The sequence below is a fragment of the Emydura macquarii genome, unplaced genomic scaffold (assembly GCF_026122565.2).
Source record: "Emydura macquarii macquarii isolate MOO-44397 ecotype Brisbane River unplaced genomic scaffold, CSIRO-AGI_Emac_v2 contig_3381, whole genome shotgun sequence".
Lineage (NCBI taxonomy): Eukaryota > Metazoa > Chordata > Testudines > Chelidae > Emydura > Emydura macquarii.
This window is the reverse complement of record NW_027133518.1, coordinates 17,603-89,167: the sequence shown is the minus strand read 5'-3', so window position 1 is coordinate 89,167 and position 71,565 is coordinate 17,603. Positions and strand designations below refer to the sequence as shown.

The window sequence follows — 71,565 nt, the reverse complement described above, 5'->3', positions numbered from 1 at the left end:
CAGGCCTGCCCGTCTCCACTGCGTCCCAGCCCAGGGCCCTGGTAGTGGCAACAGCGTTTGCCATGGGGTCGGCGGGGCTCCGGCTGCAACACGCCGCCTGGGTTGCCCCTGACTCAGCTGCTAACGTGTTGCTATCCCTGGGCTTCTTCCTTCCCGAAACCCCCGGTACCTGCCTCTTCTGGGTCGCTGAGGTGTGGTAGACCTGCTAGGCCCTCCTTGTCCACAGGCGGCAGATCGGGCAGCTCCATGGGCTCATCTTTGGAGGGTAGCTCTTCCAGGTCCTGCGGTCCCCAGGCCTCGGGCAGGGCCGGTAGGTTCTCGGGGTCCCAGGCTCGGTATTGCTCCGGCAGATCCGCCTCTGGCTCCCAGGCCCCGGGTGTCTCCGGGGGGTTCTCTTCAGGCTCGTAGTCAGCGGGGAGCCCCGATGGGCCTTCTTCCAGCTCCCAGGCCGTGGGGGCCTCTGGTGGGCCCTCCTCCAACTCCCAGACCGTAGGGTACCTGGGGGAGGCCTCTGTCGATCCCCAGGCTGGGTTTAAGGCTGGTCGCTCCCGCTCAGCACAGCTCCCCGGCCCGGCCTTAGCTAGGAGCTTAGGAGGAGACGCGTCCTTCCCCTTCGGCCATCTCTCTCCAACTGAGCTCACTGGCCTGGCTCTTAAAGGCCTAGCTCCGCCCCCCTGCTTCCGGTCAGGTGGGGCCACTGGGGCCTTTAATGGCCTAGACCTGCCCCCTTGCTTCCGGTCAGGGTTTCCCCTGGGGCAGGCCTCTGTCAGCCAGGGTGGGTCTGGCTCCCTCTCTGGGTCCTCCTCAGAGGGGGACCACCCCTCCTGGCTACACTCAGTCAAAAAAGCAGGGCATTGCGTTAAACGTCACCATAACTCTCTTAACACGTCTAGCTAACTTCTATTTTTCCCTTCTTAGAATGACTGTAAAGGATTGTGGAGGTTCATGAGCAAGCGATAGGCCCAGCTCCCACTGATCATCTGCCCTGAACCCCTGGGATTGCACTGGGTGGGCAGAACTGACCTAAGCATTAGGGCAAGGCCCAGTAGCTGTGCTAAGAATGCTTGGGGTTAGGGCTCACTGTCCTAAACCCTTTCCACCGCAATGCCCTCTGGGAAGGTATAACCTGGTTCCTAACAAGGCTCTTAGAAGAGGTGGATTCTGGGAGAGTTGAATAGGCTGCATTGTGGGACTCATGGAGCCACTTTGGCTGGTCCTCGCCCACATACACAATGCACCTGTTCAGACAGACACAGGTCAGCACCGCCCAGGGGTTAGTTCTGCTGCAATCCAGTTTAATGCAAATAGTATTTGGCCTAGATCTGCACTATGATGTTCACTATCACAAGCTCACGAAGACACCCTGCTTCCAACCACCGGATTTTTCCTTTCCTGAAACTGATTCTGCTCTTTGCTGAGCTGGAACGATCGCACGGGTAACATTAAAACTTTTGAAGCTTTTGTGCAAAATGTCCCAGGAGGGCTCTGATCCAGCAATCAGCCCCTTGTGCCGGGTCACGGGGGCATCAGCAGCACCTGTGCAGATGAACTTGCAGGAGCAGGGTCTGGGTGTCTCAGGAATGATACTAAATTCACGGGCGTAAAATGTGGTGAAGCTCAAATCAATCTTTGAAAGGCCTAATTCCCAAACACACTAATGCTGCTCTGGAAAGAGACCTTGGTGCTGGCTGTGTCCCCCAATCATTGATGTGATTGTTAACACTCCAGCTCCTGGAGGCATGCGATTAGGAGTCTCAGCTTTCATTTTCTACGACTATTTCTACACTGCAGCTTATGATGGCATAACTTATGTCCCTCAGCAAATGGGCACAGCCCCCCTCAATGACACCCAGGCTCCCAATGGTTCCCAAAAGTGGCCCAGGGGGTCTTTCAAAGTGGCCCGCTGCTCCCCTCCCCCTGGCTGCAGAAGGGATGTGCTGCCTAAGGACCCAGGCAGAGCACGTTGCCGCGGGGCTACAAGACCAATGCAGGTTCCTTGCTGCACCCAAGAGGATGGGAGATCAGCGCTCCCCTCCCCTGACTGTAGCAGGGACCATAGTAAAGCGCTCTGCTTGGGTCCCTACATGCTGGGGTCCATGAAGGAGCCAGTGGGAGGGGAGCACTGATCTCCCGTTCCCCTGGCTGCAGAAGGGAGCCACTTGCTTAGGGACCCAGGTGGAGTGCATGGGGATATAGGACACATGTAGTTTCCCTGCTGCAGCCAGTGGGGCGGGAGATCAGCAAGGATCAGTGGGGGGGAGCAGCCAGGACCCACCATGCTTGAGGAGAGGGGGCAGGACTCTACAAATCAGAGCCTTGTGCTTTGGCCCGCACTTAGCAGGTCACCCACCGTGACATAAATGCCAGGCCATGTGCTTCAGTGTGTGGTGACAATCACTCATCTACACCAGTGCAGCGGTTCCCAACCTTTTCGAGGGTGTGGACCTGTAGGCCAGCGGTAGTATCTGCCTGGGGCATTGCGGCCCTTCCTCAGGCCCAGGCCCCAAGGAAGGCCACAGCGTCCTTTTACCAGGGGAATGTTCTAGTGCTTGTGCATGAGTCTTAGCCCCGGCCCTCAGGCAGGGCGGGCAGACAAGTAGCCTATTGTCTCCAACCCCCACGCAGGGTGAGACAGGTTCACAGTCTATGGCCTCCGGCCCTTAGGCAGGGCGAGGCAGGTAGGCAATCTAGGGTCTCCAACCCTCAGGCTGGTCGAGGCAGGCAAGCAGTGGATCCGCTGTCTAGAGCGGCAGGGGAGAGCACTTCCTCCCGGGGCGGTCAGGGAAGGAGGGAGGGGGACACAGGCCCACCCATCTCCACTGTGTCCCAGCCCAGGGCCCTAGCAGTGGCACAGCCGTTGCCAATGAATCAGCAGGGCTCCAGCCGCAACACGCTGATTGGGGCTAGTCCCTGATTCAGCCGCTGTCTAGCTGGCTGTCCCTGGGCCACTTCCTCCCCCTGGTCCCCAGGTACCTGAGAGTCCTCCATGTCCTCAGGGTCACTGGGGTTCTCAACACACAGCAGTCTCACCAGTCCGTCCTCGTCGAGCAGCGGCAAGTCAGGGAGCTCCTCTGTGGAGGGCAGCTCCTCCAGGTCACAGGACTCCTGGGATTCTCCGGCATCGGGCAGCTCCTCCAGGTCCTGGCCAGCCTCAGGGGGTATCTCTGACCTCCAGGGACCTCGGTCCAGTCCCTGGGGCCCGGCAGTCTCGATCCAGTTCCTGGGGCCTGGCAAGTCTGGCAGTTTCTGGGGCCTCCGCCCTGGGAGGCGGTTGCTTGGAGCGGCTGCTCGGCTGGGGTCAGGCTAACTTGAGGGTGTTGCCAGAGAAGCACCAAGAAGTTTTCTCTTCTAAAGATGAGGCGACCGATTTTGATGACTGGGTCAGAGGTGTCCATGGCAGGCTAAAGGCAACCTGTGAAGTTGTTCTCAGTACAACTAAAGACACAACCCAAAATAACAAAAGGACTTATGATCTCCTGTCCAGCAGGGCTCTCATAAGGCCTGGTGACTGTGTACCAGTTCGTAACCATAGATGCCGGTGACGTAATAAAATACAGGACAAGTGGGAGTCAAATCCCCACATTATGGTCGCTCGCAACAATCCCAAATTGCCAGTTTACACTATCTGGCCTGAACGAGGAGGCCCTGAGAGAGTAGTACATAGGGACCAGCTAAAACATTGCACCCTTAGTCTGATTAGGGACCATAGGAGATATACGCTGGCATTCCCCGTGGAGACTGAAACCAATGGGGGGATGGTGCTAGTCCCACAAACCGAATACCAAGGGGAACAGATTGGGGCAACCCCAAACCACAACGAAAATGACCAGACCCCTCAAACTGACCCAGTGTTATCCGAGGACAGGAGCGTAGGGAATATGGATGATGAACCACCAGTTTTAAGAAGATCCCAGAGAACTAGTAAGGGTGAACCATCCCTTAAACTTAGAGATGATTGTGTTATGAACTCTGTGTAGTGTTGATGAACATTATCATGATGAACATAGAGAAGTGGACATGGAGTGCAAAATACGTTAAATGTTCTTTTTGTTAATTGTTACTGGAGGGTTTTTTTGTGTATAACATGATGCTGGTAAATGTTGTTAATATGGGACCTAGGTGAGCAGGTGTGAACATCCTGGGTGTGGCAGAATTTTAGCAGGGGGGAATGTAAGGGGTCAATTAGCCCCTTACTAAAACTTAGTGGATCTTTTTGGTTGGCCATCTCTGGAGGAAGCAGGACCCTGGAACAGACACAGCCCCCAGGGCCAGTGGAGAGAGGCCAACTCAGGTCAGCCTGATTGACAGAGCAAGGCCAATGAGGGAGCCAGGAGGGTGGGGGGAGCTGGGCCTTCTGTGTGAGCTGGAGCTGCCTGCAGGGGCGGAGCAGATGGGAGCTAAGGACAAAGCAGCCAGCAGCTGGAAGAGGAGCAGAGAAAGCTGAGCTGAGCTGAGCTGACCCACAGCAGCAGAATCAGAGGGGCATCCCAGAGAGCTGAGCCGAGCTGCACCGAGTGGAGTGAAGCAGGAGCTGGAGCTGTCTGGAGCTGGGTGCGGTGAGCAGCTGGGGAGAACCAGGGGGACCCTGGGAGTGTGTGGCTACTGCCAGAGAAAGTGTCTGACTCTCTGCAACTCTGCAGCGTAGCCAGGGCCTGGGCACTGGGCCTGCAACGTGTGACACAGACTGTGAACCTCCCTTACACTCCAGAAACACTGTTTGTGGTGCCCCGGGCCAGGGGCCAGAGTTGGGTGTTTTCCTTTAACCTTTCTCCTCTTTTCTGATTTTTTATTTGATTTTTTATTGCTGTTTGTTTCATAAATTGTGTTGCTTTGTATTGTGTGCAATGATCAGTGGGTCAGGGAAGCGCCCAGTGCAGAGTTAGTACCCGGAGTGGGGACACCCTAGTCTCTGCCCTAAGGGACCACGGCAAGATTGGGGGGTTGAGCCCCAGGAATCCTGGGCCCAGCCTTGTCAAGGTTACGGGGATCCTGCTATACAGGAGAGTGGGAGGGGAGCCCTCGAGGTCAGGGCAAAGGGAGTGGGAACAGGGACTCGGATCCTTTCACTAACCAACTCCACTGGGGTCGTGTATAAGCAAGGAAAGTTCCCCACAATAGAGGGCCCATTCCCCCGCTTACATTAGCACCACTGCAGCCATAGGACAAAAAGAGGGGTTAGAGGGCTACAGCTGGTTGCAATGAGCCATAAATCCCGTGTGTCTGTCAGCCCTTGATTGTTAGCATCTAGCAGGCTAGATTTACAAAACGCTCCTGCTGGGGCAGAGTTTCCAGCTTGTCCTAGAAGCCCCAAAACATATTTAACTAATCCTGTCTCTCGGCCACCCCCACATGTGCCTGTCTGCAGCCCAGCTATAAATTCTGCCCCTGCCCAGCCCCCACATCTGCCCCTCAGCACCACGTCAGTCTGAGCTCTGTGTGTCCGTGACATGTCCCCAGCATACCCCATCCCCGCATTGAGCTGAGCAAGACGGCCTGGTGCCTCTGGGCAAGAGTCCAGCCAGCCAGGCCCCACAGAGAACTGACCAAGCCCAGCTGGGACTCTGGCACCAGCCTGGCTGGGGGCATTTTCCATGTTCAAGTGAGACCCACCCATGTCAGCCTGGTCCAACATCACCATCCTGTATTTCCTATTCCCCCTCCCCCCGCACTGCCCACCGGCCTGTGCCAGGGATGGACTTGGGCACCCAGCTGCATGGCACTGGGGGTGTGACCAACATCACAGAATTTAGGACAATTTGAGATATTTTAACTAACTTGAGAAAAAATTATTTGGGGGAAGTTTGTTTCTGTGTCAACTTCCCACCTTCCACCATCAAACCCCTGGCTCCCGACACACACACAGATCTCATCCTCCCTCCCCTGTTATTGAGGGAGACTTTCCCTGTAGGAACTGAAGGACGCCAATGAAGCAGGGATGGTTTCTGTTTGTAATGAATTTTTCCACTTGGTATTTTTAATCTAAGGAAAAATATGTGTCCTTCTTCTGTTTGGTTGAATTGCCTTGATGGCTCTTTTGTGCTGGAGTGAGGTAGGGTTCTGGTTTCCTTTCTCAGGGGCGCTGCCCTTTGTGACATACTGGGCTTGAGAGGTGCTGCTGATGGGTAACTTGAGCAACTGATTGGACCCAAACTGAGTGCAGCAGGGGAGATAACTCGGGGGGGGGGGGGGGTGTTTTCCCTCTAGCAACTTTGGGTTCTTTTATGGCCTCCAGGATCATCAGAGCTGAGTGATACACAAATATTCCATGTATTTATCCTCACACCATCTGTGTGAAATAGGGAAACATTCTCACCCCTTTTCACAGATGGGGGCTGAGGCCCAGAAAAATGAAGTGACTTGCCTGAGGCCACACAGAAATTCCCACAATACAGAGAATATAACCTGGGTCACCAGTCTCAGCTTCACACCATGACCCCCGGACAATCCTTCCTCTGAAGTTCCAGTTCCTCCTTATGCAGTTCTAGCCCTTGTGCTTGACTTAGTGTACGTAGCTGTGTTAGGGAAGAGGCGACATTCAATGCACTGTAAACTTGCTGGGGCAGATCTCAGCAGCACTGTAGAGCTATGAAGCTTTCCATCAGCTGAGGATCTGCCCAGAACTGTTTTTCCAGCCATAAATAAATAAAAGGTAAACCTGGGGACTTTAAATGTAGGATCCTTCCACCACAATCATTCAAGATAATGGTCAGAGTCTCAGCCTGTCTGAAGTTCTGCTGAGGAAGTTATGCAGACACTGCTAGCAATTTCATATGTATGGACAAAAATTCCCATCCCCCAACTAGAATGAGGAAGACGCTTGTGGGTGGTTGTGAGCTGGTCTGGGTCTTGTGTTCAGGGTGAGTGAGAACAGGAGAGACTGAAGAATCCTACCATCCGATTATGCCATAGCTCCGTGGTTGGAGCACCCACCTAGAAAATGAGTAACCCCTGTTCAAATCCTTTCTCCCTTTCTGGCCAAGAGTGGGACGTTGAACCTGGATCCCCCACATCTCAGGCACGTCTGCTACCAGTGGGCTAAAAGCTATAAAGTGGCTAGGAATACTGAAACAACTTCCACCCACAAGCTGTGTGTAGTACAGCCGGTGCCAAACTCATTCTCATGGAACGCCGCCTTCAGCGGTGGATTGATATGCAGAGTAGGCCCCCCCAATTTAGGGCATGTCTACACATACATCACTGCAGCAGCAGAGCTGTACCAATGCAACAGTGCCACTGCAGCGCGTCAGGAAAAGACGTTCAATGCCGAAGGGAGAGAGCTCTCCTGTCGCCCTAATAAACACACCTCCATGAGCAGCAGCAGCTACAGCAGCGCTGTACACAGCAGTGCTTATCTCGGTGTAACTTATGTCGCTCGGGGGGTGGGGGGGTTATTCACACCACTGAGCAACATAAATTATGCTGACAAACTATAGTGTAGACACAGCCTTAGGTGCTTACCTTTGAGAGAGGGGCTGGTCTTAGGACACACCCTGTTGTTAGTATCTCCCAGTGACTAGTTTAGATGGCTCCCCACTTAGCATGCTGGTTCTTATGGATTTCATTTTAAGGCATCTGCTGGACTCCGTCCATTGTACAAGGAGACTAGGCACCTATATCAGGCTCTGTGGGTCACAGGGTTGTTCTTGTGATGTTCTAGGAACCTAAAAATTAGGTGCAGTGATGCTCAGCGTTGCAATGCCTAAGTCCTTGCATGGATCCTAAACCCAGTCATTTCAATTAGAAGCTCACAGAAGACCAAGTCACAGCCCTGGAAAAAAGTGGGGAATCTCCCTTTACATCCCATCTTTTAGCTCATGTCCATTCTAGGTGAAAGGTTTTTTGAGGCGGTGATCTCATTGTACAGTCCTAGTGGAGATGAGGAAAGTGAGACTTTCACCTCAGGGTAGCTAATCAAAGTGACCCCTAACCTCCCCAACACCCTCCAACCCACAGAATTCTTCTTCACCAGTTACACTGAAGTGAAACCACCACTTGCCTTGTCTACACATAGACTGTACAATGAGAGAGACAAACCTGCATCCTAGTGTAGACAAACCTCCAGAGACTCTGAGAACAGGTCCCATCCCATAAACACCACCATGGACACTGCAGCAATTGCTGATGGGCAGAAGAAATGTGAAGAACATATTTCATATCTCTTTAGCCACCTTTGAATAAATTCAGTACCTCTGGGAACAAAGAGGAGAATCAGCACCACGTATTCAGTCATCTCTCCACGGAGCACAGCTGAGCAATTCCTGATTTACATGGCTATAGTCACCACAAGAGACAGAGCACAGGCTGGATAGCAACATATCACAGTAAAACCCAACATCTTATCATACAGACATGGTATCGTCCCTGTTGGTGCAGTAGGGGAGCAAATCCCACAATTCTGCCCCCAACAATTGCAGCTGGAAAATTAAAAAAGAACAAATCAGAATTGTCTTTCGTGGTTTATTTACTGTAAATAACCATCAGAGTGAAAAAGAGCAATGGAAAAGAGACCCACAGATTTGGGGAACATTTTTTTATAATGACAATGAAGTATGGTAACGAAGCCAAGGAAGTAACATAGAAAATTAATGAGTTACAGTCTCACCTTCTGTGGCGTTTTATAAATCTTTCTGTCCCTTTTCTTCTCCCCGTGACTCATCTGTGCCTAGGTTAGACCATCTAAAAATGCCAAGATTTTTCCAGCACTGGTGTGTGACACTGAAGTCAGACTTCCCGACCAGCCACAAACAGTGCTTCTGATCCCCCACACTGATTATCAAGAAGCTAAAACAAAATATACACAGCCCCCTTTATTGCATTTCAGTCTCTGGCACCCAATCAGCCACTAGGTCCAGTAAAGAGATAAGTTATTTAAAACTCTATGCTTTTTACCAAAAAGGTTCTCCTGACCCCAAAGGGTCAGCCACAGTACCAGATCAATATAAGTTTGTATCTTACCCAAAATACCACGCTGCCAGCCAATCCTTTAGTAACTAAAACTAAAAGTTAATTATAAAAGGAAAGAAACAAACTATAAGAGAAATGTTAAATGACTAACACAATTAGATACATACGAATGATATGAAAGTCCATATACATCAGGTTTTCAGTAGAATTATGGAGTTGCAGGTTTGTATAGATCCTCTGGTGCACATCCAGTACCTGGATGGGTCTCAGTCTTTTGATTTACAGCTTCAGTTGCAGATGAGTTGATCCAGAGGTAGGTGAAGGCTGAAGACTAAAGACTGATTGAAGACAAAATGGATGTGGTGCAGCTACCTTGTATGTCCCTTGGCCTTTGCCATGCTGCTTGTTGTGAAAATTTACAGAAATACGCTGGAGTCCAGGGTCACATGAGTAAGTCCTGGTGAGTCATCAGGTCTCTCCCTGGGCCCATTGTCCTTGTGAGTTTCCTCAATGGGCCATTAAACAGCTAGTGCTGCAGCCATCCTGTCTGGAGTGTTGCCCAGAAACAAATTTGAAATACAGATACATCAAACATACCCATAACTTCCAATACAAATATGACACATGCACATGAACAATATCATAATACTTAGGAAATTATAAATAAATACATTATAAATTATAAATAAATAAATGATAAATTATAAATACAGACTGTATTCTGGGTGATCCTGTGATTTTTGAACTCTCCCTGCCCATCCCCTGCGTGTGTGTGACAATTACTGTGGTGCCAAACCTGCAGCTACAGAGGAAGGGGACTGTGGCCCTGCGGCAGGAGCTCTGGCTGGTGTAGTAAGAAGTGAGAGCTTAAGGCCTGTAAAACAGGCTAAAGCCTAAATGGAAAAAGCCGAGTGAACAGAAGTATAAGGGGTCACTCAAGTTAACTGAGACTGGTATAGGAAAGTGCTGATTCTGCAAGGTTGTAAGATTACCAAAATATTACCAAAATATGTAGTAAGTATAAGAGGTACCAAGATACTAACTCTCTGAAATGACACTTTGATGGGTAGAAATGATACATGGAGTGGCAGTGCCCAAATCAGCCAATCAACGGAAAAAAGGTGGTATTAGACTACGTCAGGAGGGTGGCAACTACGTACATCAAAGGGGGCAGAACGAAAGTGTATGTAACAGTGTATAAAAGAGGGTGTCAGAGGGAATACCGGTGTCCGGTCTAGGGGATAACGGAAAGTCCCGCCATTGGGCCGAGACCATTGTAACGCCGCCTATGCGAAACTGACCCAGAGATACTCTATAAGTCATTTCTCATTGTGCTGCATGCAATAAACCTGGCCTGGGCACCTTCGTTGCTCAGCTAATCTGTGGTCGTGTCGACTCATTCAATCGTGAGAGCCGTCTCAGTTTCCTGATCAGAGCTGGGACAGCATTTACACAGGGACACATGCACGCAGCCTACACTGATAAACATCAGTGACCAACACACTGATTACCACAGTGGGAGCCCCACTGAGATCTAACCCCACAGATTGTACAAACCCTCCCTGCCACTGCGGAGCTTCCAGCTTCTCCCCAACCCCCCAAACCCTCATTAATTAATACTGGGTCCCGGCCACCCCCCCGTCTGCCTGTCCTCAGCCCGGCTGTTAATTCTGCCCCCTGCCCAGCCCCACATCTGCCCCTCAGGGCCCCTCTGCTCCCCCTGCAGCTCCAGGGGTTCTTCAGCCACCTCCCGCTCCCATCCCTGGTGCTGCAGGGAGGGGGAGGAGCTTCCAGGGATCATAGAGATGAGGGACCAGGGGGCTGGTTAGATGGGAGTCTTCCATGGTCACAGAGACTAGGGTGTGTGAGGCTAGAGAGGGTCCCCAGTGTCTCAGGGACACAGTCTGAGCGGGATCCCAGCCACACCCAGAGCCAGGGGCGGATTCTCCCCCCAGGGACAGAGGCCGGCGGGAAAATGAAGATCGGGGCCTGGTCACCAGCATCGAAAAATGTCACCTGCCCCCAGTCACAGTCCAGACACACCCGGACACACCTGCTGGGGACCTGGCGCAGGGGCAGGGGGGGTCTCAGGTGAGAGCCTGGAACTGACCCCGCCACTGCTCCACACCCCAGAACCCCCCCTCAGGGCTAAGGCTGATCTCTCCCTTCCTACTCACAGACTCTCTGGCCACCCCCACAGCCCAATATCCCAAACCCTCCACCTCCACCTCCCAGCAATGTCTCCCCGAGGTGAAGCCCTCACAGCCCAGCACACAGCGCACAGAGTCAAATCTCTCAGGGTTGTCGGGCAGATCCTGCCGTGTGTCTGCCCATCTCACACTTTTCCCATCCTCAGACAGGACGAGCTGGGGATGATCCGTGTCTGGATCCAGGGTCACATTCACTGGGGGGAGAGAGAATCAGAGCGTTAGAGGCAGAGCTGAGCCCTGGGGGAGGGTTTGATGAACAGAATCTGCCCTAGCTGGAAACTGGATCAGGAAATCTCTTTTCTCTGGGATTTACTCAGCTCTGAATGGGGAGCAGCTCTGAGATCTCACCAACATGTACAATAGAGTCACTCCCTACACAAATGACAGAAGAAGAAAATTTGCTGAGCTGAGCCTGAGACTCAGAATGTTTCTCCTCCACTTCTCCCCATGAAGGGGACTAGAGACCTCGTAATCATAGGGAAGCCCCAGAGATTTCCACTCACATAATTCACATAGTTACAATGATCTTTTCCCTAATGTGCCCTCCCTCCCTTAATTTTAAAATCTTTGAGCTTGGATGTCTTGTTGATGCCAGCATGATGCCTGCTCCATCCTACCACATATCTGAGATTTGTAGAGAATGACAAGATACTATATAACCCTAATTAAAATTCTGCAGGTAGTCATCAAAGCCAGACAAAGAGAATTATCACTCCAGATTTCATTTTTAAAATTGGGATTTTGATTTACAAGCAAGGAACTTCTACAAGAGAAGGAAGTTAGTGTTGGAGGGAGGAGAAAGAGGGTTTGGAAATGAATTCATGGAGGAAAAGATGGTTAAAAAGAGCAGAAAGTTGGGATTTGATGGAGAGAGTTAAAAGGGGAGAAGAGAAAAGAAGCGGACGTTGAATACAGATTAGAGTTACTCCTTGGTTTGAACTCTTGGGTCTGCTCACTCTTATTCCGCTAACTGACACTAGGGCTGGGATCCTAAGAAACAATAACTCTCAGTCACTCAGAGCAGGGATTCTTTCCAGAATTATGGGAGCAACGTGTAATGAGGGTGTATTGTGGTGATCCATTCCTCTCTCTCCTTTGAATCTCAAGGCCCTCTCTTCTCTGAACAGGGAAAATATCATATTACACTTTTCTCTTTATTTTTTGTACAGTGAAAGGTGCAGGATCTCCCATTGATTAAATATGAGTTGTCATTACCTGCATCACCAAGGGATCTTCTCCACTCTGAAAGCAAACATAGAGATAAGGATGAGAATGAAGCAGTGTCAAAAGCAGTGACAAATGCAGTATTAATAGGATTCAATATTACAGAAAAGACTGCATTAGAGAGAAACAAAACAAAAAATGCCCTTACCCAGCTCTGTGTGAAGTTTACCTAAATAATAAACAAAAATAAAAAAACATCCTGTAAAAGCTTCTCTTGGGTGAAATTAAACATTGCCTGCCCCCCAATCATTGATCATTTAGGCCTGTCTACACTGTGTGCACTGTTTTGCATCACTACAATCCTAGGGGTTGAACTCAGAATACGTGACTTGCACCAGGGTGGCTTTTTACACTGCTGAAGCTAGCCTGGTGCAGCTCTATAAGGAAAGGCAGAAGGCAGCTCAGAAGTCTCTCAGCAGCCATTATTCCAGCCTTGAGCTGGATGAAAGGTCACAATTATAACTCAGATGCATCGCCTACATGCCGGGGCTGTTGGCACTCGGTGCATATAATTCTGACCCTAGTGGCCACATCCTCACTTGGATCCTGGGCTGCCACCAGCCCATCTCCGTAGTTGTTTATATGGAGCTGTCCTGGAGCCATTTCTGCCATGGGAATCAAGTGCACAGTCCCTCTGGTCACCCACTCCATGCTGCCTCACTGTAGACACAAGTACAGTACTGGCTTCCTGCCCATTACCAACATAACAAATTATGCTATTTGTATTAGTGGTACTTATTGTTATTTTCAAGTTGACATTGTCACATTCATTCAAAAAACTTTCATAGCTTAACATTGATTCTACCAGAAGAAAAATGGAACTTACTGATAGTGTCCAGATGTTTTCCTAAAAAGAAAACAAATAAAAAGTAAGGACTTTTTCAGTGAATCTAGGTTTAAAAGAATATTTTCATTATGAATCCTTGTGTAATAATAATGTTGCCCCTCTACCAAGCCATTGCAGCTCTCCAGGGACTTACAGGTAGGGTTCCCAGTGGAGAAGAAATCAGTGACACATTCTGGGTACATTCTAAGTGTAATTTGATTTATTTGCACATATGGACATGTCCTAGAACAGAGATCATCACAAACGGCACACAGGCAATTCCTTCATTCAGGAACTTCACCTAACACCAAGGCTTGGTTAGAGGGAGCTCCAAGAATTGATGCCCGTTGACTAATAAATCCTACTTTGTTTTGAAAAGGGTATTTGGTGTCACTGCAAATACTTCTTGGGGTGCATTAGTCCCTGAAGAGCATACAAGCCTCTGTTCAGTAATCTGTCTCAGTATGGACTCACTGGGCAGAGCTCTTTGTTGTTGTGAAAACAGGAGTGCTGGAGCCCAGAGGCTCATTCAAGAAGGTGGTGAGGCTGTGGGACCTACTCTGAAGGAAGAATGAGACCTCTTGGAGTTGTGGCAGGCTGAACAGCTTCCTCCAGAATCTGTTTAAAAGCTGGGGCACAGCACCAATCCTGTGGATATTTGCTTCCTAGATAACCTCAAGAATTGATTCCTCAAGAATTGACTCTAACCTGAGATCAAGACAATGAGCAAACTCTCCTGTTTCCTGTTCAGCCCCCTCTTCCGGATACTTGGTAGAGCCCAAAACTAACAACAAAAACATAGCCTGTCTTCCCCAAGGCTGAAGATTTGCTCACACGTTAAAAACAAAAAACACCTGATAGAGCCTGCCACACCAACAGTAATAAGCTGTTCATTAATGCCGCAATAATCTTTTGAATACCATAGAATTAAACATCAAAAACCACTTAACACAGAGATTTGCATAGAAGCGTAGGGGAGTTAAGAGCCAAAGCACATTGTATTTCAATGGGAGTTGGGAACCTAATTCCATCAGGCCCCACTGAAAGTCTAGTTAAACTAGTGCAAACCTAGTTTTAGGGTTTTTTTAGGAATAGGAACAGGTTCAAACTAAACTGAAGTGTCCTACAACTGAGTGTCCACACAGGGGTTTGCTCTGGTTTAACAAAATCAATTTAAATTCACGTCATAAGCTGGTGTAACTTTCTCATGTAGAAAATCTAAACTGTCTTTTCTAAAGAGAAAATCTCATTCTGATTACACTGTATTTTCCCCCATTAGAGCTTCACCTTTTAATTTGAACAGAATAAGAGTAAGGCTGATGAACACCAACAAAATCACCAGAGTCACACTCCAAGCCACCATCCAGGGAGATATTCTTGGGAAAAAGGAATCTGAAACAAAAAGCTCACGGTTTGGAAACGGTAATAATAAACAGTATACTTTTATTCTATGAAAAAATATCACATCAGGATTTATGTGAAACAAGTGTGGGAAAAATTGCTCCCTGCAATATAAAAACTGGCAGAAATCAATTTTAAAAAGAGAATCTGCTCACCCACTTTTGATAGAATTGGATGATGTATTAAATACTATCTAAAGTGCTGGCAGTCCCACCCGCCTTTCCCCTCCTCCCTCTCTCTTTCTCTCTAGGTGAAGCTGGTCGCATCATCTACTATTAAGGTGGCTTGACACTTCCTTGTCAAGGCCTCTCAAGGAGACTGGGAGTGGGAACCGGTACAGGGAACAGAGAACTGGAATGGGGAATGGAGGAAAAGGAGTCACATCTGAGAAGGAGCTGGAGTGCGGGGTTACATCTGAGATTGGTTGGGCAGAGAGACACAGCAACCTTAATTGGGCCCCTTTGTGCACAGGCATTATAGCAGTCTTTAACTAAATGATCACATGCTATTTTTTCCCCAGGACTCTTGCCTCATTCAGTGCACTGGATACACCAGCTCTGGGGATGTATCTGGGTTGTGCAATGAAGGAGGCTGTTGCCTGTAGGACCCTGGCCTCATTTCTTGCAGAAGCTGGAAGATGTGTAGAGAATGAGGCAGGGAAAGGAAGAGAAAGTCTGGTCTCATGGGTAAGGCAGTGGAATGGGTGATCAGTGGTTTGGTGGCAGGGGACAATAGTATGTGATCATGGTATTAAAAACTATATCATAATGCATAGATACAAAGGAGCCAAATTTAGAATGCACAGGGAACTTTAATTCTGCTATATCCTAACATTTGAATCCAAGATTTTGCCATCTTGATGTTCGTTTAACGTGCTGTGTGTATCTGTGCATGCAGCTGTGTGTGTGAATAATTGTATATATAATTAATAGTGGGTTTGTTTCGTTATATTTTAATTCTAATTGTCCTTTTAAACATTCTTCACTTTGATGGATAACCATGGCTTCTGAACCCATCACCCAACCCAGGAGCCAACTCATAGGAAAGTGCCTCCTTCTGTTGATGAAATTAATAATACAGTTAAAACGTGTAGAAAGAGAAATTATAGTTAATCATTAAATTTATCAACAGAAATCTTACACTGAAATAAAATTAAAACTTTTCTAAAAGCAGGGAACTTCATGGTAAAAAAGAATCTGAGGGTTTAAGAGTGGAAATAAATAATTAAGGAGGGCAGATTAATATCCATATACTCTTCACTTCAGCTGGCATAGGAATTCCTGCCATAGGAACTGATCTGCAAAATGAGTCCATAGGAACAGATCCAAAACCTACTGACATCTTTAATGGGCTTTGTATCAGGCCCACAGGATTTTGTTGTTATGGCAACCCCTTTCCGGGTATGAAGTTTGCTAAAGGATGAGAAATCAAACTTCATATTAAAACTTGGGACCTTGTAGGGTGTCACATGCTCAAATGATTACTCCCAGGCCTACAGAACTTCTCGGACCTGCCTTTCTTCTGACCAACCATAAGCAGAGATTCATCAGTCACAAATTTCCACTATGTTCAAAAAATCACAGCGTATCACATCTCCCTCTCCATCTTCACTGGGGCAAGAAGCCTAGTATTTGATCCACCAGTTCACTAGGATGCAGAAAGTCCAACCTATCAGTAGGGCCCCCATTACACCTTAACACTCTCCTGTGGACCCTATGAGAAAAAAAATCTAAAGGGACTTTAAATATCAGTTTAATGTAATATGGGACTACAAACACTAACCATCATGTTTTAATCACAATTATAAATTATATATATACAGTGTCACTACAGGACAGTTCTATGCAGTAATACACTTGGATTTCTTTTAAATGTAACCTTCACCCTGAATTTCCTGCATTCAAAATGCTAGTTTCTGGGATAACTACAATATCCCTGGAATGCATTTATCCTAAATTGTGCTCTCAACCTTAACTTTATCTCAACTGTCGTTTTTTGTGAGGGAATATTTTAACTTTTGTATAATTTAACAATCTGATTTTTCTCCCTGTTGAGTATGACAGCGTGTGGTTTTGGTGTTAACTGACCTGATATATAAAAAGTTATTGATTCCTTTCCTTGGTTCAGGTGGGTATTCCTTATAGAACAGGACAAATCCTGGTTTGAATTTTCTGTTATAATGATAGAATTTTTTATTTCAAAGAAACCATGTTCCTCTTCAGATTTTGTTTCAGTTGATAAAGATAAAGGCTGCCCACTGAGATCTCTCCACAGCACCTCAGGCTCTGGGTACCATCCAGCTGACTGACACACCACTCGGATCCCTCCATCCTGGTGACCCTCAACAGAGATGTGAGGTGCAGAGCCTGAGGCTAGAGTAAAATGAATCAGTGTTAAATGAGATAAGGATACAGCCCAGCGTATAAACGTTTACATTTTCAATACAATGATTGAATACACTTTCTTTATTGCTGATATGCATGGAAACAGAAAACTTGAGTTCAGTGAGACTTAAGCACTTGTGAAGCATTTGCTTAAGTGTGTTGCAATACTGGGGCCACAGAGATGGAAGTGAAAGCCTTACAGAATGTGGGAGTGTGTTATCGACAGCTTTGTAGGTGATGTGAAGGGGGCAAAGAATGCAAGAGATTTTACCTTTGATTTCTGATTTCATAATGTTAATGGTACTTTTGTTATGCCTATTACCTTCTGGTGGCAGTGTGAGAATAAAGTGTTATAGGACTCTCGTTGTTTTTAGTGTGAGAATAGCTATTTATTGGTAGAAGCCTTAAGACTCTACTGAGCATGCTCCAGGGAGTTGTGGGGTGTGTGAACTGTGAAGAAATTTCTCAAGATGGAGGCTGCTTAGTTGTCAATGTGAACGTGTACCAGAATAAAAGATCCCCTTTTCCAGTTCTAATCTGTTTTGGGTCTCCGTGCCCACTGAAGGTAGGACAAGAAGTTATGGTCCTAATCTGCATCCACGGAGATCTAGGTGAGATATTAGGAAAACCATTCTAACTGTAAGGATAGTTAAACTCTGGAATACACTTCCAAGGGAGGCTGTGGAAACACCGTCATTGGAGGTTTTTAAGACCAGGCTGGACAAACACCTGTCAGGGATGGTCTAGATCAGGGGTGGCCAGATCATGGTTCATGAGCTGCATCCGGCTGTTTGACATCTAGAGTGTGGTTTGCAGAATCCTCCCACCCCCATTCTCCACCTACCAGCATAGAGGGGAGCTTGAGGCTTCTGCCCTCAGGTAGGGAGGGGATCTTGGAGCTTCTGCCCCATAGGAAGTGCCTCCAGGGGCTCAAAGTCACCTGCCAGGGCTCACAGCTTTCATCCCGTGGGTAGCACCTGCCAGGGCTCAGGGCTTTCACCCCAGGGGGCAGAAGCCTCGAGCCCCAGCTGGCGTCTTTGGCGTGGCATTTGTTGGGAGCATAGTCAGATTTAGGCCAGACAGAAGCCTGCTGTGGATTTTAAGAGTTTGTTCTGGTAACATTTAACAGCATAAGCAGAACTGCCTACGTGTAAGAAGTTGCAGAGTAATTATGTTTGTGAGAGAGAAAAAAAGATAAAGTAACAAAAAAGCAAGAAAAGACCGGGTTGAAGTAACATTAAACCTGTAGTGACAGGGCAGGAGAGTTAACGTGGAAATGGAAGACTAATGCATATGTAAATATAACAAAAAGTTATAAATAAATTTGTGCAGTAAAGGGAGGTGGAAGCTCTGTAGTCCATTGTTGGAGGTGGCTGTGATGAGATCATCCCAATGAGCTTCCCACTGGTGAGTAACTGATTGCCACTTGCTGAGTGTTTTGCCTTAATAAAGATTTGTTGGACCCACCTGCTGAGTAAGTGACTCTCGATCCAACAACATGAACTGTTTAATTGAAATTTCTCAGTATGAACAGATAAAGTTAAGGATTATGACCTAGAAAAATCTTGCCTCTCTTTCTCTCTGGCCCAATGACTATTTAAATATTTATAAACAGTAGAACAGTCATTGGGCCAGAGAGAGAGAGAGAGAGAGACTGTAGTCCAGTGCTTAGAGTACACCCATGGGAGGTGGGAAAACTCAGGTCCAATCCCCATGCTCCAATGGCTATTTAATTATTTGTCCAGATTGAATAAATAATCAAAGATTAATTAGAGCAGGGGGACTGGCCCTTGGGTCTCCCACCTGCCAGGTGGGCACCCTAACCATTGGACTATATAGTCTTCTCTGACTCTCTTGCCTAATGACTATTTAGTTTAATGACTATTTTGAGGATCTCAGCAGCACCTAAATTTTGGACATAGATGCCTGAAATGAGGAGCTAGGTACCTAAGTACTTCCGTCGGTCTGGGTCTAAGAGCCATCTAAGAGATTACAGACACATGTTACTGACCTGCTACCTTCAGTTCCAATACAGCTTCTTCATAAAAGACACCATCTTGAACAAAACAGCGGTATTTTCCTTCATCAGAGAGTCTGATATCGACAATCCTCAAGGGAACATTCCCATCCGTGATGCCAGCTTTCAAAAGCTCTGTCCTTCCGTGATAGTCTGGCATCTGCTGCTCATACTGATCCTTTCCATGCTGATACAGGTGCACAAATGAAGTGAACTCAGATCGGAACCATCTCACTTCCATGTTCTCAGCACTCATGCTGGGGGACAGGTGACAGGGTAATAAAATGTCCTCACCCACAACGGCAATGACAGGGTGATCAGGTCCAATCACTGTGAACGGGGCTGTGAAATGCACCAGGGCAAAGAAAAGATCAAATTAAAAATAATAAAAGGGAATTTGATATGCATTTAATCACACATGATTCAAATTTATGTATGAGTCTTGCCCATATGCTCAGGGTTTAGCTGATCGCCATATTTGGGGTCGGGAAGGAATTTTCCCCCAGGGCAGATTGGGATAGGCCCTGAGGGTTTTTCGCCTTTCTCTGCAGCATGGGTCATGGGTCACTTGTGGGTGGATTCTCTGTACCTTGAAGTCTTTAAATCATTATTTGAGGACTTCAATAACTCAGTCTTAGGTCAGGGATCTATTACAGGAGTAGTTGGGTGAAGTTCTGTGGCCTGCGTTGTGCAGGAGTTCAGACTGGAAGATGATCATTATGATCCCTTCTGACCTTGTAGTCTATGAGTCGATATTCTGTGCATCTGCTGCAGTGTTCTGTCATTGAATAGGATGTGTCCTGAATTTATATATGAATTTTACAACAAATGCATTTGGATAACCGTCATTTGTATATCCATAATGTGTATTAGTTTTAATGGAAGCTGAAATATATTGTGCCATTATTCTTACGAGCAGCGCCAAACACAATGAACTTGCATAGCTTAGCAAACAGTTGCTTTCTGTGTGAGATAGTTTACGTTTTTTTGAATGTTTGACAAAGTCAGGCTGGATGGCTGCAAGAGGGTGGTCTTACTGGGTTCTTCTTTCCTCACTCCCAGCCAGGAGAGGGAATCAGCCACCCAGGCTTATAGCAGCCCAGGCTTGGGCTTTCGTGTCACCGCTCCTCCAGCGGAGTGGTAAAACTGACAAGACTGACAGCCCCACCACTGCCGTAAGGGGACGCAGTGTCTACATTGACACTGTGCTGCCCTACCTAAACCAACAAAAGCCCTACACCTCTCATCGGTGGTTTTATTTTGTCAAAAAAACAGGGCAGTTTTGTCAGCGGGGGTTGATTGCAGTGTGTACGTCACCTCTCTTGTGTTGACCAAAGTCAGGAAACTCTCTAGTGTAGACCAGGCCTCAGAGACTGCTCAACCGGCATCAATGGAGAGGAAGAGAAGGTTTCCTACAGCTAACCACTGGCTTGACTTGCTGCTCAGAGAGAGCACTTTGCACTTGAGCTCTGTGAACTCAGCTGGGGCATTTGAACTAATACTTCCTCTCCTCTCCCTGTCTCCTCAGTTTTTAATGGGAGACAGAGAGGTGGCAGGAGACTTTCAGTGACGTCTTCAATACTAGAACTCCCTTGGCCCCTGGTTCCAATGAATCTGGACCTCCAGTCCAGGCTGCCTAGGTTTTTGAGAAGAAAATGGGTGTGTGAAGGAGGACACTCAAGGAGGGCCATATTAAGAACCTGGATGGATGGGATGTGGTGGATGGGATGCTGGGATAAGTATAAGCAGAAGGCCTTGTCCCATCACTTTGAAGGCTGGAAGAGGGAAATAAAAGAGCTGACATGAAGATCTTTCATCTTTTTGCTGTTTGAACTCTGACAAGGCCAGAGAACCCAAACTGAAGCCAGAGACCCCCAGGGCTTATCTCCTGGGTCCGCCCTGAAAGGCACTTTGAATTGGCAGAGCTCTACAATTCTGTCACTTTTAGGATTTAGATGGTAACTCATTTGGTAACTCTCATATATGTTTGCTTGCTTTAACCTGTAAATAGCTCTCATTTCTTTTTCCTGGTTAATGAGCCTTTCGACAGTTTATTACAGGATTGGCTACAGGCGTTGTCTTTGGTGTAAGATCTAGGGTACCAGTTGATCTGGGGTAAGTGACTGGTCTCATGGGACTGGAAGCAACCTACATGTGGTGTGATTTTTGGTGTAAGTGACCATTTATCACTAAGTCCAGTTTGTCTGGATGGCAAGATAGGCTGGAGAGTCTAAGGGTCTGTCTGTGACTCCATGGTAAGCCCGTTATAGTGATCCAGGAGTTCACATTTGTTACTGGCTTGGTGAAACCTATTTATAGAACACACCACCAGTTTGGGGTCTCTGCCTTGTTTGACAGTCTGCTCTGAGGTAGGCACTCACAGTCATGCGTTGCTCCAGACAGCATGACAGCGGGTGAAGAGTTATTAATCCTGAAGTCATGGGGAGACATTTTAATGTATTGTTACCCCATTTTAACCTCATCAGCTAATCAAATGTTGGTGCTGTGGGGATGTTCCAGTTGCACGTAGGTCTGGTCTACACTACAGAGTTAGGTCGATTCAAGGCAGCTTACATCAACCTAACTACACTTAAACTTCGCTTTCATCGAGGTTTCCTGAGACACAGCCCTATTGCTACAGCCAGTTGTTGGACTATTATGGTTCAATACTTCATATGATCAAGAGACGAAATAACCAAACTTAACCTAATGTGTTGCCTAAAGACAAAACAGTTCACTATGAAAAGGAGACATACACACCCTCCTTCCAGGAAGCAATTTTTATCTGGCAGTGAGCTCACCTAACACAGAAGGTGTGCTTCAAAAATACCCCCCCAAAACCACTTATATTTATATCATGGCAGTTTACAAGTGAAAAATCTCTTTATACATCACCTAAGAGCCAACCCATCAGTCAATGTGTTGTTCTGTACATTCCTTTATGTTTTGGACACCACATTCACAACCCAGGGGGTGTAGAGGTACCTCCCAGCATTGCTAGGATGTACCATTTATGTGCCTTGGCTTTGAAAGGCTTCTTTTTTTCTTTTGTGAATGCTAACTTCAGCTTTGCAATGTATTGTGGGATATTTGATATTGGTGAACAGAAAAGCATAATAGTCAGTTAACTTCCCAACGCTTTACATATATATAATGCATGTTATAGAACTACCATGCACTAATACCTAATAATATGGTGCATACTACACCTAACGGATCTATTAGCTAACAGGCCCAATAAAAAGTCACACAGCAACACAGAGCAAAAATTGAATAATGAAGGTGCTGATCTTGCTGTATGGTTAAGTTTACACACTGTGAGTTATTCCATTGACTTTGAGTTAAGCATTTTGTTAAGACACTTCAGGGGCCTAAATAAATCCTCTAAGAAACAGCAGACACAGTGCGGATTCCTACCTGATTCCATCTGGTGAACATAAAAAGTAAGGAAGAAAATAAAACCAGGGAGAGGGGAGCTGGCTCTGCAGCTGTGGCAGGAGAGAACTTTCATCTTCACTGTAACTTGATCTAGGCAACAGGAAGAAGGAGGGAAAAAAAAAAAAAAAAACTTATCATAGTGAGCATATCCCTCATTAACGTTAAATCATTAAAGACAAACATTACAGAGGACACATTAAATAAAAAAGAAATAAATATATTGTTAAGTGAACTCTTTCATATTATGGAGTTAGAAAAGCCATTTGATTAAAGTTGAAAATGTGTTTCCTTTATGAGTCTGATTTTGTCCCATCCCTGCAAAATCCACATTAAAATAAAGTCAGATCAGTGTAAAAGTTGGTGGTAATTCCATCAACGGAGAAAAAAGTTTTAAGGAATGAAAAAGACTGTGTGTGTGTGCATGCATGTGTGCAAAAGAGAGAGAGAGTCTTGATTTTTTTTTTTTACCCATTTCTTTTCTTTCAGCATATCACAGGTAAAATGATTCAGTCCCATAAACAGAGCTATAAAATAACAGGGAAGAGTGTGAAAGATCCCCCAAGGAAAAAATTCCTGCAAGGAGTTATAAAAGAACAATGGAGATGGTATTCAAGTGACAGAAGCTCACCTACCTGATGAATCCTGGAAATAAGCTTTGAAACTGTTTTGAGATCTTAGGTTTTCTAAAATCCTCATCCATTCTCCTCTAGTTGGGTTACATTGTCAGTGACTGTTTCCGTTATGAGGCTGCAAAATTAATTCTTAATAAAAAAATTACAGAGGCAAAGAGCTGAATCCCAGTCTTTCCTTCCATATTTCTGCCAAAATACGTCTGGTCTACACTACAGAGTTTGGTCGATTCAAGGCAGCTTACATCAAACTAACTACGGAAGTGTCTACACTTAAACTTCGCTCCCGCCGACATCACTTCCCTGCTATACTGACTTAACTCCACCACCACAAGTGGTATAGAGTCAAGGTCTGTATGGTAAGGTCAATGCAGTGTCAGTGTAGACACTACGTTGTTTACATCAACTGTTATTGGCTCTCAGGAGCCTTCCCACAATGCCCCACACTGACAGTACAAGCGCTACTGGTCAGGGTGAGTACCGCTGATACAAGGAGCAAGGTGTAGGTACCCACAAGCGATGTAGTAACTGTTGACTTAATTGTAGTGTAGACATGGTCCTAGTAATTGACAGAGCCTAGTATTCTCCTTGTTGCAATCTTGGTTGTTTACCAGGAATGTACCAAGTCCTGCTTCTCCAAATGCAGGAGGAACCAAGAACAAAACAGTTTAGTTGTTTACAGTACAGCCCCAACACTCTCTAGCCAACAGACTCAAAGTTCCCTCTAGCTTTTCCCAAGGTTGCCCTGTGCTCACAGGCTGCTGCTTGGCTTTCTTGCCTTTTTGTCTCTGCCTCTCTCTCTGTTCTTAGTTCTGTGTGTTCTCTCACACTCCCACCCACACCTGATCACGATACCCAGACGAACCCTCCCTGTCCGTGTCCTTGCACCCCCTATGCATGGTGCTAGTCTCTGGGCAGACTAAGTTTTAGGTGTGGTCCTTTTTATTGTCTCTGACAACTATCTTAAGTGAAAGGGTGCATTCCCATATCAGTTTGAATGAGATTTTTACTCAACCCATAACAGTTACACCTAGCTTATGACAATATATTTGGGCTAATTTTTGTTCAGTTTTGTATAAAATAGTGAAACAGGGAAATTTTATAAATCAAAACAAATAAATCCGGTAAGCAGCAGCAAAAGGCACAGCCATTCCTACCTGATTCCAGCTTGTGAACAGAACATGTAATAAAGAAAATGATAAAATCAGGTAGAGAGGAGCTGGCCCTGGAGCTGTGGCAGATTGAGAGAACTTTCATCTCACCGTAACTTGATCCAGATGTAACACAGTCATAATGATTTCAGACAACCTGGATACAGAGAAAATGAAAATTATGAGCAGGATACATTATTGGCCAAGCAAAAAAAGGCCCTACACGCAACTTGATTGTATTTCTCTGTGTCTGTGTAACACAGTAACTTTTGAATGCCGCATCTGATCAATTCCAGCATTTCATGGAATATTCTAGGCATCAGTGGGCAGAAGCCCTTTTTTTTTCTGATTTTTTTAAGGAAGATTAAGATTGGACGAGGATAAAAAGCCTTCCTGCTTTTATCAATTCCCAATCAGGTTCTCAGCTTTGAATGACCGAATCATTAAACTGAGCTAGCTGAATAAACTGAAATGAAGAAAATATTTTCTCTGCATCTGCATAAGAGGCTACTGCTATCAAAAGCTAGTTTACACTTCAGCAAACTCTGGCTCCAGTGACTCCTACCAGTTCAGTGGTGTGAATTTCTTTAAAACGTCTGCAGCAAATATGTATTGCTTCAATATTGTTTTATGTATATTTAATTCAAATGATTTTAATAGATTATAGAATTTTAGGTTGTTACCATTTTAAATTTAATTTTGAAATGGTTTATTTTTAAAAATAAAACTATTTATTTTAAATTGAAAAAAAATCTAAGTTTTTAAAACAATTCTGATTTAAATAATACATATTTTTTATTTAAAAATGAAATCCATTTTCATCCACTCTGCGTGTCTGACATTTCCTTCAGACCCCTATTGCGGAAGAGGTACAGCACTTTGAGAGATTAAACTAATAGATGTGATTCATTGGTTTGTGTAGATCTGATGAATTATTGTAGAAAGCTCAACTATTTGTCTTTTGTGCCTTTTGAAAACAGAGCAGCAGCACTGCCAACCCCCAATATTCAAAAATCAAAAGTCAGTGTAATGCTCTCCCTAATGTGTTATGTCTGTGTAGTGTTGTCTGCTTTTGTATTGTCTAGTCTTGCAGCTTTGAGTTGTAAAATTGCATAATTGCTTAATTTCATTGGAGAACCCATGAAAAATGTAGTATTTGGGAAAAGATGTAAACTGTTACTCTTTTCTATTTTGCAATCTGTTTCTTTATGAAAAAAAAAAATCACACACACAAAAATCACAAGTCAGGTCCAAAAACCAACATGGGATTGATTTAAAAATCATGAGCTTTAAAATTCTAATACTAATAATACATTTTAAGTACTTATTTTTTGCTTTTTGTTTCTGACCCATGAGGGTGTACTCAAGTCATATTCCTAAACTTTTCTCTGCAACCATGAAGGCAAGAGCTTTACATTTACTTAAATGAAATCTGAGATTCATATGTAATTGTAAAACTAGAGAACTGGAGCTTCAGGAAAATTACCAGATAGTGTGAGACTTAAAATAAAATGCCAAAATTCACCAAAAAAAAAAAAAAAAAAATTGTGAGCTGACAGTACTGTATCTGGTCAAAAATGTTCAAACAAAAATGATTTTTCAACAGAAAATGACATTTAGAAAAAACATTAAAAACAAATTTTCCTATTTGAATGTTTCTAATTTTTCAATGAAATGATGCTAAATGAGAAAATATGTATTTAAAATGGACTCAGAATTGGAATTCTAATCAGGTAGAATCAAAACATTTTATTGACCCCTCCCCTATTCTTGCTAAAAGGAGAAAAAGAAGGGAAAAATGTAAATTGAAAAAGAAAAACCGAAAATTTTGTTTTAATATTTGATTAAAAATCAAAATACAAAATATTTCAACAAAACAAAAATAATTTTAAATCACTACCTTACAACACCAATTCCATTTTTGACTACCTTTAGTCCTATAGATTTCCTCAGGAAATCTCCCCTCCATTGGCTGTTCACACAGTAGGAGATGATCAGTCAGTCATCATATATATATGTCTCTTTTTTACATTATGTCATGAAGTCTCTATTCAGCAGCTTGAGCTCATGATCTGCCTTAGGCACATGTTTAATTCCCCCTCATTTCAGAAGGAGAAAAGGATGCAATTTTCCCTTTTGATTGATTGTGGAAATAATTTCCTTTTTTTCTCTTGAATGCCGCAGAAACAAAAGGATTCAGTCCCACAGTCAGAGGTAGAAAATTGTAAAGTCAAGAAGCAGAAAGTTAGAATGTGGCACAGAAAGTCTTCCAGTATTCTAAATCCAGGAAGTTATTTGTTACACATCTCAGAAAGATCCATCTGCAGGGTGTGATCAAACCTCATTTTGATGAGAGAAACTGAATAGTATTATTAACAATCTGGTTAAGCAATAAAGAGTATATATGAAATAAGAAGGCATTTTGAAGCTAAATTAACCCACCTGATTGAAAAACATCTCAGAGTCACGTAAACTATACACCACCAAATTGCACAGCTAATTCTGGCTACAAAATAGCTGCTGAGTTTTCTCAGAGCTTTTCCTTGCACTTAAAAAAACCCCAAATCTCTTCGTATTCCCAACAGATAACTGTGCTTTCCTCTTGCAGCATCCGCCGAGGTGGAAAGCGAAAGTAACGCAACACAGGCTATGGGAATGGCAGTGATTTCAAACCCTGTCCTGTGAAGAGATGATAGTCCTTTCTTAAAGAAACAGTCCCACTCCTGCTGTGCTGGAAGTGTCCATGCCAGGCCAGCAGACTCTTCTGCCTGCTTTTTTTGTGGCCTGTAGTAAAATGAATTAGCCCCCACCCCTTGTCCCCGTTTTCCACACTTGCTATCTGCTCACCCTAAGGCTGGTAACCTTGTGTTTGGGGGGCGGGAGGGCATTACCCTCCCCCCAATCTCCACCCAGTGACTACATTACTTTCGTTTTCCAGCTCAGCAAATGCTGCAATGCAGTGATTTCTTTTAAAAAGAGCAAGGGAAAGCTAGAAGCAAACGTTGCTGCCCTTTGCTGGCCAGACTTAGCCGTGCAACTTGATAAGCTGAACTAGTCACTTGAAATGGAAATGATCTCAACAAAACGAACGAGGTCTGATCACATCCTGAAGATTGTAGAACTCCTCAGAGGGATCAATCAGGTAGGTTAATGTAGCTTTAAAGTGTCTCCTTATAGCCATCCTCTCAGATATAGTGCTTATTGCTTGGCCAGATTGTTAATAACACAAACGAGTAAATCAGCCTCGGATATTTTGTTCCTCTTTAAGTAAACACTGCATTGAATGGCCATTCACACTGATTGACATGCCAGTGCATCTCAGCTTATTTTCGTAGCAGTGTAACTCCAGATTTGTGCAGCATGTCGAATTAATCATTGCTTTCTTTCGCAATTGGGTTTTGTGCCGAGAAGTGTGAACAGACAGGTTTTGTGATTCAGGCTGTAACGGTTGCTGCAGCTGCTGCCCTCACTGGAAGTCAGGCTCCATTGCCCGCTGTTTAGAAGGGCTAAAAAGGGGCAAAGTGGGCACATTGGAGACAGGGACGGGCAAGATGTAATCAGGGGGCAGAATTTTACTGGCCTGGGGGGTGAAGCCGATGGAGGTGGGAGTAGGAGAGGGGCTGAGGAGTAAAATCAGGGAGGGGGGAGTAATGAGCCGGGGTTAGCCCAGGGGCGAGGCGCTGCCGGCCCGAGGCAGAGGCAAAACCCCAGCTCAAGGCGGGGCAGAGGGGGCAGCAGTGACCCGCTGGGATGAGCCCCCTGGGAGCTGCCCTGTGTGCAAACATAGAGCGGGGTGGGGGGGGCTGAGGGGCTCGATTGTTCCCCTGTTACACGAGGGAGACTCTCAGCTCCCAGGGCTGGGTTCTTAAAGGCTGCCTAAAAACAGCAGCTCCTGCTACACCGCGGGGGTCACAGCCTTGGGCTGGGTTTGGCATCGGGCAGAAAGTGTGACGTCACTGCCGGTAACAGGTGTCGTCATCGGGCATCGTGAGTGCCAGGGACAGAGCCAGGTAACCAATCCGATGAACACCGGTTTCGGCACAACACCTCGCCCCTGGGCGAACCCCGGCTCCCCCGCCCCGCCCCGCCCCGCCCCCATCGGCCAGTCACCGTCTGTCCCGATCAGACCCCCCCAGCAACCAGCCCCTTGCAGCGCGCCAAGAGCGGGCAGTGGCTCGGACTCACCGCGAGGGCAGCGGCTGCGGCACACGTCAGCGAGCCTGGCTCAGTCCCTGTGCGCATGCTCGGTGCAGCCGGACTCACCCAGCCCGCCGGAGCTCAGTGTGCGGCACGAGGCGGACCCGTTTCCACAGCGCCAGGGGCAGGACACAGACCAGAATTAATCCTGCAGCCCCGGGACGGACCCGGACCCGAACCCGTGTAAACTCGCTGCCAGGGCCGGGTGCGGAGTGCAGCAAACCCGAGGTCTCGGCGCTGCCCGGGGCTGGTCCCGGCGCAGGCAGGTGAGCCGCTCTCGCTCGATGCAGCCACCGCTGCCCCGCGCTGCTGTTCGCAGCCGCATGTATCGCTGCCGGTGAAGTAGTAACTGCGGAGCAGCGGCGTGAGTCATCTCCCCCTCCCGCCCGCAGGACTCAGAGCAATGACGTTTCTCGCCCCCCCCCCCCCCCCCATGTCTGTGCCCAGCAATAGGAATCTGAAGCTGCTGCAGGTGTCATGTGATCTCTTCCCCCTCCCCCCCCATAGCCACGTGTTAGCAAGGCTGGAGCACGCGCCTGGTGACGGCGGCACAGACCGCGCTGCTCCGGCGGGCGGGGGCTGCTGGCCCAGGGATGACGATCCGCGCGCACAGCCCCGCTTCGGGAGTTTAAGGACCCCAGGAAGCCGCGGGGACCGCAGCGCGCAGGGTCCGGGCAGCCAACCCAGCGCAGGGCTCCGGGGCAGAGCCTGTCTCACTCACTCCCACTCTCTGTCTCTCTCGTTCCTTAACATTTTTCTCCCTCGATGGGTTATTACCGACTCCGAGCTGACTTTTTTAATGTGGGTTTTGTAGGGACGGGACAAAATCAGACTCCTAAAGGAAACACGTTTTCCACGTCAATGGACTGGCTGTTCTAACTCCGTAATATGAGAGAGTTCACCTAACGGTGTGTTTACTCCGGGTTTATTGAATGTTCCTCTTTAACCTTTGACTAATGCGGCAATGTGAAACACGCTTATGCTCACTATGAGAAGTCTTCTTTCTCCTTCTTCCTGTTGTCTAGATCCAGTCACAGTGAAGAAGAAGGGTCTCTCATTCAGCCACAGCTGCAGAGCCAGCTTCCCTCTCCCTGGTTTTATTATTTTCTTCCTTACTTTTTACCTTCACAGGATGGAATCAGGTAGGAATTGTTAGGGACATGCATGAATTATGGCTACAGGTTTAAGCAAATAAAACCTGTTTACCCACATGCAAGTAATTGAGTCAGGGTCCTTTTCAGCTGAGACTAACGGCCAGACAGACACAAACAGTTCATAGGAAAAGAATCCTTTATTCAGCTGAAGATTTGCAATAAGAGGATTGCAAGTCCCGCCTGCTTCTTTTAGTTACATTTATATACCTTTTACCTAAAGGAGGAGCCCCCCTTAGATATTAAAACCAGATGGTACACATCTCCTGTTTCTCCCTAGTATTTCTGCTTACACTGCAGTTTTATATATACGTTCCATCTTTTCCTTTGTTTCTCTGTTAAATTCTGCTTACAAAGGACATTCCTATCCTATAGCTTCATGACACTTTTATGTATAATATCTTTTCTTATTGATCCCCACTCTCACATTTCCAGCTAATGATTTCCACATGCATAATTTCCTTTACAGTCCCCCTTTCGGCCACGGTTCATATTAATATAGCCGTGGACAATAACTACATTCTGACCCTGTTTGGTACAAACCCATACAACACTGTAGGCCGCAGCAACCTAATACAACTATAATGACTATCATACAAAAAATAAAGAACAGGTACTTCAGCCAGGATAGGTCTGGCAACCAAGAGGTGAACAAATACCAGACTTTTTCAAAGCTGGAAGATGTGTTATCTAAAGTAACCTGATGAAACAACAGAGCTTGCTGTTGGACAATGTTAATGTCAGTTTCTACCCTGGCTTGTTGATTGACAAAAGTACAGCAGGATGAGTTTACTACAGCGCACACACACCCCTGTGCTGCTAGTAAATAGTCAAGGGCAATACGGTTCTGAGCCACTACACCTGACAATTGAGTTACTTCTTCTTGTAATGCTGTTAAGGCATCTCCAGTACTACTGGCAAAACTTTCCAGTGCAGTGGAAACATTGACTAAGGCCTTTTCTAATTCACTAACCCCCAGCCAAGGAAGAAATGATCGTGCAAAGGAGTGAAATCCAGAACCTCTGGTTATGAGGGGATTATAGGCGCGTTTTATACGGTGTGGAGGGCCACGTGTCCATCCCTGTACCTGGGTAGCATTATAGATGCCAACCACCTCGGGGATCACTGTGCCAACGGTGCAGAGCCCCCACCAGTTGGCCGGGAGCACTTTATAGGCTGTACCCCCACAAAGCCAATACCATCCCTTTCCATAGGGAATAGGCCAAGATCTATCCGTTAACCCTCCTTGTATTCCACTGAACCACTGGGTGAAGTTACACCCGGTGGTGTTACCAACAAAGTAAGTGTGGTTATTATCATGGTGCCTGGCAACACAGAGGGTTTTCTTTACATCCCTGGGGATCCATATTTTCCAGGTTAAACCTGTTCTATTATCCCAAATTTTTCCCTTTTCTTCTATATGTAAATGAATTTCTATCCAAGGGGTAGGTGTTTGCTTTGGAATATAGATAGGGACCCCTTCTACAGGAATTCCCCTTTCTCCATCTATCGGGAGGTGGCTACATATCCAACAATTAGAACTTCTAGTAGCCTTTGCCAGTTCCTGGGTGAGCTTGAGGAGTATATTGCCATTCCAAGCTGGACTAGCCACAGAGGAGTAACATAAGAACAGCAATAACAGAGCTTTAAAAAGGACACATAATAGCTGCTCCTGGAACTTTGTCATTCTTACAATTTTTCCACCAGCAGCAGCATATCACAGAAAGGATTATTATAAGTCCAATGACAATCACTACTATATCACTCCCATCGATCATCTGTCTACTACAGCCCAATTATACAAGTCCTTTCTTCTCAGGCACAAAGGGGGAACCGTTTCTTTAGCGGTGGAAGCTTGGTCACCACTAGGTTGAAAGGCCTGCTTCACGTGCGTGTGATGTATCCACCGGTCCTTCCCCGCTACGTGCACCGCGGAATGAGTGGTTAACAGTACTTGAAACGGTCCAGTCCAAGCCGGGGTCAAAGAATTTTTTCTTTTATGCTGTTTGATCCATACCCAGTCTGCCAGTCGATAGGGGTCCAAACTGCAATCTAAAGGTACTGCCTGAGTAGTGGCAGCACGTCTATGGAGATAGTTGAAAGTTTTCTGCAAAGAAATAACATATTCCGTTAACTTATCATCCCCTCCCAGCAAACTGACATGCGGATTATCCCAACGATGAGTTACCAATGGTGGGTGTCCAAACAACAGTTCGTACGGTGACAGTCCTAGAGGCTGTCTGGGCCGAACTCGCAGTGCAAAAAGGACCGAGGGAAGGGCCTCAGGCCACTTTACCTTAGTCTCGGAGCAGGTCTTTCCTAAAAGAGATTTTAAACTTTGGTTAGTCCTTTCTACCTGCCCTGAGGATTGGGGATGGTAAGAAGTATGGAACTTAGCAGAGATACCCAAAACCTTATACACCTCCCTCAAAATTTTTTCAGTAAAGTGTGAACCGCAGTCCGAGTTAATTTCCTCGGGGATTCCAAAGCGGGGAATGATTTCTCGGAGCAATGCTTTGATTACTGAGGCAGCATCAGTTTTTCTGGCAGGGAAAGCCTCTGGCCATCCAGTTAATTGGTCTACAATGACCAGGCAATGTTTGAACCCATTGGCTTTTGGCAAGTCTATATAGTCTATTTGTAGTTTTTGGAAAGGGAGATAAGTCCACGGTCTTCCACCTTTTTCTTTGGTCGATGTGGAAGATTTATTAAATGCTTGGCACGTCAGGCATGTCCGGACCACTCGTGCTGCTTCCACATGAATCCCAGGTGCAAACCAGGTAGCAAGGACTTGTTGGGCCACTCCTTCCCTTCCGGAGTGACCGTGCTGATGTGCCTGCTGAGCTAGAGAGCGAAGTAAGTAACGTGGAGCAATGGGTCGCCCATCTGGGACCCTCCATACCCCATCCGTGCACTGTGCTTCCCACCTTTTTTCCCACTCTTTATATTCATCTTTGGGAACCGAGGAGTATACTTCATGCAAAGGCGGGAATGTAGCCTGTACCCCCTGAAATCCTGATGGTTGGGGTTGTAGTGCTGCCGCTTTTGCTGCCTTGTCTGCTAGTTCATTTCCTTGGGCTACCTCTGTGTTTTCCTTAGAGTGCCCGGGGCAATGTACTACTGCAATGGCGGCTGGGAGGTGAATCGCAGATAGGAGACCAACAACTTGTTTGGCATTAGCAATAGGCTGGCCAGTGGAGGTCAGGAAACCCCGTTGTTTCCACAGCTGACCAGTTGCGTGGCACACCCCAAAAGCATACTTTGAGTCTGTATAGATAGTGACTCGGGCGTTCTGGGTTAATTTGCAAGCTTGTTTGAGAGCAACCAGTTCCGCTGATTGAGCGCTGGTTCCTGGGGGCAAGGGCTTTGCCTCCCACACCCAATCGCTAGACACCACTGCATATCCCGCGTACCTGATACCATCTCGAACGTAGGCGGACCCATCCGTATACAACACATAGTCCGAATTCGGTAGGGGCAAGTCACTGAGGTCTGATCTGGGTTTCTCCTGATACTCTACCAGAGTGCAGCAATCATGGTGAGGCTCTCCGTCCTCCGGGTGAGGCAACAGAGTGGCTGGGTTTAGGGTAGAGCACCGCTGGATACTGATGTTATCTGCAGTTAGGAGCAGTGCCTCATACCTGTTGAGTCTTTGGTTGGAAAAATGCTGAGTGTTATGTTGCAACAGCAAAGCTTCTACTGCGTGTGGTACTTTAACAACTAAAGGGTGTCCCAGCACTAGCTCTTGAGCTTTTCCCACCAGAATCGCAGCTGCTGCTACTGATCGCAAACAAGTTACAGTTGCACGGGCGACTGGGTCCAAGAGGACCGAGTAATAGGCTATTGGTCTGTATGAGGTTGCCCATGCCTGTACCAATACCCCTGATGCAACGCCCTTGTTTTCATGCACAAATAAGGTAAATGACTTACTGTAGTCTGGCAGTCCTAGGGCTGGTGCTTGCATCAGAGCATGTTTAATTCTGTGGAATGATGTCTCCATTTCAGGAGTCCACACGATAACATCTGGTTCGCTCTGGGAAGCAGCATGGACTAAAGGCTTGGTTAGTTCTCCCAGACCCGGAATCCAAGGGTGACAATAGCCTACCATTCCCAGTAAGGCGCGCACCTGTCGCTTAGTTCGAGGCCTGGGCAAGTCCTGGATAGTTTGTATTCGCTTGGGGGACAGCTTCCTCTTCTGATAGCTGAGTAAATGTCCCAAATACTCAACTTCGGTTTGGCAGTATTGTAACTTAGATGGAGACACCTTGTGCCCCCTATCTGCCAGTCCCTGCAACAGGATTTTAGTACTTCGTTGACATTGTTCTAAAGTTGGAGAGGCTATCAATAAATCATCCACATTGAATTAGAGCAGACTCGGGGGTCAGGATGGTGGTAGATAGATCTCTCCTAAGTATTTGAGAAAAGAGGGTGGGGCTTTCCACATAGCCCTGGGGAAGGCGTGTCCATTGGAGTTGACGCCCTTTCCAAGTAAAGGCAAAAAGATATTGGGAATCAGGGTGCACAGGTATACTAAAAAAGGCTGCACACAAGTCTATGACGCTGAAATAGCGAGCAGTGATGGGGATGGAAGTAACGATAGTAGCTGGATTTGGGACAACCGGGTGTCGAGGAATCACATAACTATTTATTGCCCTTAAATCCTGAACAAAGCGATAAACAGGGTTTCCTTTGGGGTCTAACTGAGGTTTCCTTATTGGCAATACACGGGTATTACAGGGTGAAGTACATTCAACAAGAATACCTTGTGAGACGTAACTCTCAATGAGAGGTTGCAATCCAGCCTCAGCTTCCTGGGACAGAGGATATTGTGGAATGGAGGGCGCAGGTCCTGGCTTCACATGAATCCGGACAGGATCAGCAGATTTTAGCAAGCCCACCTCGGTGGAGGACCATCCCCACAAAGATGTGGGAAGATCTTTCAATTTCTCAGGAAGAGACTGTACTGGTGAAGCTGATACCAATACTGATTGGAGTGCCCCCGCTTGGGGCCCTGGTAACCTCAGGACGATTCCTCTGGGTGAACATTCCAGAGTGGCATGTAATTTACAGAGGAGGTCTCTTCCCAATAAGCTGGCTGGAGCCCCTTCTACCAAAAGGAAAGCATGCTCTTCTGAGAGAGGGCCAATGGATACATGGGTCGGGTGACTTTGGGGAACCTTAGTAACTCTCCCAGTAACCCCAATAATATTTTGTGAACCCTGTACAGGTAACCCTGCCTGTTCAGGGGACATACTCAATGAAGAAAGATCTGCTCCAGTATCTATTAAACATGGGTACACGTTTCCAGCTACCATTATTGGAACATATGGAGATAGGGTAGGACACTGAAAAGAAAAAGTTTCTACTTCCCCTAAGTATAACATGTGGAAAAGCCCCCCAAATTCCTATTCTGATTCCCCCATCAGATTTCCCATAATTGGTCCTTGATCCCAGGGTGGGTACCATGGTCCTGGGGTTCGCCACCCTTTATGATTGGGACCACCTGATCCCCTTACTGGAGGGGGTCCCCTTTGGCGGACGGGACACTCTCTTTTCCAATGTCCCGTCTGCTTACAGTAATTACAGGTGTCCCCTGCCTGCAGGCCAGCACCTGGCTGTCGAGGGGTCCATCTGGAGCGAGGTTTTCTCCGCCCTCGACCTCCCGGTCCCAAGTGGGAAGTTAAGGCAGCTGCCAAAAATTTTGCCTCTTGTTGTTTTAATTTCAGTTTTTCAGCTTTCTGTGCTTCTGGACGGCGGTCAAAAGCATGGACAGCCAAGTCCAGAAGTTGCTGCATTGTTTTAGTATTCCAATCAGAATGATATTTTGTAATGGATTTTTTTATATCAGCTGCACACCCTCCCACAAAGGTAGACACAAGAATCCCTTGATTTTGTGGTAATTTAATATCAAATTCTCCCCCGTGAGCCGCTATAGTCTTTAACAGGCAGCTATAATAATCTTGGGGGTGTTCAGTTGTTCCCTGGACTATAGCTGTAACCTTTGTCCAGTCCTGAGTTTTTCACCCAGCCCTCCTTAAACCCTCTAACACTGTTTCTCCAGCCTGCTTTAAAGCTTTTCGGTCATCTGTTCTATCATTTATAGCCCATTGGGGATCCTGGAGCGGCCAGGCAGTTCGGTTTTGCTGGTCCTTCTGTTGCCACAAATTTCCCTGGTGTATTACTTGCATTTTTTCTCCTGTAGTTAGGAGGCAGTCCAGTAATTGAGTCATGTCCACCCAAGTGGGGTCATGAGTGGCTATTATAGTCTGGATTTTTCTAAGGACTGCCTCTGGGTCATCCCGAAATTTAGGGGTCTGTGCCTGCCACACTTGGAGGTCTTGAGGATTAAAAGGCACATGTGAATAAGGATAGGAAATACCATTCTGGGAGGGAACCGGATACTGCCGAAGAGGGCACTGCTTTGCAGCTTCAGAGGTAGAGGTCACCTTTGCATGCTGTGCGCGAGCACGGGTGACCGCGGGTGACGAAGAGGAAAGGCGTCCCCTGCCTGATTCGTCCCCCGTATCCCCTATGCCTCTATAATCCTCTCCCCCTGACTCTTTTTGCTCTGAAGAGGCAGATTCTGCTGCTGCTGCTACACCCTGCTGTCCCAGCCCTGCTAGTGAGGGATATATGGGATGCCATTCCTCATCCTCTCGGTTAGGGGCTGAAGGGGGACAATAAGCAGGGGGTTGTTCAGGTTTTGATTTCATAGACATTATCCTGCTAAGCTTGAGTTCCCAATCTCGTTCATCTGCCCACACAAACCAAAAATCCATCTGCCTGGGGTGCTTATCCTCCAGACGATCCTGTAAATTTTTTAAAACTAAAGGTTCTATACTTCCCAAGACAGGCCATGCCAATTTGCCATCTTTGGAAGTGTAGGCTGGCCAGTCTACTTGACAGAATTTGACTAATTTCTTTTTAGTTATACCAATATGATGAGTACTCTCCAGTTTATCCCAGTTACCCAAAAGTCTTCCCAAAGGGCTATTACTCAGAATGGATCCTCCTTGACCCATTATTAATACCCCAAGGGCGGGCGCCCCTTTTCCAGTCCTCCTTTATAAGAGAAAGGAGGCTACACCTCTGAGGAATTATCCAGACACCTCTGAGGAATTTACCGTTTCAGAACAAAAGTTACAGAGCAGGATAGAGTTACGGTCTCTGTGCGGGAATGGAAAACATAAACTCCGCCACACAGCGTTTCCGGCCACAGAGGACTTGCCTCGGACCGGCTGGACTGCCTGCAGATAGGTCAGCCTGTGTGGCCAGTATTTCAGAGAGACCAGGGAGAGGGACCTGATAAAATGGTCCTTAGACAAACCAGATAGAAAGAGTAAGGAGATTCCGTGCACGAAAAGACCTTGTGCCACCCAGGACTTCTGCGTTAATGATCCATCTGGATCAACACATGGCCACCGTCAGGGACGGTGCTAGGGTGCCCTTTTTGGAATCTCCTTAGAGAAAAAGCCTACCAGACAACACAGAGACAGACAACAAACAGAGACAAAGACAAAGATTGTTTTCTTACCAACAGTCCGGGTCTGTCCGCCTGTCTCCTTATCGACGTTCTCAGGTTTCCTGTGCTTGTCCCTGATGTTCAGACCGAAGGCTCCCAGAGAGAAAAAACACTCTCTTGCCGGCTTTAAGGGAGCTGTTCGGATCTGGACTCAAGACAGCAAGGAATAGTTATAAGTTGAGCTGAAGTCCCGGTGCGTGGTCGCCAAATTGTTAGGGACATGCATGAATTATGGCCACAGGTTTAAGTAAATAAAACCTGTTTACCCACATGCAAGTAATTGAGTCAGGGTCCTTTTCAGCTGAGACTAACGGCCAGACAGACACAAACAGTTCATAGGAAAAGAATCCTTTATTCAGCTGAAGACTTGCAATAAGAGGATTGCAAGTCCCGCCTGCTTCTTTTAGTTACATTTATATACCTTTTACCTAAAGGAGGAGCCCCCCTTAGATATTAAAACCAGATGGTACACATCTCCTGTTTCTCCCTAGTATTTCTGCTTGCACTGCAGTTTTATATATACGTTCCATCTTTTCCTTTGTTTCTCTGTTAAATTCTGCTTACAAAGGACATTCCTATCCTATAGCTTCATGACACTTTTATGTATAATATCTTTTCTTATCGATCCCCACTCTCACATTTCCAGCTAATGATTTCCACATGCATAATTTCCTTTACAGAATCCGCACTGTGTCTGCTGTTTCCAAGAGCATTGTTTCTCAGCGAGCAGTCCGTGGGTCAGACTGATCCCTGAGATCTCCCTGACACAGTTTAGGAAGGCTCCAAGCCGGACCCTGGTATCAAAAAGGTTGAGAAACGCTGTCTTAGAGGATTTATTTAGGTCCATGAAGTGTCTTAACAACATGATTAACTCAAAGTCAATGGAACTACACACAGTGTGTAAACTTAACCACACAGCAAGATCAACACCTTCATTATTAATTTTTGCTCTGGCTGTGTTGCTCCTGGGTTATTTTATTTCTCCCTGGGACAGTGTACACAAGTTTCTTCACACAAGTATTTTTAAAAGATAGTCAAGGATGTCCAAAGCATTTGGATGAACATTTATTGAAGAGTTTAATAATAATAATTAACAATAAAAAAAATCAATAAAGTTAATGGGTTTCAGATGTAAAAAAGAACAGAGCCCTATTTGAGACTCACATGTTCTCAAAAATCTAAGAACCAGAATATATTGATGTCATGTGACCTTTTTATTGGGCCTGTTACCTAATACATGTAGGTTAGGTGTAGTATACCCCATATTATTAGGTATTATGTGCACAATAGTCCAATAGTATGCATTTTATATATATATATATATATATATATATATGTATATAATCTCTGTTAAATTAACGGAATGTATTATGCTCTTCCCACAATTCTGTGGACCAATCTCAAATATCCCACAAAACGTTGCAAAGCTGAAGTTAGCGTTCACAAAAGAAAAAAGGAAGCCTCTCAAAGCTAAGACACATGGATGGTGTGTCCTAGCACTGCTTGGGATGTACCTCTACCCACCTGGTTTGTATGTAGTGTCCAGACAGAGATAAGGAAGTTATTGAACGTGTTGAGGAACTGGTGGGGTGGATGGTAGGTGATGTATGAAGTGCTTTTTCACTTGTAAACTGCCATGATATAAATATAAGTGGTTTTGGGAGTGTGTTTTTCAAGCACATCTTCTGACACACTGCCAGATGAGAATTGCTTCCAGGAGAGAGGATATGTGCGCCTCCTTTTCGTAGTGAACTCTCTTCTCTTTAGGCAACACATTTGGTTAAGCTCAGTTATTTGGTCTCTTGATCATATGAAGCATTGAACCATATTAGTCCAACAATTGGCTGTAGCAATAGGGCTCTGTCTCAGGAGCACCTTGGTGAAAGAACACCAGACAAAGCCCCCACCAGCCCCGGTGAGGCCCAGCGAATGTCATGGCAATGTCAGTGAGCATGTCAGTTTGAGAGCACTTAGGAAAACAGGCTGTTGAATAGGAAGCTTGTCTCAACTACACACCGAGCACGTCCATTCCCAGTTCTCTGCCTCAGTTTCTCTGATGTGTGACTGCCATGGACTGAACGCACCCCTCTTCAGCTTCCCACCCCATGTCAGCACCACATGCCTGTGCCATGCACTGAACTGCCCTATTCTCAGCTCCCCACTCTCTCCAGTGCTCTGTGCCTCTGCCATGCACCAAGCTTGTCTGTTATCAGCTCCACGCCCCCTCTCAGTGCTGTGTGTCTGGGCCATGCACTGCGGCTGAGTGTTCTTATAACACAGCCGCACTCCCACTGCACACAAGCACTGCTCTCCCTGAGACATTCAGGCTGAAATTTTCCATATCCAGTGTCTGCCTCTGGCTGAACTTTTTGGAAAGTTTGTATCAAATGGACCCTGTGGATGTGTCCTTCCTATCCAATTCCCACCTTCCTCTGAGCTTATTTTATTTTTTTCCTGATTCATTTTCCAGCGGCGTTCACAGTGATTGGACCCCGTGACCCTGTCATTGCCATCCTGGGTCAGGACACTGTGTTACCCTGTCACCTGTCCCCCAGGATGAGCGCTGCAAACATGGAGGTGAGATGGTTCCGGTCTGAGTTTTTATCCTTTGTGCACCTGTATCATGATGGGAAGGATCAGTATGAAGGGCAGATACCAGAGTATCGGGGAAGGACAGAGCTTTCAAAAGCTGGACTCACAGATGGAAATGTTCCCTTGAGGATTCTCAGTATCAGACCCTCTGATGAAGGAGAATACCTCTGTTTTGTTCAAGATGACACTTTGTATGAAGACACTGTATTGGAACTGCGGGTAGCAGGTCAGTGGTCTGTGACAGTTTTATCTTTGCATAGTCTGCAGGATTTTTTCTTTCCTATTACAACAACTGTGACTCCCTGCTTGTGATATATTTCACAATAACACAATGAGTCTAAATTTGAGAAAACAGCCACTTTCATATTCGGGAAAATATGCTGACATCTTTACCGACATATTATTAAAAACATTTTCAGGATGGCCAAGGCACTTTCTTGCCATATCTTGATTCACTCCTAACAGGGTCTTAGTTAAGGGGGAAAGGAATTATGGACAAATATGGCCTTCCAGTTGCTCTGCAGTGATTTTTAGGATGTGTGGCTAAGGTGGGATTGCCAGACTTTTATGGCCTTCTGATTGATTCACTTCTAATTATTTCTGAGGGGTGCAATTAAAATCAAATGCAGCATTCTTATTTGCTGAGACTGTAAAATTGTGATGGGGGTGGTGGGGAGTTCTGTATGTATGTTCACACTGCAGCGCTAAATCGAATCAGCTTCAATCGACTTTCAGCAGCCGATTTAAAGAAATAGCAGCAGACTGTTCTCACTACGCTATTTGAGCTGGTCTCTTGCGTTCGCACATGCCAGCCTTATTTCGAATTAGAAATCAGTGCAGTCTGGGTAGCTATCTCACAGTGCAACTAGCGATGGAGGCTGTGGCATCGTCTCAGGATGCATCACTGCTTCCCCCACCCTTTCCCCCTCCCAAACAGACAGGAAAAGGATTTTCAAGCCTTTTTTTTTTTTTGCTCCCTGATTTCGCCATTGCTTTTCGCGGCTTAGCATGGGGTACTTGAGAAAAAGAGCAAGAAGGTGAAGCAGCCGAGGCAGCCCTGCTTCAAGACATCCAGCAGAACAATTCCCAGTTGCTGCAGGCAATGAATGCGTGATGCATTAGTGATTTCTATTCCTATATGTTGCTAGCCTTTTCTCCGCGTCCCTCCCCATGTTGCTTGCCTTTTCTCATGCACCCCCCCCCATGTTTCATGCTTTTTCTTATCCATCCTGCACCCATGCCCCCCCCCCCCCGTATGTTGTCTGCCTTTTCTCATGCACCCAACCCCCTGATGGTGCTTGCCTTTTCTCATGAACCCTCCCCCCCCCCCAAATGCTGCTTTCCTTTGATAAAAGCCTGATATCTGTTCCTGTATGTTTTCCTTTGATGATACCCACTCCCCCCACCACCCTTCCCGATCTCTGCCCGGCAAATCCCTCATGAGCAAGATTTTCTTTAATAAAAAAACGTTTTGAAAAGATGCAAACATTTATTTTTGAACAGTCATGTCTTGGATGAAGGGGTGGGGGGAAGGGTTCCTTCACTCTCTGCAGGGGTAGGGTAGGATGTTTCGTGTCTTCTTTTTCATAATGTGAGACAGTCTGTGTGCAGCACTGCTTAATGGTCGGGCCACTGGAGAGGTGTTTACAGAATGAGAACAAGATGACAAGATAGCCACAGCCAAATTTGTGAAGAACAATGTACTATGATGCTTGGATACAATATAGACACAGTTTTTAAAGTTAGGAAGAATGTATCTAGTGATCAATTTCAGCAATGATGGTGTGATACAATGTTGCCTCTAGTTTATGTATTGAAGAGGAAGAAGAGACATATGTTTCCGTTGATTTTATACACCAGCAAGTGACTTTCTAATGCAGATCGCATGGTGGGCTGGGGGGTAATCTACTGGCATCACAAACACACAGAGACAGGATCAGGGTTTAGGGAGGGGGGGAGGGGGATTTCTCTTCCTGCAGTCGAAACAGAAAGGGAGAGCAATTGCAGACCACATGGATGGGGTGGGGGTGGGGGGAAATCGGCTTGCATCAGAAACCCACAGAGACAGTATCAGGGTTGGGGGGGAATTTCTCTGCCTACAGTCCAAACAAAACCAGAGAGCTATTCGGAACTGATTAGGGCAGGAGGCTGTTGCTTTCTCAGCTTGCATTCAACACACACAGACAGGGTTGGGGTGGGGGGTTTGCTTTCTCAGCTTGCATTCCAAACCCTCCCAGATAGAAAAAGGAGGGTTGGGGGGGATTTCTCTGTTTGCATTCAACATACCCCCACAGACTGGAACTGAAGAAAGAGAACTCACAAGATGTCCCTTCTCCAGGAATCCTTTTCCCCTCCCAAACAAACAGGAAAAGGATCATCGCTGCTTCCCCCTGGAAAACGTTGGGGCTTTGCAGTAGCTATGCTGAGATCACTAGCAAACTTCTCTCCATGCTGGCAGCAAGCACAGACAGTAGAAATTCAAATCTTTCTGGGGCTTGAGGGGAGGGGACTTTACCTGCTATTCTGACCACAGAGCACCACAGGTTGATTGGCCAGAAAGGTGAAAATGGAGCATAATGGGATACATTCCGGTGGTCAATTAAATCGACTTAAGCTCCATTAAGTTCACACTAACACTGTCGATCTTACAAAACCTTGTACGCCACTTGCAGATGTGGTCTTGTTATATTGATTTTACTGGCACCTTATGTCGATTTAACAGTGCTGTCAGTGTGAATGGGGGGTAATTAAATCGATATCAGGGACTTTATATCGACATAAGTCCCCAGTGTGAACCCGACCTTAGACAAGACGGATCTTTCTCCCATGCTGCTTTGACACTATAACCATGAAGCCAATTAGATTTTTTTTTTTTACAATAAATATATCTATCCAATGCACTTACTATCAGATTTTCCAAAAGTTCCTATCCCATTCGGGTATCAAAACGAAGGGGTCATATCTCCAAAGGTGCTGAGCACTCAGTTGCTCCTGTGTTGAGAGGACAATATTTCCCACTGACTCAGTGCGATTATTTTAAATATTTCTTCACATTTTTGTGTGTCCATGTGCATTGGGATTGCAGAGATTCCAGTATCCATTTATCCCTTCAACTGGTTACCCACATGAATTAGTGCTTTCTAGTGTGAGGAAGGGATCCGCAAACTGTCCCTCCTCCCTTGTGCCTTGTAAAATAATTTATGGAATTAGCACCTTTATGTATTTCCCCCTTAGGACTAGGCTCTGCTCCTCTCATCTCTGTTGAGGGTCACCAGGATGGAGGGATCCGGGTGGTTTGTCGATCAGCTGGTTGGTACCCAGAGCCTGAGGTGCTGTGGAAAGATCTCAATGGGCAACATTTACCATCACTCTCTGAAACAAAATCCCGAGGGGATAACAACCTGTTTGACACAGAAACTGCTATCGTTATAAAAGAACAGTCAAACCAAAATTTATCCTGATGCATCAGAAACACCGTTCTCAATCAAGACAAGGGATCAGCAATTTATATAGCAGGTCAGTTACCAATCAAATCCCACCCTGAACTCACCATGGCTGGATATACAACATGACATAGGAAGAAAAGAACTGAAACATCTGTGCTGGGTATTTCATAATCCACATACAAAAAAGATGGGAGGCTGGTATCTTTACGGGGTCAAAGCTTAGGCAGCCTGATTCCCTTAATTGGGAGTATTAAGACTATGACCGTTTTAGATTTCATGTCAATTTAACATTAAGCCTGACTTTCCTGATATTCTAGTGCACGTGCGCACGCACACACACACGCACACACACACACACACACAAACGTTCCACCATTTTTAGATGAAACTTTCACTCAATTCACTGACACAATATGTTCCTGCAACCTTAAATGCATATTAATGATTTATTTAAATGTGGTAAATTTTGTACTGTTTATGGCTTGTTTATGATCTTGTTGCTGCACCAATTCATTCTTCATTACTTGTTGTGTGAAATGTCACCTAAATCATATGATGATGTTGTTTCTACTGACTTTCAATGGGACTTGTGCTCCTTAAGTCACTATGGTCCAGATCCACAAAGGGACTCAATTTACCCTGGTCTACACACAAAAGTTGAACTTATTAAGTTAATCAATGGTACTTGCTTGGGTGAGTGCTCATACAAGTTTCAGCATGCCCTGTATAGATTTATCTTGAGTCAATTCCTTACCGACTTCAGATAAATGGAGGCAGGGCACTATGAAGCTGATTTATTATTTAAGGTTTTGTGCAATAATTTATATAAATTGGTGGAACCCACAGAGGTTGTCAACTCATGAACCAATTTAAAAATGACTCCATAGAGGGTGGCCCCAGTTTCACTAAATAGTAGCACAGACCATGTGCAGAGAAGGGCTCAGGCACATTTGAAAAGTCCATCCTGGTCATATCCATCATGAAGTCTTTAAACCATGATCTGAGGACTTCAATAACTCAGTCATAGGCTAGGGGTCTATTACAGGACTGGGTGGGTGAGGTTCTGTGGTCTGCATTGTGCAGGAGTCAGAGTAGGTGATCATATTGGTCCCTTCTAACCTTAAAGTCTGTGAGTCTATGACTGAATCACTGTGAACACAAGACCAGCAAATGAAAATTAGTTAGTTTGCTGCACAAATATCTTTAGGAATTGTGATTGTGATTTCTCCAGATTTTAGGGGGTAATAGCAGATTTTTCAAAAATATTCTAATTAATCTGGCAATTTCTGAATGTTGCTGAACACTAAGGGACAAATTATTTGCTGGTGTAACTCTATTGAAGTTAATGGGGTTTTCTGAGCAGATAATTTGGCCCTGATGTCTACGGTCCTCTGAATAGCAATGAATCAAACCAGGCCTGTTTTTCAAGGATAAATCAGTGTTAACGCTGTGTTGGTTAGAGCCATATTTAAGATCAGTTTCTGGTTTTTGTGTAGTACACACATGGCCATTCTTTCACTCTTGTCTCGCACAAATCCTGCTGGGCGCTATCCATGTATTTGTATGAAATAAAAACATTTGCCTTTAGTCACTGCTTCCAAACTAAGGAAAATCCTGGGTGTTTTGTTTTTCAGATCCCTTTTTCCCGAGGGTGAATCCCTGGTTGGTGGCTCTGAGTTTGATCCTGATGGTTTTGTTTGTTTGTTTGATTGGCCTCGTTATTTATCTCTTTAAAATGAAAGGTAACTATCAGATGGAGAAATACACTGGACATAAAGGTTATATTCTAATAAATGAATAAGAGAAATTTAGGAACTGAACAAGAAAAGAATGTCTGACCTGCTGATCTTATCCTAATAAAAAAGAATATATGTGCATTTATTGATAGAGGGTGGTGGCAGAGGTGGGTGGGAAAGAGAATGGAAAGTGAACTAGACAATCAGATCACAGCAGACACAACAAATGTGGGGAAACAATAATTGGATAGATTTCACACCAAAAACTGATTAGAAAAACTGATAAGAAATAGAGTCACAGAGTTTAAGACCAGAGGGAGTCTGGTCCCTCTCTCATCTGACGTCCTGAAGAGGAGTTTGATTTTTCTTAGACTTCACTGTCGTATTGATGGTAAAGAGAAATAAAGCATAAGGAAAGAAAAACACCTAACAAACATATTTATTTATTTCTCTTTACATTTTAGAAAAGCGGGATCAAGAAATAAGTAAGTGCTTTTATCCTTCTTCTGACAAGAAATTGTTTGTACCAAACTGGATCCTCCTCGGGGACTTTGTTTAATTGTGGTAGAGCTGTTCACTTTTAAATTTAACTTTTACAATTTTGTTGTAATATGAAACTTCTTTTAGTCTGTTTACTTGCTTTTTATTACTATTATTCTTTTTTGGAGGGGTTAGTGTAATCTTATAAAATGTGGGGAAACAATTCACACCAAAAGCTAATTTGAAAGACTGAGGCTATGTTTACACTAACGGCGGCAAAATCACCGCCACCAGATCGATCTTTCAGGATCGATTGAGCAGGTCAGTGAGACCTGCTCAATCGATCAGGAGGTCAACTAAGTCCACCCCATCAAGTAGCGTAGCGCTGAGCCGATGGGAACGCTGTTCCCGTCAGCTCAGTGCAGTGTCAACAGTGCGCAGAAGCAGTCACGTGAGTTACGCAAACTACTCTGCGTAGTTTGCGTAACTCCCGTTGACTGCCACCGAATTTCCAGGTAAGTGTGAACCAGCCCTGATAAATAATAGAGTTATAGAGTCACAGATTTTAAGACAAGAAGGGACCTTTGATCTCTCTCGTTTGACATCCTGAAGAGGAGTTGGATTTCTCTCAGACTTCTTATCCTAATAAAGAAGAAGAATATATGTGCATTTATTGACAGAGGGTGGTGGCAGAGGTGGGTGGGAGAGAGAATAGAAAGTGAACCAGACAATCAGATCACAGCAGACACAGCTATGTTCTGCTCGGTCCTTCATCTCCCCCTCTTTCCCAGTTCTCAGGGCGTTACAGCTGTCTGTGTCTGGCCTCACTTGAGACAAGATTCTGCAAAGTCTAAGCTCCCATATGTGTACTTCAAATCTCTTTTTTGCTAATGAAGTGTACTGCACCTTGACATTATAGTGATGGACCCTATAGAAACGCCCTGTGGTAAATCAGTAAATGAACACATTTGTTCTTCAGTCGGGGGGGAAAAAGTCATATAAACTTTTACATAACTCAGACATCCTTGTCCATGCCTCTGTTCACTTAATCCATAAAGAATAGCTGCCCAATTTCCAAATAAATGGGACATGTCCCTCTATGCTCCTAATGAATTTTGTTACTATAGCATGTAGTGTTCTAACTCTGATGAAGCACAAGATGAGAATAATTTGTTTATTTCTGTATTTTTTTAAGGGAAACTCACTGAAGAAGTTGGTAAGTTTCAATTTTCCGTTTTCCACAAATGCAATTCTTGACGATAGTTACACCTTTGTATATAAGCTTGGTTGTTTCTTTGATTTATTTTTATTGTTGTGTGTGTGTCGGGGTGGGTGGGGGGAAGAGGTTGGTATGTGTGTGATTGGCTGAACCTTTTAGAGTCTATATGGGTGTTTCCAGAGACCCTTTCCCCTAAAGTCCTTCTAATTAGGGAATGAGCTCAGCAGAGGCATGTGTCTCAGGATTGTAGATTTTTTACACACCTGAGAGAAGTGGGTATGCCAAGTTTTCAGTGCAGACGAGACCTCAATCTCAGAATTTTTCACAAGAATCTATAGAGGTCTGGCTCGTTAGTGAAGGTGTGCTGAAGTGGGAATTTTCTGTAATATGTTTATCAAGCATATGCATGCCTCAGTTTCCCCTATATGCAGCATTGTTACCCAGTAGGGGGAAAGGACTGTTTGCTCTCGAGGGAGGCTAGGAGACATAAGTGCAGGTGCTGCCTGGCTGTCTGGGCCTTAGTCCCTATATTAATAGAGCATCTGAGAAAACCATGGCAAATCCAGTCACCTGAACATTGGCACCTAGCAACCAATGACCCAGAGACAGTTGGATTTCCCCACACCTGAGCAGGGAAGCTGAGCAACATCCCCCAGCTCAAGAGCAAAGGACTGGAGAGGTGTGAGGTGGGGGATAGGTGGTGGCTGCTGGAAGGAGTCGGGGCTCTCACCTGGGGTCTGACCACGGGGGTAAGACAGACAGAGAGACAGACAGAGCTAGGACAGTGAGGTTCACTACAGCTTGGCTGGGCTCTGGGCTGACCAGAACGGTCTGTGCTTTAACCATCCATTCTTGCTGACAACCTGAGGGCTCCCTATGCAGCTGTGTCCAGGTAACATACACCCGACTGTTCTGACAGCGCTCTTTGAGTGTCACTGTGAACGCTCGGTAGGGTGTGTTTGTCCCTGAAGAGTGTGCTGAGGGAGTCTGGCAGACTGAAGAGTCTAGAGGCTGTTGCAAAGCTGGGGGTGTAGCACTATCAAGTGAATCCATGACCGATTTTAAGAACAGCCAAACCCCAGGACAGGGTTTATCTTCAACTGCTCCCTGCTGCAGTCAGCTTGGACCTGGTCGGACGGGCCCTTTTGAGTAACAAAGGTTCACAAGTTGTCTTCATATCAGCGGTTCTGTTGCAACTCACCTACATCTGAGTTCCAGCAGCCTTTCTCCTGGCTACCACCCCCTTCCTTTGACAAACTCTCCCTTTCAAGATCATGTCCTCCAAGTGGAGCAGGCCCTGCAGCAACACCTGGTTAATACCACTTGAGCCCAGAGGAGTTTTCATCTTTTCCCGTCTGTGATGGGGGTGTGGCCCTTGACAGAGTCCAGTTTTATAAAATTTGGAGTAAGTCTAAATTAGATAAACTTCACAACACAATGTTATTTGGGGTGTGGGAAGAAGCAATAGAAAAGAAGCTGAATAGAAATAATCACCCTGCCTGAACTTTGGTATTGATGATAAAGAGAAACAACACAGAAGGGAAGGAAAACTCATAAACTTTGATATGTATTTCTCTTTCTTTAGGGAAACGAGATCTAGAAATTGGTAAGTTTCATTGTCCTTTCTCTGATAAGAAATTTTTGTACCAAATTGGATCCTCACGTGGGAGTGTAATTTGAGTCATCGCTGGGTTAGGTGACCTAGTGGTTAGTACACTTAATGCCCTCTCCCAATGGGCAGGTCTTGCCATCCAGGTTCTCTTTTAATCAGAGGAGCAGGGAGTCATGCAGTGGTAGGGGAGCCCAGCCCGTCCACTCCACTTGGCTCTGACCCAAGAGAAGGGTCAACAATGTCTAGTCCCCAAAGTGGTCCTCTGAGTCACCCTCCCTGCATCACTTCCTACCCTCTGCTGTTCTCCTCCAGCTTCCAGTCCAAGATAAGCTGAAAAGAAAAAGAAAAGGCAATCAAACCATCAGACCCAACCAGGCTAAGCATACAGTCAGTCGCTTGAGGAGACTTCTCTGGCAGCCTTGTTGGAAGGCTTCTCTGACCACTGTCGGAAGACAGGATACTGGGTTAGATGGATCAATGATCTGACCCAATATGGCCGTTGTTATGTTCTTGTCAGGCCCTTCAGGGTAGGTCTGTCATCCCCAGCCTCTCCCTTCTGAGCTGGATTACTCCCTTTTCACCCCTTTCTCCAGTTGGAGCATGATCTGCAGGGCTGGCGGGTCAGGGATACCTGGGCCCTGTACCGTCCTTTCACTCTGCAGGCCAAGGGTAGGTTTGTATACTACCCTCTCACACACCCTTCCCCTCAGACTTTGGGCCGTGGTGTCCTGGGGCCAGTTTGTGTCCCCTCCATCCTGTGATAAGAAGTCAGCATATTTGTTTTCTGTGCCTGAATGATGTACCAGCTGAAAGCTACATGGCTGCATTGAGAGGTACCGCTGCCTATTCCTTAGTTATGGTGTATAATTGAGTTCAGCCAGTGGAGGGGGGCATGGTCAGTTACTAGGTGGAAGGGTTGTCCCCACAGATAATTGCTTAGGGCATCAACGGCTCATTTCACCTCCAGGGCCTCCTTCCTGTCGGTCAATTAGGCTACCTTCTGTGGCAACAACTTCCTGCTGAAATAGAGAACAGGGTGTTCTCTTCCTCCAAATTTTGAGTCTGACATGACACACATCTCTCTGGAGAATAAAGGACTTTTAGAAGTCCGAATTGGAATTCTCCTGGCTGCTGAGTGAATGGGTCTTTTAGTGCCCTAAATGCCTTGTCAGGCTTTTAGTCCAATGGACCTTTTTTGGGTGCAGTGTCTTTAACCAGGTGTGTCAAAGGGGCAACAATGGTAGTGAAGTTTGGGATGAACGGTGGATAGTATCCCACTAATCCCATAAAACCACCGGACTTGCTTCTTTGTGTAAGGGACAGGGCAGCTCACTAGAGATTGGAGTTCTTCCAAAAAAGATTGTAGCTGTGCTGTCTGCCCTTCCCCTCCACAGCATACCCTAAGTACTTGGTTGGCCAGGCAGCATGGCTTGACCATCTAACCTGCCTCTTTGAGAGCTCGTAATACCGCAGCAACATGCTTCATATGCTTGGCCCAGCTCTCACTGTAGATGATGATATCGTCAATGTAGGTGGCTGCGTAGGATGTATGTGGCCACTCCGTCCATCAGTGGCTGGAAAGTGGCAGCGGCCTCATGAAGTCCAAAGGGCTTGGATTTAAAGTGGTATACTCCATCACAGGGAGTTTGTTCAGTTGTTGTGGAGATGTTTGCTTTTATATTTAATTTTTTTTTTTTTTGCATTATTTAACCCGTTTTTGTTTTTTTGATTATTTGTTTTTTATTACTATAATTTTTTCTTTGTGGGGAGTGTTTTTTTAATGTAATTATATAAATGTGGAGAAACACTAAACTGGAAGAATTTCCAACCAAAAGCTAATTTGAAAAATTAATATGAAATAGAGTCATTGAGTCACAGAATTTTAGACCAGACAGGATGACCGTATCCTCTAGACTGACCTCCTTAAAAGGAGATTGAATAGCAATAATCTCTCAATCTTTACTGTTTTATTGATGATAAAGAGAAATAAAACATTTACCAACACTTACCTAAAATACGTATTTCTTTCTCTTTAAATTTTAGAGAAAGCAGCTCAAGAAATAAGTAAGTGGCATTATCCTTCCTCTGAGAAGATACTTTTAGTACCAATTTGCATCCCCATGTGGATGTTTGTTTAATTGTGGTGGAGGTGTTTGTTTTAAAATTGAACTTTTAAAATATTTGCAATATGAAAACTTTTATTGTTGGTTTTCTTGGTTTACTACTACTAGTAGTAGTTTTTTGGCAGATTGAGGAGGTTACTTTTTTAATGTAACTTTATAAAATGTGGGGAAAGATGAAACTGGAAGAATTTCAGTTCACAACAAAAACGTATTTGAAAAATTGATAAGCAATAGAGTTGTAGAGTTTAAGACTAGAAGGGATGACTAGATCCTCTAGTTTGACCTCCTTAAGAGGAGATTGAATAGAATTAATCTCTCGGTCTTTACTGTCATACTGATGATAAAGAGAAATTAAACATAAGAAAACGAAATCACCGACATCTACGTGGGGTGGTCTGGAAAGGTGCATGACATGTGTGTATTTCATAACTCAGGGCTGTTCTCTAAGATGCAGGCAGGCATTTTCTTCACAGACCAAAAGATTCACATCGGGGGTGTGGAAATGCCAATAGTGATTATGGGGGATCCTGCTTACCCCTTGCTCCTTTGGCTAATGAAGCTGTACACCAAGCACCTTGACAGCGGCAAGGAGTGTTTTAATAAGAGATTAAACAGTTGCAGAATGGTTGTAGAATGTGCCTTTGGGTGTGTAAAGGGTAAATGTAGGAGTCTCCTCACTAGGCTGGATATGAATGAGAAGTACCTCCCTTCTGCGATATCTGCGTGCTGTATTCTTCATAATGTGTGTGAAGTGAAGGGTGAGAGGTTCCCCCAGGGTTGGGCTGTGGAGGCAGAAAGACTAGCTGCCAATTTACCATGGAGCACTTTGCATTAGGCAAGCTTTGAAAACCAGGTTCTGCAATGAGATGCATGGCTGATTTCTGTTCCTGTATGTTGTTGCCTTTGGTGAACTCCCTTCCCCGCCCCCATCGATATCTGTGCCCACCAAATCCCTCCAGAACAAGATATAATTTAATAAAGAAACTTGTTGAAATGATGCAAAACTTTGTTTATGAACATTCAAGTCATGGGGAAAGAGGGAGAGTGTTCATTCACTGTCTCAAGGGGTAGGGTGGTAGCTTGCTGGCCAGCTGTCAGCGTGGCCGCCACTGCTTTCTGCTCGCCACCAGGTACTTCAGCCTGGCCATCCTCCTCATCATAGAAGCGGCATGTTTTGGGCGAGGAGCCAGAATGGCTGTTAGTTTCCTTGGCTTTCTGATAAGACTGACGCAGCTCCTTGATCTTCACACGGCACTGCTGAGCGTCCCTCTTGTATCCCTTCTCCAGCATGCCCTGGGATATCTTCCCATAAATGTCCAGATTCTTTTGCTGGCTCTGAACTGAGCCAGAACAGACTCCTTGCCCCACAGCCCGATGAGATCTAAGACCTCTGGTCGACTCCATGCTGGAGCACGTTTGGGCTTAGCAGTAGCCATGCGGAGAACAGTGACAAAGCTCTCTCCATGCTGGCGGCACAGGAAATGAAAACTCAAATCTTCCCGGGGCTTGAGGGGAGGGAACATTCTTGGTAGTGTGACCACAGAGCAGCACACTGTGACTGTCCAGAGCGGTCAAAACGGGGCATTGTGGGATACGTCCCGGAGGCCAATAAAGTCGATTTAAGTGAATTTGTGTCTACACTGACACTAAATCGAATTAAAAAATTCGATTTAGGCGCTACGCCACTTGCAGAGATGGTCTTAAGTTGATTTTCAAGGCGACTTAATTTGAATTAACAGTAATGCCAGAGTAGATGCAAGTGTACGTAGGTCGACTTAAGTGAATTTAAGTCGACCTGAGTCGCCAGTATAGACCAAGCTTCAAACTTCATTGTTGTCTTGATGGTAAAGAGAAATAAAACGTGAGAAAAATGAAACACTTACCAAAAATATGTATTTATTTCTCTTTAAATTTTAGACAAACGGGATCAAGAAATAAGTAAGTGGCATTATCCTTCCTCTGACAAAATACTTTTAGTACCAATTTGGATCCTCATGTGGGAGTTTGTTTAATTGTGTTGAAGGTGTTTGTTTTTAATTGAACTTTTAAAATAGTTGCAATATGAAACCTTTTATTATTTGTTTGCTTGCTTTTTTATTATTATGATCCTTTTGGTGGGGTGTGGGGGTATGTTTTCTAATGTAACTTTATAAAATGAGGGAAAAAACTAAATTGGATGAATTTCAGTTCACATCAAAAGCTAATTTGAAAAATGATAAGCAATAGAGTTGTAGAGTCACAGAGTTTAAGACCAGAACAGATGACCAGATCCTCTAGTTTGACCTTCTTAAAAGGAGATTGAATAGAAGTAATTTCTCAGCCTTTATTGTCATGCTGATGATAAAAAGAAATAAAAGCTAAGAAAAGAGAAATACCTGGTGACCCATCTGTGCCTAGGGTAGCCACCTGCAAATTCCATGGTGAAGGATGCAGGCTGCAAAAGCAGAGCAGATTCTCCCAGACTGGCGGGTGACACTGCAGTTAGATTCCCTAACCAGTTATTAATGATACTTCTGATCCCCCACACTGATTATCATGAAGCTACAACAGGAAACACACAGCGCCCTTTATTGCATTTCAGTCTCTGGCCCCCAATTAGCAACTAGGTCCAGTAAAGAGACAAGTTATTAAAACTCTATTCCCTTTGCCAAAAATGTTCTCCTGACCCCCAAACGGTCAGGCACATTACCAAATCAATATAAGTTTGGATCTTACCCGAAATACCTCGCTGCCAGCCAATCCTTCAGTAACTAAAACTAAAGGTTTATTTAAAAAGGAAAGAAATAAGAAGAGAGATGTTAAATGGATAAAGCAATCAGATACATAAAAATGACTTAAAAGTCCATATGTATTAGATTCTGAATAGAACTGTGGAATTGCAGGCTCGTACAGTCCCTCTGTTATACCTCCAGTACCTGGATGGGTCTCAGTCCTTTGTTTCACAGCTTCAGTTGTAGATGAGTTGATTCAGAGGTGGGAAGCAGGAATGAAGAATGGTGCAGCTACCTTTTATGTCCCTTTCCCATGCGGCTTGTCCCAAACACAGCCACACAGCACATGGCATGGAAAAGATTCAGAGTCCCCTGTCCATAGGCATGTTCTTACATGTCCTGGTGACTCATAAGTTGTAGCCCCTGGGTTCTTTCACTGGGCTCATTGTACCTGTGAGTTCCCTTCATGGGCCATTAAACAGGCTTAGTGCTGCTGCCATCCTATCTGGGGTGTCACCCAGAAACCCAACACAAGTTTGAAATACAAATATACCAGACATCTTTAGAACTCATAGTACAAAACTGAGACATACATAGAAACGTGCTTCTCAATCTCAGCGAATCATGACTTTTCCACTGGTACCTGACATGGCATATCTTGTACGAATTATTGTCATTTAGCAATATTGATATCAATAATATTATAAATGGTCACCCCTAATCTAGACATCATCACACACCTAACAAACAATGCATGTATTTCTGTTTAATTTTTAGGCAAACGAGATCTAGAAATTGGTAAGTGTCATTATCCTTCCTCTGACAAGAATTTCTTTTGTACCAAACTGGATCCTCATGTGGCAGCTGTTGACAAGATCTGGAATAGTGCGAGACATTGCAGGTGCTCTGCACTTTATCCTGCCAAGGGCATTGCATGGGGCTTAATATCTAAGCTGCCTCCAGAAATGTTGCAATGCTGGTGTCAGTGTGAGATCATAGACTGTTGGGCTGGGAGAGATCTCAAGAGATCATCTAGTTCAGCTGCTTGATCTGAGGCAGGATTAAATGCACTGTCATATACGCACATATGCTTCTGCTCCCCATTTCTCTACATTTCCAAGCACTGCTTGCTTGCACTGCTTTGCATGCCTGTAGCAGTGTGTGCCAGAACACAGCACTGGTTTCGTGTTTATTTCCTCTGCCTGCATTCACACTTGGAATCCATGTGACCAGGGAGGAGCAGGCAAGAAAGGAGGAACAGGGAAAATGGAGGTTTCTTCTGACCTCAGGTGAAGCTTTGTTATCAAAGCTGACTACCCCCACCCCCAGCACATAACATCCCTGTGTCAGTAATGAGATTGGTTACAACACTTTTCATATTCCCCATAACAGTAACAAATATGGCAGCTTTCATCTTACCCAGCTGCTGCAATCCTGGCCCCTCTTCTGCATCCTTCCTGGTCCATTCTCCCATCTGCTCCCCGAAGAGGTCCTGGGACTCAGGCTTCAGGTCATTCTGGCTATGCTGCAAAGCATGTAGCATTTGCTCTTGCTCCTGTGGTTCTGCTATGCCTGATCAACCACCAGCACCATCCATAGTCCAAAGCCCATCCAGAGGGAAAGGGGGCTCTCTGCTTGGGGCAGTGCCAGGCAACTGGTCCAGATCCTTGTAAAAAGGGCACATTCCCAGTGAGTTGTCAGACTGGGGGGATCTGATCCTTGCTTTTATGTAGTCTGGGGGGATTTGATTTTCTCCCTACACTGTGATTCCCTCTGGTAAATTCCCTTCTCTGCCACCTTCTTGGAGCTATTCTTCTGCAACAGCTGATTCTGACTCCATCCCTCCCCAAATCATTGGTATTACTGATCTTACACCAGAAGTCCAGTGGGATCTTCATATTAGTACCTGATCAGCTGGCAGCATGCTGGGAGGATGCTCTCCCAGATGGCATCACTGTAGAAGCACTCTGGAAGTGCAGTAGAATTGCAGCAGACCACATGGAATGGTCCAATGTATAAACCACCAGGGTCTCTACATTAGAAGGTGGTTTCTGGTACAGAAGACAGGCGTAGGTAGTGACCAAGAAAATATGGCCCCGGAGGAACCGTGGGAAAGCACTGGAGGACTATCGGCATCTGAGATGATTAGCCTCCATCCACACCGCAGAGTACCCAGGTAACCAACCTGAATTAAAGTGGAACCTGGACTATAGCCTATGCCCAAAGACTTGCCAGATAGCCTGAGTTTAAAGGAGCAGCAAACTTGAGTCAGAGTTTTTGTGCTTGAGCAATGAACAGCTTAGGGGCAGCAGCCAGGTAAGATCCTGGGCTAACTCTGCAGTGAAGATACACCCTGGGAGAGAGAGACTCATGCAGGTCAGTGGAGGTTCTGATGATTTATATTACAGGATACTTCTGGAAAACGTTATTTTTCCCTCATTGTAATAGTTTGTACAATATTGAATCATGAAATACTTGTTGAGATCAGCTCTCGTCTCTAATGATGTGCTTGGTTTTAGGGTGGAGAAAATACGTGGCACCTATAGAAGAAGGTAATTAACTATAGTATTTTATCAATGTCTATATATCAGTTCCCATGAGACAATGTTCCTCTTTTTCCTTGAATGTGGAAGTGGCCATGCTAGTTCATTCCCCAGCATCCTGCATTTCACAGGACATCATGAGGTGAGGCAGGGCTGTGATTGTGTCCTAGCACACCACAATGATCTGTATCATATTGCAGCTACTCTTCCTGCCTCTCCACTGCCTACGTGGGCTCTGCACCCGACAGAGATTTGTGAGAGTAGCTTCCACTCATTGTACAGAGCCAGTGGAAAATGCAGCTTCATAACCTCTAGCCCAGAGGGAGTTTGTTTTCTCTACAGGTTCTGATGGCCTATCTCCAGTGCCGCTCTGTTTCTTCCTTCATCTTCTCTATGGAGGAAGCCAGTAGCTCTGCAGTGACCTCATATTGACTTGGTGAGCAGGGAGTGTGTCTGTGGGTGATCTTTGCTCTAATCTCAAGCAGAGGGACAGAGCCTTGATCGCAGACAGATGCTCTCCTGGCTCCAATATACAGACCCAGGGAGCTCCTGTGATCAGGCTGCTAAACTAGGATGCAGCAGAATAAAACCAGCACGGACGGACTCTGCAACCTGTGATCTTGTCTCTTTTCTCTTCTCTCCAACTACCATGATAGCAGAATTCTCCTGTCCCTGTTAAACAAGACATCACTTTAGTCTCCCATCACTACCATAACCCTGTCTTTCTTTCCACCAGCCACCTACTCCACAGCTCCCCCCACACATAGCATCTTCCTCATTCAACTATGAGCCCTTCCCCTGTGTTAACCCCTCCCTCATGCTAATGTACTTTTGTGTTGCAACTGCTGCTGAGCAGTGCAATTCTGGGCATGTTCAATCCTGCTCCTGTTTGGCCCATTGCTGTCTGAGGACTGACATTTCAGAGCAGGCAGGATACCAGCGGGAGGGAGGCCCCAAATCAAAGGCCAGCTCAGGGGCAGCAGGGACACAGTGAGATTCAAGCTGGGGATGGGAAGGGGAGCTCTGTCAATGTTCACTGTGTTGTACAATCTGCCAGGGCCCATAGAGTCTCTAGGCCCCTCCCTGGGGAAAGGATGGGGCAGGGGGGGAAGATTCCAAGTCCCAGGCTTGGCCCAGCTGATTCTTTCACTTTGTGACTGATTCGTCTCTGCCAGGCAGTGACGCTCCCCAGCACTTTGCTGCCATCTCAGAGCTGACAGGTAAATCTTGGAGGAAGGAGATTTCCTGATTCACACTTCAGGCAGGGCAGATTCTGTCACTGACACCATCAAACCCGCCCCCAGGGCTGAGCTCTGCCCCTAACGCTCTGATTCTCTCTCCCCAGCGAATGTGGCTCTGGATCCAGGCACGGCTCATCCCAAACTTGTCCTATCTGAGGATGGGAAAAGTGTGAGAAGGGGAGACACACGGCAGGATCTGCCTGACAAACCTGAGAGATTTGACATTGTGCCCTGTGTGCTGGGCTGTGAGGGATTCATCTCGGGGAGACATTACTGGGAGGTGGAGGTGGACGTGGGGGCTGGGGAATACTGGGCTGTGGGGGTGGCCAGAGAGTCTGTGAGGAGGAAGGGCAGGTTCACCCTTAGACCTGAGGAGGGGATCTGGGTTGTGGAGCGGTGGCGGGATGAGGGGGGGATCAGTTCCGGGCTCTCATCTCCCCTGCAACCCCCCTGCCCCTGCGCCAGGTCCCGAGCAGGATTCGGGTGTGTCTGGACTGTGACCGGGGGCTGGGGACATTTTTCAATGCTGGTGACCAGGCCCCGATCTTCACTTTCCCGCCGACCTCTGTCCCTGGGGGGAGAATGCGCCCCTGCCTTGAGGTGGGGCTGGGATCCCAGCTCAGACTGTGTCCCTGACATGAAGGGGAGACACTGGGGGGGAGAAATCAGCCTCTCTAGCCTCACACACCCTAGTCTCTATGACCCTGGAGGATGCCCATCTACCCAGTCCCAGGCCCTTCATCTCTATGATCCCTGGAAGCTCCTTCCTCCTCCCTGCAGCACCAGGGATGGGAGGGGGGATGAAGAACCCCTGGAGTTGCAGGGGGAGCAGAGGGGCCCTGAGGGGCAGATGTGGGGCTGGGCAGGGGGCAGAATTAACAGCCGGGCTGGGGACAGGCAGACGTGGGGGTGGCCAGGACCCAGCATTAATTAATGAGGGTTTGGGGGGGTTGGGAGAAGCTGGAAGCTCCGCAGCGGCAGGGAGGGTTTTGTACAATCTGTGGGGTTAGATCTCAGTGGGGCTCCCAGCCAGAGCTCCTGCCGCAGGGCCAAGTCACCTTCCTCTGTCACTGCAGGGCTGGCACCACAGTAATTGTCACACCCACGCAGGGGGTGTGTAGGGAGAGTTCAAAAATCACAAGATCACCCAGAATACAGTCTGTGTTGTTTTGAAACCTCATGTTTTAGAGGTTCAATTGCACGACTTTTGGTTTTGATTCATGATTTTTAACTTCTGGGGTTGACAACACGGAGAGTCACTGAGGTCAGGGAAGGGTTGAATCAGAGCGAACAGAGGAAATGAGGAAAAGATAAAGTAAAACAAAATTACCAGAGAATCCTAGAGAAAGGGTGCAAAATAGCTATGAAAATAATGAGATGAAAACACTCTGAAGAGGGGAACCAGTCAGAGGCAGCGAGAGGAAGGGATAAGTTCAGGGAGAGAATGGAGAACATGAGGGGGAATGATCTGTGACAGGGATAAGAGGAGAATGGAAGAGACACAGAAATTAACAGGGATGGGAAATGAGGGCTAGAAAAATGGTGAGTAAAAATGAACAGTATGAAAGAAAAGGGAGAAGAAAAGGGACAGAGATTCATAAAACATCCTGAAGATAAGACTGTCACTCTTAAATTGCCTTTGACTTTGTTGCCATTTTAGTGTCATTAAAAATGTTCCCAAAATCTGCGGATCTCTTTTCACTGTTGTGGTTATTGAAGCTGCTTCTCAGCTCCTTTCCCCATGCTGGGTATTTGTGTATTTAGGGTAAATAAAGCATCAAAGACAATTCTAGTTTGTTCTTTTTTAATTTTCCAGCTATGGGATTTGCTTCTCTACTTGGTTGTGTCACCCCAGCACCAGCAGGGACTATACTGGCATGTGCCTCTGATGAGAGCCCGGGTTTTACTGTGAGATGTTGCTATCCAGCCTGTGCTCTGTCTCTTGTGCTGTCTATAGCCATGTAAATCAGGAATTCCTCAGCTGTGCTCCGTGGAGAGATGACTGAATAAGTGGTGCTGATTCTCTTCTTTGTTCCCAGAGTCACTGAACTTATTGAAAAGTGGCTAAAGGTATATGAAATATGTTGTTCACATTTCTTCTGCCCCTCAGCAATTGCTGTTGGTTCCAGGGAGGTGTTCATGGGGTGGGACCGGCTCCGAGAGACAGTCCCTGAGGGTTTGTCTACACTGGGATGCAGGTGTCTCTCTCTCTTTCACTGTACAAGCTGTGTGTAGACAAGGCAAGTGATGGTTTCACATCAGTGTAACTAGTCAAGAAGAACTCTGTGGTTGGAGGGTGTTGGGGGAGATTGGGGTCACCTTGATTAGCTACACAGAGGTGAAATCATTACTTGCCTCATCTCCAGTAGGACAGTGTAATGAGAGCATGACCTCATGTTTGCTCTTGCACTGAAAAAACATAAATGTTGTGGTGGAAGGATCCTAAATTTCAAGTCCCTTGGTCTACCTCTTATTTCTTTATCACTGAGAAAACAGTTCTGGGCAGAGCCTCCACTGATGGAAAGTTTCATTGCTTCACAGCACTGCTGAGATCCACCCCAGCAAGTTTACAGTGCATTGAATGTCCCCTCTTCCCCAACACAACTACAAGGGCTAGAACTGCATAAGGAGGAGCTGTAACTTCAGAGATTGTCCAGTGGTCATGGGGTGAACCCGAGACTGGTGACCTAGGTTATATTCTCTGTTTTGTGAGACTGTGTGTAGCCTCAGGCAAGTCACTTCATTTCTCTGGACCTCAGTACCCATCTGTGAAAAGGGGGGTGTAGGCTGGTGGCATGAGCCAGCCAGCGGCATCACGACCCTTCCTCAGACCCAGGCTCCCAGGGAGGCCACAGCACCTTTCCCCAAGGGGAATTAGCTCCCTGTTTATGAGTCTGTAGCTATCCCTGTCCATCTGTAGCCCCCGGCCCTCATGTAGGGCAGGGCTGGTAAGGGGTCTGCGGCTCCCCAGCCTTCCAACAGACAGGGTGGGACAGCAGTCTATTGCCCCAGCCTTCACACAGGGCAGGGCAGGGCAGGCAACAGAGTCTTTAGCCCCTGGCTCACAAGTGGGGCTGGCAAGTACCAAGGTCCTATGGCCCCTGGCCCTCAAACAGGTCGGGGGGGGGGGTGAGTAGTCTGGTGGCCTGGCCCCAGGTGGGGTGGGGCAGACGAGCAGTCTGTTGCCTCCGGTCCTCAAGTAGGCACAGCTGGTACAGTCTACAGCCCCCAGGCCTCAAGCCAGGCAGGGCTGGCAAAGGAGTCAATAGCCCCCTGCCTCAAGCAGGCGGGGCACGTAAGCAGGTTGCAGCCCTGGGCCCTCAAGCGGGCAGGGCAGGCACAGTGGCCTATAGCCCCCGGCCTTACAGTCAGGTGGGGCTGGCAAAGCTCGGGGTCCTCTGGCCAACAGTGTAGAGGACGTCAAGCACTCCTGGGCTGGTTAGGGAAGGGGGTAGGGGGATGCAGGCCCACCCGACTCCACTGCATCCCAGCCCACGGCCCTATCAGTGGCATTTGGATCCAGGTGGGGTTAATTGCGGGGGCGGGGCTTTGAGGGGTAAGTGCAGGGGCGGGGCAACTGCCCCAGCCTTATAAAAGGCAGCCAGCTGCGAACCAGCTGAGCAGCGAACAGAGGGGCGGCTAACAGAAGGAGAAGGAGGGAGTTTGCCTGGGATCTGTCTGGGAGGAGCCCAGACATTGCTGAGCAGGAAATTGAGCATCTGAGGAGGCTCTCAGAGCAGAGATATGGAGATGGAGCGATCCGTTGTTGTCACCTGCACTGGGTGTGCTATGTTTGTCCTCCTCCCACAGGATAGAAATGACTTCATCTGTACCAAGTGCAGGCTGGTTTCCTTATTGGAAGAGAAGGTTAAAGGACTAGAGACCCAAATGTCAACCCTGCGGTGCATTACAGAAAACAATGTCTTTCTCCATCAGGCACAGGCAGAGCGTAAGGAAGATTCAGAGAAGGCCGGGCAGGCGACAATGAAGAACGGGGAAGAAAATTGGCAGCATGTGACCTCCCGAAGAAAGAGAACCCATGTGCCCACCATGCAGATAGAAGTAAGGAATCGTTTTCATCCTCTCTGCACAAGTACTATGGCAGAGAATGATTTGGAGGACCCTTCGGAGGGAATGGATCATCAGGAGACCCGTTTGATCAGAAGACAAGAGATGCATTCTCCTAGGGATGGGGGTTCCACGACCACCATTCCCAAGAGGAAGAGAAGGGTGATGGTGGTCGGGGACTCCCTCCTACGGGGGACGGAGTCATCCATCTGCCGTCCGGACTGGGAAACTAGAGAAGTGTGCTGCTTGCCTGGAGCTAGGATTAGGGATGTGACGGAGAGACTGCCAAAACTTATCAAGTCCTCAGACCGCTACCCCTTCCTGCTCCTCCATGTGGGCACCAATGACACTGCCAAGAATGATCTTGAGCAGATCACTGCGGACTATGTGGCTCTGGGAAAAGAGATTAAGGAGTTTGAAGCGCAAGTGGTGTTCTCGTCCATCCTCCCTGTTCAGGGAAAAGGCCCAGGTAGGGACAGTCGCATTGGGGAAGTAAATGCGTGGTTACGCAGGTGGTGTCGAAGGGAGGGCTTTGGATTCTTCGATCATGGAATGCTGTTCCAGGAAGAAGGATTACTAGAAAGGGACGGGATTCATCTAACGAAGACAGGGAAGAGTATCTTCGCAGACAGGCTGGCTAACCTAGTGAGGAGGGCTTTAAACTAGTTTCGACGGGGACCTAAGCCCGAAGGTTAGTGGGGAAGAGGGACACCACAAGGAAGCAGAAGTAGGAGGGTGCAGCAGGGGAGGCCTCCCGATTCATACTGTGAAAGTAGGCCACTCGGCTACTTATCTCAAGTGCCTGTACACAAATGCAAGAAGCCTGGGAAACAAGCAGGAAGAACTGGAAGTCCTGGCACAGTCAAGAAACTACGACATGATTGGAATAACTGAGACTTGGTGGAATAACTCTCATGATTGGAGCGCTGTCATGGATGGGTATAAACTGTTCAGGAAGGACAGGCAGGGGTGAAAGGGAGGAGGAGTTGCACTGTATGTAAGAGAGCACTATGACTGCTCTGAGCTCCAGTATGAAACTGGAGATAAGTCAGTTGAGTGTCTCTGGGTTAAGCTTAGAAGCAAGAACAATACGCGTGATGTCATGGTGGGTGTCTGTTACAGACCACCAGACCAAGAGGATGAGGTAGATGAGGCTTTCTTTACTCAACTAGGGAAAGTTTCCAGTTCACTGGGCCTGATTCTCATGGGAGACTTCAATCACCCTGACATCTGCTGGAAGAGCAATACAGCAGAGCACAAACAATCCAGGAAGTTTTTGGAGAGTGTTGCAGACAATTTCCTGGTGCAAGTGCTGGAGTAACCAACTAGGGGCCGTGCTTTTCTTAACCTGCTGCTCACAAACAGGGAAGATTTGGTAGGGGAAGTACAAGTGGGTGGCAACCTGGGCAGCAGTGACCATGAGATGATCGAGTTCAGGATCCTGATGAAAGGAAGAAAGGAGAGCAGCAGGATACGGACCATGGACTTCAGAAAAGCGGACTTTGACTCCCTCAGGGAACTGATGGGCAGGATTCCCTGGGAGGCTAATATGAGGGGGAAAGGAACCCAAGAGAGCTGGCTGTATTTTAAAGAGACCTTATTGACGGCACAAGAGCAAACCATCCTGATGTGCAGAAAGAATAGCAAATATGGTAGGGGTCCAGCTTGGCTTAACAAAGATGTCCTTGGCGAACTTAAACACAAAAAAGAAGCTTACAAGAAGTGGAAGCTTGGTCAGATGACTAGGGAGGATTATATAAACACTGCTCGAACGTGCAGGAATGAAATCAGGAAGGCCAAAGCACAATTGGAGTTGCAGCTAGCAAGGGACGTGAAGGGGAACAAGAAGAGTTTCTACAGGCATGTTGCCAACAAGAGGAAGATTAGAGAAAGTGTGGGCCCCTTAGAGAATGAGGGGGGCGACCTAGTGACAGAGGATGTGGAGAAAGCTGAGGTACTCAATGTCTTTTTTGCCTCTGTCTTCACAGACAAGATCAGCTCTCAGACTGCTGCACTGGGTGGCACAGAATGGGAAGGAGGCGAACATCCCGCAGTGCGGAAGGAACGGGTCCAAGACTATTTAGAAGGATTGGACATTCACAAGTCCATGGGGCCGGATGCAATGCACCCGAGGGTGCTGAGGGAGTTGGCTGAGGTGATTTCAGAGCCATTGGCTATTATCTTTGAAAGCTCGTGGCAACAGGGGGAGGTCCCTGAGGACTGGAAAAAAGCAAATCTAGTGCCCATCTTCAAAAAAGGGAGGAAAGAGGATCCAGGGAACTACAGACCGGTCAGCCTCACCTCAATCCCTGGAAAAATCATGGAGCAGGTCCTTAAGGAATCCATTTTAAGGCACTTGGAGGAGAGGAAGGTGATCAGGAACAGTCAACACGGATTCACTAAGGGAAAGTCATGCCTGACCAACCTGATTGCTTTCTATGATGAGGTGACTGGCTCTGTGGATGTAGGGAAGGCGGTGGATGTGATATACCTTGACTTTAGCAAAGCTTTTGGTACTGTCTCACACAGTATTCTTATCAGCAAGTTAAAGAAGTATGGGTTGGATGAATGGACTATAAAATGGATAGAGAACTGGCTAGAGCATAGGGCTCAACGAGTAGTGATCAATGGCTCCATGTCTAGCTGGCAACCGGTCACAAGCGGAGTTCCCCAGGGGTCGGTCCTGGGGCCGGTTTTGTTCAACATCTTGATTAATGATCTGGAGGATGGGGTAGATTGCACCCTCAGCAAGTTTGCGGACGACACTAAGCTGGGGGGAGTGGTAGATACCCTGGAGGGTAGGGATAGGATACAGAGTGACCTAAACAAACTGGAGGATTGGGCCGAAAGAAATCTAATGAGGTTCAACAAGGACAAGTGCAGAGTCCTCCACTTAGGAAGGAAGAATCCCATGCACAGCTATAGACTGGGGACCGACGAGCTGGGCAGCAGCTCTGCAGAAAAGGACCTGGGGGTAACAGTGGATAAAAAGCTGGATATGAGTCAGCAGTGTGCCCTGGTTGTCAAGAAGGCTAATGGCATATTGGGCTGCATTAGGAGGGGCATTGCCAGCAGGTCACGGGAAGTGATTATTCCCCTCTATTCGGCATTGGTGAGGCCGCATTTAGAATATTATGTCCAGTTTTGGGCCCCCCACTACAAAAAGTATGTGGACAAGTTGGAGAGAGTGCAGAGGAGGGCAACCAAGATGATTAGGGGGCTGGAGCACAGGACTTATGAGGAGAGACTGAGGGAACTGGGCTTGTTTAGTCTGCAAAAGAGAAGAGTGAGGGGGGATTTGATAGCGGCCTTTAACTACCTGAAAGGGGGTTCCAGGGAGGATGGGGCTAGGCTGTTCTCGGTGGTGGCAGATGACAGAAAAAGGAGCAACGGTCTCAAGTTGCAGGGCGGGAGGTCTAGGTTGGACATTAGGAAAAAAGTTTTTTACTAGGAGGGTGGTGAAGCACTGGAATGGGTTACCTAGGGAGGTGGTGGAATCTCCATCCTTAGAGGTTTTTAAGCTGAGGCTTGACAAAGCCCTGGTTGGGATGATATAGTTGAGGTTAGTCCTGCTTTGAGCAGGGGGTTGGACTAGATGACCTCCTGAGGTCCCTTCCAACTCTAATATTCTATGATTCTATGATTTGCCACTGAGTCGGCGGGGATCCAGCTGCAATGCGCTGACTGACACAGTCACTCTCTGGTCAGCGCCTTGTTACAGGGTGAGAATGTTTCCCTATTTCACATGGCTGGTGTGAGGATAAATACACTGTAGATTTAGGGATCACTCAGCTCTTACAATCTTGGAGGCCATAAAAGAACCTAACGTTGCTAGAGGGGAAACGCACACCCAGAGCTACCTCCCCTGCTGCACTCAGTTTGGGTCCATTCAGTTGCACAAGTTACCCATTAGCAGCAACTCTCAAATTCCGTCTTCTGCCTTAGGCCAGTATTTCACAGTGGACAGCGCCCCTGAGAAGAGAAACCAGAACCCCAGCCCCCTCCCCCACACAACACAACCATCAAGGCAATTCGACTAAACAGAAGGACAAATATTTTTCTTTAGGTTAAAGATACCAAGTGGAAAAATTCATTACAAACAGAAACCTCCCCTGCTTAATTGGCGTCCTTCAGTTCCTACAGGGAAAGTCTCCCTCGATGACGTGGGAGGGAGAGGTGTCGGGGAGGAGGAGATGGGGGATTGATGGTGAAAGGCAGGAAGTTGATACAGAAACAAACTTCCCCCAAATTTCTCAAATTAGTTAAATATCTTGAATTGTCCTAAATCCTGTGATGTTGGTCACACCCGCAGTGCCTCCAGCTGGGTGCCCAAGTCCATCCCTGGCACAGGCTGGGGGCAGTGCTGCGTGGGAGGGAGGAATAGGAAGCACAGGATGGTGATGTGGGTGGGACCAGACTGACAGAGTCCCAGCTGCGCTGGGTCAGTTCTCTGTGAGGCCCAGCTGGCTGGACCCCTGCCCAGCAGTACCAGGCAGGCTGACTCGGCTCAGTGCTGGGATGGGGCAATCTGGGGGCAGGGCACAGACACACAGAGCTCAGACTGACGTGGTGCTGAGGGGAGATGTGGGGGCTGAGCAGGGGGCAGAATTAATAGCTGGGCTGGAGACAGGCAGATATGGGGGTGGCCGGGACACAGAATTAGTTAAATACCGTTTGGGACTTCGGGGACAAGTTGGAAACTCTGCCCCAGCAGGAGCGTTTTTGTAAATCTAGCCTGCTAAACACGAACAATCAATGACAGAACAGACACACTGGATTTATGGTGAATTACAAACATCTGTAGCCATCTCTTTTTGTCCCATGGCTGCAGTGGTGTTAACAGCCCCTCCACTGTGAGTGGTCCTGTCGAAGAGCTGCGAAAGCTGATCTATCTCCCTAACACAAGTTGTCCCAATAAAAGAGATGACCTCCCCCACTTTGTCTATTAACTAAATTCATACAGTCAGGGCTTCCCTGATGTTTCCAGGCTTGTTCAGGTGATGGCGGACCATTACATGGACCTCTAAAATCATTGCACGGGGATTGTTTTGGTCTGACCCCACCAATTCACTGCCCACGTGCAAGGCAAAGCGTAATAAGGATGTGATAGGACCTGAGAGCACAGCCTCCTTCCAGTTACTTTTATATTTACGTTTTCTATCTTGGTGAAGGCATTGGGAGTGACTGAGGGGCACATTTCCACTTCGGTGTCCAGCAAAGAATAAAGACCATTTCGGCAGAAATAGGAAGGAAAGACTGGGATTCAGCTCTTTGTCGCAGTCATTTTTTATTAAAAATTAATTGTGCAGCCTCATAACCAGGGCCAGATTAACCCATAGGCTAACAAGGGGATAGCCTTAGGCCCTCCTATTTGTAGGTCCTACTCGAGGCCCTCCATTCCATGCTGCAGTAACAGCTGAGTGACGGCAACGGGGCCATTGGAAATATATTGCTTTGTACAAATTCATTCATCAAGATTATGAATTCAGTTTATGGTGGTTGTGATTTTGTCTTTGTGGGCTAAGTAAATGTTTATGGGCCCAAGCACAATTGAACTTTATAGACAGTAGGCCCACACTGGACAATAGAAGCCCTGTCAAAGAAAGGAGGATGGCAGAAATTGAAGGAGGCAAAGGAATGACAGCAAAGACAAGATGTTGTGCTGAAAGGTACTCCTTCTCTCCTAACATTTTTTCCTTCTATGAAGTCTGGTGGGGAGAAAGTCCAGACAAAATCCTGCCCAAATGAACCTGCAGCGTCTGATGAAAAGGGGCAGCCATCTGTGCCTTCTCTAGCTGCAGTCTCACCCCAGTCCTCTGAAGACTTTCCCAGTGACAGTCATACAAAAATATCCTTCTCCAATGATCCAGGCAAGTGGGACATGACTTCTCAAGATCTCAGTGCATATTGGACTGAGAAGGGCCCACAGAATTGCCAGAATGTAGATGCTGACTTTCATTGACAAAGCAAGAGTACACCAACCAGAATCGTTATCTGACCAAAGCAACGTTTGAAGATGTGAAGCCTAACAACCAGATGGGCAAGTGAGAATGGCTCATCTATTCGCCTTGTAAGAAAGTATACTCTTTTTATTGTCGCCTGTTTTCTGATACCAGAAAGTGGGGAATATTCAGCGAAGGCTTCAGTGGCTGGAAGAATACTGCATACGTTACACATTACATGCACACAGCAACCAAAAAGATCAGGCCCATGTCTTTCACTCACACTGAATGGTGGAGCTACCTGAACTCAACAGCTCAGACACCACAATCCCCTAACCCAGGGAATTAATAGAGGGGTGAGAGACTCACTGGCTGTCGAATGCGGCGCCGTTGATGCATTTCTAAGGCTGGCCCTGCCCCCTGTGGAGGCCGATCCAGTGGTCAAGGACACTTATAGTGCAGCAGGAAAGTCTTAAAGAAAGCTGCGGGATGGCCTGGATCAGCCCCAGCTGTGGTGCTCCTCCCACCCCCCAGGGCCCTGTGCGGCAAAGAATCCCAGTTGCACCTTGACGGGCGCTCAGTTTATTTACAGGAGGGGCAGGGATTTTCCCCTCCCTCTGGCAAAGCACAAGGTCATCCAGACAGTAAGTATTAACCCTTCCACTCCACACAGCCCTGCCCATGTGCTCTCAGTCACCTGCACCCCAAGTTCACCTGGCCTGGGGATGGCTGCTGGGGCTAAGCTCTTTGCATAAATGTCTCCTCTCGCAGAGCAGCCACTGCTCCCCACAGCGAGGTACCAGGAGGGAGAGAGTCAATCTGAACCAGGAAGGGTCAACACCAAGAGGAAGCCCTCAAACCCGCATCCTCAGGCCAGGGGCAGTGCCAGAGGAGCCCCCTCGTCCTCAGCTGGCTGCTCCTTTCCCACCCCTGAAACAGCAGCGCTGGCCGTGCTCTCAGTAACACCCCACGCAGCCAGCAGGCCGGGAGATGCTTCAGCCAGCGGTGCCCTAGAGAGGGCTGCCTCCCTGTTTGGGGGGAGTGGGCGATCCCTGTGATCACACCCAGACACTAGGGCCCCAGCTCCAGCCAGGGCTGGGATTCAGCTGCTGGAAGTTCATTCGCTCTGACCGCCCAGCACGGGAGGAGTCACAGCTGCTCCCCGCCCCACAGGGGCAGAACCCCGATTCTACTGCAGCTGTCAGCGCTGTGCCCAGGCCAGGACAGTGCAATTAGAGAGTCTCACCAATTCCTGCCTGCTGTCAATTCCAGCCAGGGAGGTGCCCAGTGAAGAGCAGTTGCTCCAGCAGTAGGTCCGGTTCCCTTCGGTCTCTGAGAAATAGTGGCATTTCCTTTGGTAACCGACCCAGCCGTCCGGGCACGCAGGGACAGCAGGGGAGCCCAGATCAGCTCATGAACACTTCGCTGGAGAATGAGAACGTAACACATGGGGTAAGAGTTGCACATTTGGGCATTTGTCTGGTACAAAAACAATTGTCAATTGGTCAATTGACCAGTCAAATAGGGCAAAAATGGTCAAATATTGTAAAATACCAATTTATTAGAACAGTAACAGAGAAGAGTGAGACTTTCTGGTCTCCAATAGGTTTAACTTTAGATAGATCCTTAGGCTAATTAAAAAAATTTACCGAATAGATATTTTAACTCAGAAAAAAAACCGAAACAATGAAAGGAAGTTCTGAAAAACATGAGCATGGCTCCATGACGCAATCAGAGAGGCAGGCTGCCTCCTGCACCAGCGTGTTCTTGCTGGAGCACTGGACAATTTGATTGTGGCCAAGGATTGCCAACCCGACTGGGACCCACAGCCAGGGACCGTCCAGTGCAATCCTACACAGGCTGATGGAAACGTTTGTCACAGTAAATTTGTCTGGCAGTGCATAGTCACCCACCCCCGCCCCCACGGAGCAGGCTGCAGAGAAGTCAATGACTAACAGTGGGGGGCACAGGGTGTCTCCCATCCATCTCCAGGTCAGATGCCACATGTTCTGCGGAGCTCCTTGCACATGTAGGTGTGTGACCAACCCTCAGCTCGTACGTCCCACCTTATCCAGTGCCAGTGCTGCCCATTGCAATAGCTGTCATTACAGCAGGGAGCTGGGTTCAGGGCCCATCTGTATCAGAGCCATCTGCACCAGTGTAATCACAGTGATGCAGTTACATCAGGGCAAACACCTCCTGCGGATGCACTGGAGCAGCGCGGTCACTCTGGTAACGTCCTGCAGAGAACTGCACCGAGGAAAGCTCTTTTCTGCACCAGCGCAGCACGTCTGCTTTAGCCGTTTGCCCCAGCTCAGCTGCACTGATGTCATGACATCAGCACCGAGGATTCCTAACGCAGGCTGAGCAGGATTCAATCCCCTCCACCAGCTGCTAAACTCTCCTGGGGCCCAGTGAGCAGATCCCAGGGCAAGAGAGAACTCCCACTCTGTGCCCATGTCACAGCATCCCCTTCCTCAGACGATCGGTAGATATAGCAGGGTTCAAATTCACCAACAACCGCCCTGTGACCTAGCCTACGCTGTCTGTGCAGACTGGGGCAGTGACCGGTGCCAAGGGACCCTCATGGCCAAGATCAGTGTCTGGGGGGATTCAACGCTGCATTGAGGGAGGTGACGATAACTAAATTCTCTGGCTCATCCAACAACACTGCAGCGCCTGCCGCCCATCCACAGGCATGCCCTGAAGATGCGGGAAGGTCAGACTGCTAATCTCAGCGCAACACAGGGCTCATTGTTGTGCTGCCCCCTGTCCCATCAGACACCCGGTAAGTGACGGCTTCCTAGTGCATGGCAAAAGTGTCCCACGTGCTCAGAGATCTGCCGGTGGGAAATAATGTCAGTCAGAGCATCCAACGCAGAGATCCCAGGTGCAGGGTCTGTGTGGGGCAGGAGCAGGGTCTTGAGGAACATCCCCAAGAATCCTGTCCCAGGGCAGGAGCCAACAAACCAGGAGGCGAGACGGCAACTGTGGCACTAGCTCCGGGGGAAGGGGCTGCACCGAGCGGGGCAGGGAGGGCTGAGAACTCACCTGCCAGGACAGTAGTGACGACGAGGAGAGCTGAGGACACGACTGCGAGGGCGACGCCGAAAGCCATGATACATTTCCTGCAGTTACCATGAGGGGCTGAAAGAGAAAGACCCGTCAGCCAGGGCTGCGAGGACCCGTCTCACTGATAGCCCTGGGGCTGGAGCTGCCCGACAACATGCAGCGTCCTGTCGATTGCTGCTTCCATCAGACGCTCTGTTGCTCCTTCTGGGGAGAGGAGCAGAGAGAAAGGAAAACCATCTGTGTTACATGGAGAACACCCAGACACTGTGGAGGAGGGGAGCAATACAAAATCTTAGACCAGAACCATGCATGACTGATGCCAGGCACAGCACTTGGAGCACTCCTGGACAGCACTGAGATCCCACGGGGACGGTGCAGTACAATAACCTGAATAGTCACATATGAAATCACAGCTTGATGCTACAAACACTTCCACCTTCCAAACCAACATAAAACTGCATCCAAAAAACCACTCCTCCCCCCCACAAGTTACCACAGAATGGGTTCTGTAAGAGGCTCTTACCTGGCCTGGCTTCCAGTAGCCCTGTTCCTCAGTTTCTCTGTCCATGCTCAGTTTCCCCTCAGCCATTGGGTAGTAATTCAGTTTTCCTCTCCACAGTCGCCATACCAACAAGCGTCCTCCCTCTCCCAGATGAAGCAAAAATCCAAACAAAACACCACAAGCCTTTTGCCCTTCCTGAGCCACAGTCCTCTTCCCAGCTTCTCAGACGCCCATAATTCCTGCTCCAGGGTCTGTGTGCCACCTTTCCCCCCCCAGTATGCAAGGGAATGAAGAGGGCAAGGAGATGGTGCAGGACTGGTGTCTTTACTTGGATGTGGCGAGAGAACAGGGCCCACTGCACTCTTCCCCTCCTGCCACATGCAGAGTCCTTTACTGGAGGGATCTTGATGGGTGAGGGACATCCAGGACAGCAGGTCTCGGAGTTAACACCCCTTTGAGATGCATGGGGCAGCTCCCCCCATTTCAGAGGATGGTCTCAGGCTCTGCAGACTCAGGCACACGTTTCTGCATTGCTTCCATTCAAGTCACTGTTCCAATCTTTTCCTCCCATGGACTCAAAGCTTTAAACAAACACACAAACATGACAGGTCTATAACTTTTTCTATACCAGGGCCCCATCCCTCAAGACCTGCTATTGAGCTGGGACCCTGCTCTCAATTAGGGCAGAACAAATGCAGCTGTGACACCTGCTGACAACCCTCCTAGGCGGAGAGCACTTGACCCATAAGATCAGCTGTAACTTCACACAGTGCTCACAGCTACTTATGGGGAGATGCGCCCACAGCCAGAGAACCTCCTTCCAACTGGAGGGCCCCTCGCCAGCTACTAGGCACGCACACTCGAGGGATGAAACTAAAACAGCCTCCAGATTTTGGGTTAGATGCTTAAATACCTTTGAGGATCCAGCTCTGGGATATCTACAAACTCAGGAGCATCTGAGAACAGGGGAGCTACAAAGTAAACTGGTTTGTAACCTTCACTAGAGCAGCCATGCCTGAATTCCCAGAAGCCATTCAGAAGGGAAGCCACTCACCTGATTCATGTGTTTGTGATTCCTGACCCCTCCCTATCAGATACCCCAGCAGATGATCAGCAGTCTAATCCTCCCCAGTAGTCAAATAAACGGACTGTCATTTCCTGGGACAAATGATGAGCTGGTCTCTGAGCTGAACCTGGAGCGAGAGAGAGCAGAAAGATCCTCTA

The 71,565-nt window shown here is 46.9% G+C and overlaps 1 protein-coding gene and 1 pseudogene across 2 annotated transcripts; one reads left to right on the top strand and one right to left on the bottom strand.

Annotated features, from left to right (window-relative positions):
- Positions 1-10,991: 10,991 nt before the first annotated feature.
- Positions 10,992-24,329, bottom strand: LOC137143990 (butyrophilin subfamily 1 member A1-like). 2 transcript variants are annotated; one of them, XM_067534073.1, is made up of 10 exons: positions 24,191-24,329; positions 23,037-23,165; positions 22,384-22,494; positions 18,961-19,308; positions 16,653-16,937; positions 14,452-14,556; positions 13,165-13,185; positions 12,487-12,507; positions 12,330-12,356; positions 10,992-11,308 (listed from the first exon to the last, which is right to left on the bottom strand). In XM_067534073.1, exons 2-10 carry the CDS (start codon positions 23,098-23,100, stop codon positions 10,992-10,994), a joined length of 1,299 nt encoding a protein of 432 aa, XP_067390174.1. In that variant the 5' UTR covers positions 23,101-23,165; positions 24,191-24,329. The 2 variants fall into 2 exon arrangements, with proteins under 2 accessions (XP_067390174.1, XP_067390175.1); XM_067534074.1 differs by lacking the exons at positions 10,992-11,308; positions 12,487-12,507 and having other exon boundaries at positions 12,214-12,356.
- Positions 24,330-28,291: 3,962 nt separating this feature from the next.
- LOC137143991 (butyrophilin subfamily 1 member A1-like) lies at positions 28,292-57,521 on the top strand (annotated as a pseudogene).
- The last annotated feature ends 14,044 nt before the right edge of the window (positions 57,522-71,565 follow it).

Bases quoted from the DNA above. Each gene is read 5' to 3' on its own strand.
- LOC137143990 (XM_067534073.1), bottom strand. From the start codon at position 23,100: ATGAGGATTTTAGAAAACCTAAGATCTCAAAACAGTTTCAAAGCTTAT. The intron at 16,938-18,960 runs GTCAGTAACATG...ATTTTACTCTAG, and splicing joins ATTGGAACTGAAGGTAGCAG to CCTCAGGCTCTGCACCTCAC. The intron at 12,357-12,486 runs GTAAGGGCATTT...GTTTGCTTTCAG, and splicing joins TAAACTTCACACAGAGCTGG to AGTGGAGAAGATCCCTTGGT.